Below are 72,089 nucleotides of genomic sequence, written 5' to 3'. Positions count from 1 at the left end.
CATTAATTCACAGGGTCACCATAAGTCAGAAGTGACTTGATGGCACTTACACACATTTAGCCATTAAGGCATTCAAATGTGATGCAATACTGAACAATTTTGAAGCACAGCAGAATTCTCTTGAAGTGATTAATTACAAAACAATTTACTTTTATTTCTCTGGTTGATTATTTTGGTGACACAATAGATCTTGCAGGTAAAACAATTCTCTTGCTTTCCAGACGATTATTTTTCTCTTTAGAACTCTTATTTGATCTTACTATCATAAACTGCCTACAAAGTATGTTCCTTGACTGACATTTCTGTGGTCTTGTGCTCTTCGATCAGAGATAAATGAACCAAATACAATATGCTACTTGTTATCTAAAAGGATTCAGGTACAAGTATCATGGCACAATCACAGTTATTTGAAAATTCAATTTCTTCAGACAGAAAACACACACACTTTACTGAGATTCTTGGATTGCACACAGAGGAAGTCCAGAGACTTGGGGCAAGAGGGAAAAAAACAGTCATGGAATGTTTGAACATTCATGCAGGATTAATTACTTTGTTGTGTTTTACTTTAAGCGATTGTACTTTTCATGGAAATGATGGATGAAAGGCTCTGATATGAGCCAGACTTAGCATAAATGTGTATTATGCCAGAATCCATACATTATAGACCTTTAAAATCATAGAATCTTAGATTTATAGGGCATGGGGAGAGCTGAATGACAGCCAGCCCAATTGCTCAAAGCAAAAAGAAAAACAAAATCATGCAGCCGCAACAGATCAGATTGCTAATGTGCCATGAGCAAGTGGGATGTGTACATTCAATCCATATGAGAAGACTAGGAGATGCAAAGTCACCCTGATCCAACAGCATGAATGCCCCATACACAAATACATGTGGTGATTTCACCTGTCTACTCACTCATAGCAGGCTATGGATGCTATCATTAAACCTTTGACTGGAACACAAAGCTCAGACACTTAAAGCACACAAAACCCAGACACTTAGATTTCTTAGTTTGGGAAAATATGTGCAGTAACTTCCTGCATTGGAGTGAATAGCTTTAAAACACAAAGATATGGCTCCAGCAAGGAAGCTAAACCACACACAAGTAAAGGCTCCTCAATGTCTACCAACTTCTCTGGTTCATTTCAGGCATGGAAGAAAATGGCTTCCTGACTCCCAGTATACTACTAGGTAAGTAAAGCAATATATATATACCTCCTATTATTTCCTGTTAGTTTCTCCAATAACCTAGAAAAAAGCCACTGCCAAATAAATGCCATCATACTGCATTCTGACCATGTGCAGTTCAATTAGAAAATAAAGAAGATTCCTGGCATGAAGGCAAAACTGGCCACATATATACCACTTGTTTCCCACTCATTTATCTTATGTTTACCTTTGTATTACATAATTTTGAAGATATCACATGGTATCATGTGGCCACATATTGGCTGCACTTTCTGGAACAACACAATGTGAAACTAAAATTCTAAATGCTAAATTATTAATTGATTTCCCCCTCCCCCCACACAGATACTAGTGGAACAGGATATTTACAGTACAATCCTAAAGAGACTTACTCCAATCTAAACCCATTAAAATGAATAGGTTTAGATTGGTGTAACTCTCTTTAGGATTGCACTGTTAGATTTCCAACATAGTTAATTAGACCCTTAAAATAACCTTAAGGATGTCTGAAGACAACATGATGACTTTATGTCTGACACACAGGATATGAACTCTAGCACGCAATCTGATATATGATCTCTAGAACTGGAGGAATGGAGTTTACTTAACTGAGTTCTGTGTCATCACCTGGAACTGTGGTTTGTGAGCAAAATGATCACCTTTTTTGCCAACCCAGTGCCATAATAGATGGCTTCTAAAACATGCAGTAATCCAATATGAACAGAAGTATTCTTGAAATTTCTATTGTCTTAAAAGGCTATCTTGAAACCACCACTACAGAAAATTAGCTAAAGGACTGTCAACACTCATGCATGAGGAATGGAAATTTCCACTCTTTTTCCTCCACTCATCATCACCCTGTCCAGTCTGTAAGCAGAGATATTAGTCAAACACTTTCCTCTGCTTCACCTGTTCCATACAATGGATATACCTGCTCTTCCAAATCTTTGCAGTGCTCAGTGATCAGAAATGGATTACAGTCTCTAGGCACTCCAAAGTGCTCCCCAAACTGTATTTTACACAAGGGCATGATTTTGAACACTCTCATGCAACCGTTTTAATGTTGCCTTCGGAAGAGGAATGAGGGACACTGCTTTCTCCCACACCCCCATGGCAATCATGCTGTTGCTTATCCTTGATGATTCTTTGTGATGGTTCCTGGACCATAAAAAGATTTAAAGCAGATTTCTTAGTTTGGGAAAATATGTACAGGAACTTCCAGGGCTGGATCTAGGGGGGGGGGGGGCGGCAGAGGGGGCATTAAGCCCCGGGCGCCCCCAGAGGCAGGCGCTGAATTGGGTGCCTTCCCCCAGTGGAGTGGGAAGAAAGATCTGCAACTTTTACTGCCTCTACAAAAGGTGAAGAGGCGGCAAAAGCAGCCCTGTGGTCCCCCCCCTTCAAACACCTTGCCAGGGTGTTTAAATGGGGGAAGAGACAGATCGCTTGTTTTTGTCACCTCCCCACAAAGCAGGGAGGTGACAAAGGCAAGCCCTGCACCTTCCCTCCTCATTTAAACTCCCAACGGTGTGTTTACATGGGGAGGGGGATGCAGATCGCCTGCCTCCCATATTTTTAGGGGGTGTGTGTGTGCCAGTTTTTGGTTTTGCCCCCACTCAAAAAATATGTAGATCCAGCCCTGGGAACCTTGCATTGGCATGAATAGCTTTAAAATACAAAGATATGCCTCAAGCATAATGTTGTTTTGCTTACACAGCAATGTTATCCCAAGGAGCAGAAACAGTTTATTGGGAACAAATAGTAACCAGCCACTTATATAGGAAAAATGAATATGTATATACTTGATATACTATTGAGATTAATCCTAAACCTGTTCCAAGCCCATCCGCCCTCCTGGTAATCCCAACCACTAGAATCAAAGTTGCTCTTACCTGGCCCAGTTCTAGTTCTGTTCTTGACCTCACTAGAATGAGATAATGGGATGGAATGCTACAAACTGGCTTTCATAAAGAAATATACCTGGTGAATTTTGCAGCTAAATAATTAACTGGGGTAAGGGAAAAACCCCTGGAACAATTTCAGAAATCAGCTGTAGACGAAACCCAATACTGAAACCCATTTGAATGCAACAAGATTTTGCATACACTGAATGTTCTGCACGATCGTGCTACGGAAAGACACATGAATGTTTCAAACTGGTGCAAGTGTAGATGAGTAATTATGCTGATCCTAATTTACATATATTTGCATTAACTCAATGGCTTTCAAATGTCATCAAACTAATTGGCCTGGGTGTCAAAAGGTAACTTTATCACTCAGTGTAAATAATGAGCAGCATATTTCTGAGTACTCAGTCTGAGTTTTAAAACACCTAGAGAATGGCATGTTTTTAATGGCTTCTTTCTTACTGTATAATGCAGTCTAGGGCAATCAATCAAATTACAAAGCAACATGTTAAACAGCATGAGGTCATTGGTCTCATTAATGACTGATCATTTGAAGTCATTGCAAAGCAATTCATCAAAAATGTACAGAATTTGGATGATCAAAAATGTATAGAAATTTGTCTGAAAAAGCCCAAGCACGTGAAATGAAAGAATAGTATAGACAATTATAGTATCATATGTTATGTAAGTAATACAGAAATCTCACCCCCAAATGCTATTACACAGCACTGGTATCACTATCAGGATTCTGATATATTGACACTAATACAATTTATCACTTAACTTCTATACTACTTTAATTTAAAGCATGTCTTTCTTCTGAATCTTTTTTTAACAGTAAGAGATATCATAATATAAAAAGATATTGAACTATTTGGCTTAACAGTATACTTAAAGATAAGTTTGTTTCCATGAAAAAGATTGTAGGAAGGTTGGGAAATCCTTCTATTTAAGAGGACAATGTGAGCAGAACTGCTGAATGATACGCAACTGATTTCCAGCAGCACAGCATTCTGCTGCAATTATACTTTCTTAGAGAAGAAGAAGAAGAAGAAGAAGAAGAAGAAGAAGAAGAAGAAGAAGAAGAAGAAGAAGAAGAAGAAGAAGAAGAAGAAGAAGAAGAAGAAGAAGAAGAAGAAGAAGAAGAAGAAGAAGAAGAAGAAGAAGAAGAAGAAGAAGAAGAAGAAGAAGAAGAAATTGGATTTATATCCCACCCTCCACTCCGAAGAGTCTCAGAGCGGCTCACAATCTCCTTTACCTTCCTCCCCCACAACAGACACCCTGTGAGGTGGGTGGGGCTGGAGAGGGCTCTCACAGCAGCTGCCCTTTCAAGGACAACCTCTGCTAGAGCTATGGCTGACCCAAGGCCATGCTAGCAGGTGCAAGTGGAGGAGTGGGGAATCAAACCCAGTTCTCCCAGATAAGAGTCTGCACACTTAACCACTACACCAAACTGGCGCAACTCCCTTCCCCTCTATTGAACTTTTTTTTAATCGGTGTGATTTGTGTATTATTTCTTAGATTATTTATTTATCGCATTTATGTCCTGTCTTTCTTTCATTATAGGAATTTAAGCCACACACCGAGGACCCCCATGGAGTCTCACATCCAGGCCCAGATCAAGCCAATAACTACCAGTTCAGCAAGGTTCATCCATCATTTGTCTTCCAACCAGATCCACCTTGAATGAAATCAGTCTCCTAAGATATCAAAGACTAGTTGCATTAGACATTTAAAACCACTTCTCTTCAAGCCAAACTATTATAGTGACTTGCCTATGAAACAGAAGATGAGTTTAATTCATTAAGCTGGATGGTGGTGGTAGGAAGTGCCATCAAGTCACAACTGGCTTATGGCAACCCTCTGGCATGTGGGTCCTGTTTTCACCATTTTCCCAACCCACTGGAAGGGTTTTTCTTTCACTCTTAAGTAGGTTCCAGGTTCCCTTCCACAATCAGAGACCTCTGTGTCTCCCACTGCCTAGCACCAGGCCATTGTGGGGACAAATTCATGTTTTGGGCGCCCTTGGAGAAATTGCCACTTGCCAACTGCCCAACAGTCCCTTTTCAGATAGTGTGTTTGAGGTGGTAGGAATCTGTGAAGGTCATGAAGAGCCAAATCAGATTCTCTGATCTGATTCAAGAGCCGTATACTACAGCTGCAAATTGCCACCAAAATTTGGCAGCCATTTGGCCCCATTATACCCTATGGGCCACTGAAATAAATGGCAAAATAGGGTATAATGAAGTGCGGCTGGGGGCAGGGGCAGGGGGTTCGAGGTAGAGGCTCGAAATTTTCTGGGAAACTTCAGGAGCCTCTCCCACATAGAACCCCCAAGTTTCAAAAAGATTGGACTGGCGATCCAATTCTAGGGGGAACCAAAAAGGGTCCTTACCCCCTATGATGGGAAATAAGCAATCAGTCACTTTCCCCACTGCAATTACAGTGGGAAAATTGCCTCGGGGGGGGGGGGGTTGAGTGAGAGGCACCAAATTCATAGAGATATTGGCTTCCTATCTCAGTGGAAATAATAACTTGCTCAGCTCTTAATTTTCCCCAGAATTCAGACTCTGTTGCTTTTAAAAGAGTGACTGATCTTATAAAGTGTCCCTGTTTAGGGTTAGTGCCTGCTTGGGGTGGGTTAGGGTTTTTTTGGGGGAGGGGGGGTTGGTCAAGTCTTTAGAAGTTAAAATTTTGTGCAGGGTTTAAAAGCTTGTTGTACAAATATTTCAATACTTTCATTCACAATATTACTGTATCATTGCTGTTATTTTATTGCTGGATGGGGGGTAGGGTGTTTTGTTCACTGTTGTTAATTGCTTGGGTAAATTTCTGGTCACAAGTTGTGTTAGTGGTTGTTTGCAGATTTAATTATAGTTACTGTTTTGTAACAGTTACTGTTCTGTAACAATGGAAAAACAATGGAAAAACTTATCCGAGAGCTACTATTTGCTGATGATGCTGCACTCGTCTCCCACTCGGTATCAGCTCTGCAGCATATGACGTCCTGCTTTGCAGAGGCTGCCAAGCTATTCGGCCTAGAAGTTAGTCTGAAGAAGACAGAAGTTCTCCACCAGCCTGCACCCCAGGAAGATTATCACCCTCCCTGCATCACTGTGGGTGAATCAGTTCTGAAGACAGTCCAGCAGTTCAGCTACCTGGGGTGCATCATCTCCTCAGATGCCAAGATCGACAAGGAGATTGACAACAGGCTGGCAAAGGCAAATCGTGCATTTGGCCGACTGCACAAAAGAGTGTGGAGCAACAAGCATCTGAAAAAAGGCACAAAGATCAATGTTTACAAAGCGGTTGTGATGACAACCCTCATCTACGGCTCCAAATCGTGGGTTTTATACTGTCGTCACCTGCGACTCCTTGAGCGCTTTCATCAGCGCTGCCTTCGCACCATCCTCAACATCCACTGGAGTGACTTTGTGACCAACACTGACGTCCTCAAGAGGGCGGAGGTTACAAGCATTGAAGCACTGCTGTTGAAGACGCAGTTGCGCTGGGCAGGGCATATTTCTAGGATGGAAAACCACCGCCTTCCCAAGATTGCTCTGTATGGCGAACTTTCCACTGGCCATCGAAATAGAGGGGCACCAAAGAAGAGGTACAAGGACTCCTTGAAGAAATCCCTTGGCACCTGTCGCATCAACCATCACCAGTGGTCTGACCTAGCCTCAGATCGCAAAGCATGGAGGCACACCATCCACCAGGCTGTCTCTTCCTTTGAGAACGCACGCATAGCTGGTCTTGAGGACAAAAGGAGATTGAGGAAGAATCGCACTGCTACAGCACCAACCCCAAATCAGACTTTTCCCTGCAGCCACTGTGGCCGGATCTGCCTGTCCCGCATTGGTCTTGTCAGCCACCAGCGAGCCTGCACCCTTCTTAAATCTTCGTTCGCGAAGTCAAGCAGAGAGAGAGAGAGAGAGAGAGACTGTTTTGTGGATGATGACAGATGTTTTTAAAGAGTACATGTGAAGGGAAACTAACTGAATCCTAATGTGAACACCACAGGTTATTGATGGCAGACAATACTGTCAAAGTTCACTTTTTAAAAAGGCACTCAAGAAAGAGAATGGATTTTGACCAAAGGATAAGATCTTCAAAATGTGTTTGAATAAAACTTCAATGATATTCAAAACAGATCATATGGTGAGCAATCAAGTGGGAAGTTTTTAGTCACGTCTTGCAGTAAATATTTGTAATTTTTATATGCAGGGCAGTATGTTTAAAAATGTAAGGTAAATAACATTTTGCTACAAGCCTCCTCTAAAATTCTGTATGTTGTCAAAATATTGATTGATTATGGCTGAATTTAAGGCTTCAGAAATTACTTCCTATAATCAGCATGAAGTGCCAGGAAAGCATTGCAGAGGAGAGAAAATTGACAATTTAAAATGTTGTTTTGCCTGTTTAACCACAACTGCTACAGAAATAATTGTCAAGAATGTTGAAAGCCTATGACTCATACCAGTCACTGGGGAGGGTTTTCCATGAAACATTGAATTAACTGCTAAGGAGATCAAGATCAAGTCAAGTTTTATTGTGCAGTCAAAGCCATCACGATACTACATATTCAAACATATTATAATATACACCATCAAGGACCTGAATAAGAAAAACAGTAATATACACCAGTTGTACCACTTCATCATCATTGCAGTTTAACAAATTAGGATTTACAAATTAACTCAACTTGACAGCTTTTATAGCAAAGTTTGGGAATCTTCTCAAGACACCACCCTACAAATTGGAAAGATTAACATGTACGGTATTCTCTCTTGTAGCTCCCGATTTGTGGAATGGCCTTCCTAAGAGAGTCAGGAAGGTTTTTGCAATGCCATCATTTCTCAGTTTGTGTTAATAATGTTCATGGGGTTATTTTATAAAGGGAACAGGGTGTATATAATGGAATAGTTCAGGAGAGCACTTTTATGAAGGGAATAATAGTTTATAGTGTATTCCACTATTTAGTGTACATGTTGTTCTAACGGCACTGCCTTTTCTTCTGAAATTGCATTTTTGCATTGTGTATATTATATCATGTCTTACATTGTTTTTTATTTGCATTGTTTTCTAACTTTTGCAGTCTCAGTCCTGTATTGTATTATGGGATATATTATGCCATCTAATTATTTCATAATTTGCAGCCTACCTTCTGTGAGAAAGGTAAGATATTAGTAAATAATGGAGTTAAAATTCTAACAGATAATATATTTACTTTCGGACTGTTTCAAAGAAACAAATCCAGAAGAAAATTCTAGAAGCTTGATTTGCTTCACCTAGCAGTTCATGTCAAGCATCATGCAAACCCATGGTGTAATTAAAAGAATTATAGTATGTCAGAGGGCCACTACAGTTAGTTAGGGTCTGTCAAACCAGGATTTGAACCCATGGTATGAAGTTGGTTTATTAACCACAGTTAGTGACAATGTTTTCATGAAAAATGTGAATATACCCTCTGCTTATCCTGACTGTTCTGGCTTCTTTACCAGCTAAAAAAAACTGAAGCAGTGAAATCAGCGTATTTGTCAAAGCAAACTAGATTTGAGTGACTATCTGTAAGCTGAATCCTGGTTTCACAAACTATCCAGAGTTTTCTAAGACTCTGTTTAGAAATCTAATTTCACATTAAACATTTGTGTATAAATAGATTTGCTCCAAAAGGAGTTCCTTCAAGAATCCATATGCCTGTTATAGAGGCCCTGCCTGGTTCTGGTGTATCTTCATCAGCAGGGGCTCTGTGTACCCTTCCCACAAACCTTGGACTGAGAGAGAAAGGGGTTTTCTTTACCTTTGTTCTCTTCCTCTCCACCTTGCACACTTGAGAATTAAAAACCAATGTATGTCCCCACCCTAGGCTGATTTCCATTTGCCTTATGAAGGGCCTGCCTCTTCAGAGGCCAGAGGTTTTAGAGGCTCCACCCCTCTGGAATTTCTACAAGATCTGAGTAATTCTTGTGGGAAATTTCCAAAAATGCTCCACCCATCTCAGCTGTGTTTCATTTCCCTGTTTTCCCACCCCTGGCTCAAGGCTGCTTCTCAGTTGATTGTAAAGCTGTGAGATGTTAAAGGACCAGTCACTAAGGATGTGCACCCAGATATAACCAAGCCAGTTTTTGTTTTTGAAGGGTAGATTCTTGTGGCTTATACTGAGCTTCTTAAGTTTTACATAGGCTTAGATTCTCAGGTTTTACATTAGCCAGGTTTAGCAATAGCTTGCAGCAGCTTTCCTATGGGGGACAGATTCTTAGTTTTAGTTTTTTCACTTTTCCCCACTCCATAGGAGCAAACATCAGAAACCCATTAAAAATCAGATCTGAATACCATGCTGGTATTTGGAACCCTGGAAACCCCTCCCCCTTTTTGTTGTTCCAATATATCTGGATCCAAAAACCACTGCTGTGGGTTGTTTTTGTTGCATGCATCTCCCAGTCACTGCCAAAGAGTTGATTTGCAAGTATTGCCTTAAAAGTACCATGGGTGTTCCTGTCTTGGTGAGTGGATGCAGTGGGTGACTCCTCAGATCCCCTCAAATTTGCAGAGCCCTGGGATTTTTCAGGTCCTTGACACCCACATTTATTAAATTTAACCACAGGGACATAAGTCATTTAGACGTAAATTTCAGAAGACAAAATTGACTTGGACTTGGAATTTCAGCTAATATTTTTATTATTACTATTTATTAGGTGCACTAATATCCAACCTTTAGTCTGTGGAATTTACGATAAACTCTAATCTCATTGACACTAAACGTATGTTGGTTTTCACTGACATACATACTAAACTATCTCAGAAATTTTTCCTTACACATAAAAAGGTGATCTAAGGAATTTATTTTGAATTATTCCTATACTCAACCCAAATGCCTTAACTATAGAAACATATGACAAATGTGTAAGCATGAGAGTCAGGAAGGAAATTTTATCTGCACTAAGACTTTTTAAACTTAGAACAGCATACATATTCTCCTATGCTTTCCAACATTTGTCAGTAGAAAAATAAACGCCCAAATAGTATGAGTCAAACTGAGCAACAGTGGTCCTCCAGTTATTAGGAGTTTTATGTCCAAAAATACTTTGTTTTAACATAATTGCTAAATGGTCTGCCAGACACTAACTGCTAACACTTAGCAATAGATCAGAACATATAAAGTCCAAAATTTAATCTGCCCATTATGCTAATATTTCTTTTGAACAGTGCTACAAGTCGCTATAAATGGAAGTCCTAGAAAGTTTTTCAAATATATTCATGCTAGTTATGAATGAACCAAATAAGATATTCTAAATATTAAATTACTGCTGCAGTTAAAACACATTAGTTATTTTTAGATTCAGAAACATTCATATTATCCTCCAATGCGGATCAATTAAAAAGAATGTGAAAATCAATGTTTTTTCTTATAATTAAATGCCATTGCTTTTTCAAATGATATACAAATTAACATTACTTCCCCTAAATCAGTGATATTGTTCCACTAGGAGCTAAAATTTCACCTCTAGATTATAGTATTATTGTATTGGTCAACCATTACTAATGAACATACCAATAAACCTTTTTTGTGAATGCAGCAAAAAAAAAAGCCTCATTCATAAAACAAGCAATGTGTGAAAATGGCCTACTTCATAACATTCCTATAAGTTGTGCATATTCATATTCATAAAATCTAAAGCAGCAACAGATCACATGCCATACACAACAGTAGTAGTAGAAAGAAATTATTAAATAAATGCAATAACCTTTAAGTATTCCATGTTCTCTGAATATTCGAAGAGGAAGCCAGATTATATCCAATGCAGAATCCATGTACCGTGTGCACTGTGATTCTCCCCTGATGTGACAGCAGGTCTCCACAGCGAAGGCCAGGAGAGTAATCTACATTTGGATATTTTATTTATGTTATTTATAGTTCACCTTTTTCTCTGGAACTCAAGGTTAATTAAATAGAATAATACTGTCATGACTTCCATCTTAACGTATGTAATACCAGGAATTTAATTCCAAACATTTTATTTAACATTCCCAAATGAATTGTGCCCAAGCTCTAAGGCTCCTTTACTGGACTAAGTAGCCCTGAGCATGAGACTCTTATAATTTAATATCATAGGACTCCTGGTTAATATAAAACAAAATAAAAATTTATTTTACAATAAGTGTATTAGTTTCAAGATGTTTATAGCTTGCATATAACTACTTCTGACCGAGGTGTCACTCTTTCACTTCACACACTCCTTACTCTCAAATCTTTCTTTCTTTTCCTAACTCTACTCTACTTAGACAGCTTCTATCTCTCACACTCCTATAATACTGACAATATCAGGTTTTGGCTGTCTGTTTAGCCCCTAATATGTCCTCTAAAGTATTTTACTTTTCTTCTCTAGAATCTTAATGACTTTCACAGCACTAGTATGGAATTCTAAATCAGAAGACTGCTTCTCAGACTCTGTAGACTGCTGACAGACCACGACTATTAACTGCCGTCACTCTGCTGAGAGTTAACTGCTGGCTGACTTCTTAACTCCACCCACACTCAGTCACCAACCAATCACTTCACTCACTCATTCCCCCCTCTCCACCCCCTTTCTCTACTGCACTTTGCCAGCAATTAAAAGAACACACACATATGAATTTAAATCACTACAAATACAATAATCTGGATGGGACATCAGGATGGGACATTCAGCCAGCAATGCAATATTTGATTTGTACAATAAAAAGCCTAGAACCAATGAGAATAAAAAATAGCGGGGAAATACACTGTAAGTACTAACAAGATACATATGATGAGAGACAGTTTGGTGTAGTGGTTAAGTGTGCGGACTCGTATCTGGGAGAACTGAGTTTGATTCCCCACTCCTCCACTTGCACCTGCTGGAATGGCCTTGGGTCAGCCATAGTTCTGGCAGAGGTTGTCCTTGAAAGGGTAGCTGCTGTGAGAGCCCTCTCAGCCCCACCCATCTCACAGGGTGTCTGTTGTAGGTGAGGAAGATAAAGGAGATTGTAAGCCACTCTGAGACTCTGAGACTCTATCTTCTTCTTCCATTCCATTAATTAGAATGGAATCAAGCCTTAGAGATGCTAGAAGAGTGCATTTATTATTTTATTTTTTATTTGATGGACTTATATCCCGCCCTTCTCACCGAAGTGTCTCAGGGCGGCTCACAACACAATGATTCATACAGTTCCATTTAAACATTTACAGATACAATAAAAGCATAGTTAATAAAACAAGATAAAATAAAGCCAGCGGTCTATAAGAGCATTTTGTTCCATCCAAAGATGTTCCATCCAAAGTATCAGTTAGATGTTATAGGCCTGCCGGAAGAGGGCTGTCTTGCAGGCCCTGCGGAACTGCCCTAAGTCCCGCAGGGCCCGCACCTCCTCCGGCAGCTGGTTCCACCAGTAAGGTGCCGCTGTTGAGAAGGCCCGATCCCTGGTGGATTTTAGGCGGGCCTCCTTTGGCCCAGGGACTACCAGCAGATTTTGTGAGCCGGAACGTAGTACTCTCTGGGGAACGTGTGGGGAGAGACGGTCCCTAAGGTAGGCAGGTCCTAGGCCATACAGGGCTTTAAAGGTAATGACCAACACCTTGTACTGGACTCGGAATGTTACTGGCAGCCAGTGCAGATCCCGGAGCCCCGGCCGAATGTGCTCCCATCTTGGGAGCCCTAATAGCAGCCGGGCAGCAGCGTTCTGCACCAACTGCAGTTTCCGGGTCCGGCACAAGGGTAGCCCCATGTAGAGGGCATTACAGTAGTCCAGCCTCGAGGTGACCGTAGCATGAATCACTGTTGCTAGGTCGTCGCGCTCCTTAGCCTTAGAGATGCTAGAAGCCTTAGAGATGCTAAGCCTCTAATCAAGCCTTAGAGATGCTAGAAGAGTGCATTTGGGTTTACCTGAACCAGACTGTCAGAACTTGTAACTTTCCTATGTGCTGAACAATGTGTTATTAGCCTAACTGACTCCATATTGGAAATGTCTACTAACCCTGTAACTTTGCATTTCAAACAAATACTAACCACTGAAGGGTGACAGATAGCCTCTGAGAACCATCTGCAGGTGGCCTTTGAAGCTGGCATGCCAGAGAAGAACAGGGGGGTTCCTTCCTCCGCGTTTGGAGATAAGGGGCCTGGGAACAGACAACTGTCTCTCTGGGTTTGACAAAGGGTTTTATTGTTTCTGTTACCACTGCATAAGAATGTGCCGATAGCCTTGAAGGCTATCAGAGTCAACTTGCTCCTTTCCTGGATACTAGTTCTCAATAAACGTCTTAACTTTTGAAACAAAGTGATGCGTCTCTTTTGAAGTTCCCAGTTCTGACACAGACATATACCCCAAAACACCTTATCAGTATTTTTCAGATACATTTTGGCTTCCTAAATAGATCCAGGTTTGTTTGTTTTTGTTTTGTTTGTTTTTTTTGGGGGGGGGGGGGAGAATTTTAAAAAATCCCCCCAGAAATCCTGGATCTATTTGAGAATTACCAGTACAACTGGGCTGCTCCCCCTATCCCCGGGCCTCAGATTCAGTGGGAACTCACAGGAGCACAGCTCTTGAACCTTTCTGAGTTCCACCTCCTCCTTCTGAGAGTTCCACCTCCTTGCCCATTGAATAGTACGTGCAGCTGCATGACAATCCCTGGATGAGCTCCACCACCTGTTTTTCTACAAAATGATCCCTGCCCACCCCCATTAACTCTGTGAGATAAATTTAGTTGAAAATTAGTAGCCCAAGGTCATTCAGTGAACTTCATGTCATAGTAGGGAACTGAACCTACATCGCTTAGATCCCAGTCAAACATCTGAACCACTACACCATACTGGTTCTCAAAGACCAATTCCCTGGAGTTAAATAATGAGCATATTCAGATGCCCTTCCGTGTACATCTGCCCATGAGATTCTAGAGTGAAATAACCCCACAGCAGCCATACTTCTAAAGTGTTCATGCTGCGAACATCGTATGTCCTCTGAAGTCTGGGTGAAGATTATCATTTGCCATTCTTTCCGATTAAATCTTATGACAATTTTATATATATATTATTTTCTGTACATATAACATGTTGAGACAAGCCAATGTGCACAGAGGGGGAAGTTAGCTTGCTAGCTCTGTCCCCATTTGGAACTTGATCCTAGACTGTACCCGAATGTGAGCACAGCATCTACATGCATATAAACACTACATATATATTAGTACATAAATAGTAGTGATGATAAACGAATCTTGGATGCCTAGCCTATAGTTCTGTAAGTTGGTATATTGCTGTTTTATTATATAGTCTTGTTTTTAAGTTGAATTGTTGATTTTAAAATGTTGTTAGCTGCCCTGTGCCCATAAGGGGAGGACAGGATACAAATCTAATTAAATAAACAAATAACATCCCCTCTCCCCCCAAATGGGAACATTCTCAGACACCAGACCTATGTGCCTCAGTTCAAACAAATATTCATAGATGCCAGTGCCAGCATGCTCGTCTATGTTCTGCTCATATTAACTTATCCCTATCTATATTGTGTGCATCCGTGACCTGGATGGCCCAAGCTAACCCAGTCTCAACAGATATCAGAAGCTAAGCACAGATAGCCCCTGGCTAGTATTTGGAGGAGAGACCCCCAAGCAATGTGAGGGTTAAGATAGTTCTTTGTAGAGCTTCCTGAATCTCATTAAAAAACAAACACTGTTCTCTCTTCTCTAAGGGGGAACAGCCATACAAACACATGCAACCAGCACTTGTGACTGCCCTCTGCCCCAAATTTACAGCAACAAAATCTTAATACCGTTTGCCAGTTGGCATATGAAAGATCTCTAGAGCCTTTTTCTATATGCTTAGGCCAGAATCTCTTCTTCTTGGTCTTAAGGGGAAAATCAATTGTTATTTCCAACATATTACAGCAGAACCAAAGCTGCACTCAGAACTATGTCTTCTTGTCCTTGAACCAGCAATTATTTGACTGTCTGCACATTTATTTATTTATTTTGTACATTTATAGTCCACCCTTTCCCATAAGGGCTCAGGGCGGATTCCAGCATGAGCTATGTCCCATTATATATTCCTTCTAAACAAAGACATGTATACCTATATCCTTCTCTATATACAGATGGGTATAAACAACATCTTTTCAGAACTGTGCCTTCAAAAACTGGAAGGAAAAAGACATCTTGGAATCGAGAAAGGACAGAGTACAGTTTACTGGAAAACAGAAAGCGTATTTCTTTTGAGGTACTCAGAATGGTGGTGATGGGAAATAAAACATCTATGTAAACCTACTGGGCAAGGTCATTCACAGATTTGGGCTGAGTTGCCAATATCTGGAAGATAGTCAGTTCTGTTTCACACTTCCAGCAGATCATAAGGAGGTTGTAGAAACTGTGAGCAGAGGGTTAATAAAATACAACTTAATAGACAGGTTGCTTATCTGTAACTGTACATCTTCGAGTGGTCATCTGTGCATTCACACTCATGGGATATAGTGCCTGCACCGATCCCCCGAATCGGTACCTCAAAAGCCTGGGATTTTTCGCGCTTGGCACCAGTGGGCATGTGCAGGCGTCCCAGTATGCATGCTCACCGGAGCCAGCGCGCAGATCCCGCCAGTTCCTTCTTGACCGCTGGAAGCCCCGACATAGGGAGACCGTCAGCAGTGGGGAAGGAGGGCGGGTAGTGTGAATGCACAGATGACCACTCGAAGATCTACAGTTACAGGTAAGCAACCTGTCTATCTTCTTTGTGGTCTCTGTGCTTCACACTCATGGGAGATTAGCAAGCAAGACATACCTGGAGGTGAGAAGATGGTCAACCAGAAGAGATAGCTTGCAGCACCACAGCTCCCAGACGAGTCCTCTGCTGAGCATGCACATCCAGACAGTAGTGCTTCATGAAAGCATGTGGAGAGGACCAGGTGGTGGCCTTGCACACATCTGTCAAGGAAACACCCTTCAGGAATGCCACCAACGTTGCCATTGCTCCAGTAGAGTGTCCACGAATGGGCCCAGGCAGCGGCTTCTTTTTCAACAAGTAGCACAGTTTAATAGTCTCAGTGAGCTACTTCGAAAGCTGCTGAGATGAAATTCTGGAGCCCAACTTAGGAGCAGCATAAGAAACAAAAAGATGCTGGTCCTGGCGAAAACTCTTAGAACGACTCAAATAAAACAGTAACGCACGCTTAACGTCCAAAGCGTGCCACTGACGTTCCTCATCCGAGGAAGGTGTGGGATAAAACATGGGTAACCAAACGTCCAACTTAAGGTGAAACTGGGAAACCACCTTAGGAAGAAAAGAAATATCAGGAGCCAACAACACTCCAGACTCATGAAAAACTAAATATGGGTGGTCACAACGCATAGCCATGAGTTCTCCTACACGGCGTGCCGACGTGATAGCCACTGTGACGGAAAGCTAGGGGTTAACCAGAAACTGAAGACGCACAGGGCCTGCGTCAGGTGACCTGAGGTTGGGGACAAAGTGCTCAGAGCTCTCAGGGAGGGAAAGTGGTTGAGTGACAGAAACTGCTGAGGCAGTCATTCAGTCAGGTGGTGTCTGACAGAGTTGGTGCCTGTCAGAAGTCTGTCAGAGTTGGAGCCTGACAGAGACTGAGTGGGTCAGTTCGTGCTTGACCGAGGCTGAGAGGGCAGCTGATTCTGTGAAGGAGCTTGAGACATTGGCGGGAAAGTCTTCCAGAGGCTACAAGCTCGACAAAACAAGCCAAGAGGGCTGTGTGTGTGTGTGAGGAACCAGTGTGAGTCAGTCAAGACCGAACGGTCACAGACACCTGTATACACTTCTGGAGATCTAGTGAGGTGGTTGAGGGAGCGGATGTGGGTCTGAGACACCAGAAGAGCTAGGAGCAGAGGCTCTAGTCGAGGGGTGAGACTTGGCACATCATTCCCAAGAGGCCAGACCTTTGCTAGAGGTGGAGAGTGTGTTATATAGGGAAACTGTGAACTGAAACTGAGAGACTCAAGAAAGAAAAAGTTTGTGTAAAGCCTGAAACAACTGAGCAACGTGTTAGCCTGTGTAAATATCTCCCATATCCCCAAGTTAAAGACTTTGTGTTATAATAAATCTGTGGTTTGAGTTAAAGTTCTCAAGAGCCTATATTTTTGGGAAAAACAAACAAAGCTGCTGTGGTCCCCTATGAAGTGAAGTATATTTTCATCAGATAATAAAGTAAAATACCCCGAAGAGACTAAGAAAAAGAGATCCAGTGAAGGAATCTCTTCTTGTGTCTGCCCATCCCCCGTGGCTGTGGTAGTTCTCTTAGGAGGAGCCATTTCTGAGAGGAATTTTTCACAGAACTGTCTTAATTCCTTTACTGCAGTGTCCCTCTACTTTCTGTATGTCCTAGTGACACTTATTTTTGGGTTTTTCTTCGAAATCCCAACGCTAACAACCAATTATCCAGCACCCGCCTCACGGCTTCACTGGATCTCTTTTTGGACTCTGCTGGAGAACTTACAGGGTCGATGAACCACGCTGTCAGCTTTAGATGAGGCACGTTGTGATGAAACACGTGTCAATCCTGGGCCGACAGAAGGTCCGGTTCCGCCGGAAACTGATAAAAAATCCCCCTCACTAATTGAAGCAGGATCGGGAACCAGTTCTGCCGAGACCACCACGGTGTCACTAGAATGCAGCGTGGCCTCTTTCTCGCAATTTTGTTGACAACCCTTGTCAGCAGAGGTGAAAACAGATATAGGAACCAATCGTTCCACGAGAACATCAGGCCGTCTCCCAATGACTCTGGATCCATGCCCCCCAGAACAGAACAGAGAACACTTCCGATTCCTGGCTGTGGCAAACACATCCACTTGAGGATACCCCCAGAGCTGAAACACAGGTTGAAGGAAGCGCCACTGCATCTCCCACTCGTGTGGAGATGCTGCTCCTCTGCTCAACGAGTCCGCCTGCAGATTGAGCACCCTTGGAAGGTACGCAGCCTTTATATAGATGCCATGCTCCAGACACTCCATCCACAGTTCTATTGCTAGCGCACAGAGCCTTCAAGAGACTGTCCCGCCCTGCCTGTTGACATAACAAAGGGCTGTAGTATTGTCTGTCAACAGAGCCACTGAATTCCCTGCTACTATGGGACGGAAAGACCGAAGGGCGAAATGAATTGCCAACAGTCCCAGATAGTTTATGTGGCAACGAGTCAACTGTGGAGGACAAGGGCCCCACACACACAGAGAATCTATGTGAGCACCCCAGCCCCACAAAAACGCATCTGTGGTGATCGTAACTGTCATTACAGGTAGATGGAAGGGGGCTCCCTGACAGATGTTGTCTCTGGATTTCCACCATTGCAGGGTCCGGAGGATTGAGGGTGGAATTGTGAACCTCTTCCAAGATGAGTCCCGTAAAGGCTGAAACTGTCTGAGAAAACATAGTTGAAGACCCCTCATTCTCAATTTTGCAAACAGCAGCATGTTTGTAGTCACTGCCATCAGCCCCAGCATCCGCTGCAGCTGCTGTGCCCCATTTCTGACATTGGAAAAGATGGATGAGATTGATAATGTTCATCGCTCCCTGCTGAGGCAGAAAAGCGCGGTGAAGGCTTGTGTCCAGCAAGGCCCCTATAAACTGAACTGTCTGTGATGGTGTAAGATGAGACTTTGTCATGTTGACCTGCAGACCTAAGGTGTGAAGAAGATGAAGAGTAGTTGCAATATGGCCGGATAGACGTTCTTCCGACTCCACCACAAGGAGCCAGTCGTCGATATACAGAAAGACGACTATACCTTGAAGCCGGAGATGTGCGGCTACAACACTCATCATCTTGGTGAACACCCGTGGTGCAGTGCACAGGCCGAATGCAAGGGCTTTGTAATGAAAATGGTTGGAACCTATTGCAAAACGAAGGAAATGCCTGTACAAAGGACGGATGCTGACATGGAAGTAGGCATCCTTGAGATCCAACGTTGCCATCCAGTCCCCTTGGTTGATGAGGGGAAAGATTGTTTGCAGGGTGGACATCCTGAATTTCTGGTACACAATAAACTTGTTCAGATTTTGAAGGTCCATAATTGGTCTCAATCCCCTATCCCGTTTGGGAACCAGGAAATAACGAGAATAGAACCCCCCCATTCTGGCCTCTACTGGGACCGGTTCTATGGCTTGTTTCTGCAAGAGGTTGCTCACCTCTGCCAGCAGAAGTGGGGAGGGGTGTGTGGTGACAATCACTGACTGAGTTGGAACCTGAACAAAGTCTATCTTGTATCCTTCTCCTATGATGGAAAGAGCCCACTTGTCTGTGGAGATGGACTCCCAAGCTGGAAGATATTGACGGAGGCAGATATGTGACGAAGGAGGGGCGGCAATGCGTGCTACAGAAAAGTCAAAGGCCCTCCTTCTGTGGGCGAGCACCCTTAGATTTGCTGGTGGTTTGAGATGCTGAAGCAAATCTGTTCTTGTTATTTCCCCTATAGGGAGACCTACTCTCTGGTTGCGAAGAGCGAGGTCTCCATGGCTGGTTGGGAGAGAATTTCTGGTAGGGCCTCTTGGGCCAAGATTTATGCCATTGCTTAGGCTTACCAGCCCTAGAGGAAGCCGGGACACTCAGGTTTCTTGAGATCTTTAGGCTTTTGTCCATCTCTTGAAGGACGCTGTCGGTGGTGAATTAAAAAGACCTTCACCCTCGAAAGGCAGGTCTTCAATATAGGCCCTGGTGTCAGGCTGAAGAGCTGTAGACCTTAGCCAAGAGTGACGATGCAGGGAAATGGCAGAAGTGATGGTTTTGGCCGATACATCCACCATGTGCTTTGCTGTAGCCAGTTGTTGCTTAGCCACAGCAAAGCCCTCCTTTTGCAGCTTCTTAAATGAAGATCGCTTCTCCTCACTCAAGGAAGACAATAGCAGTGTAAGTTGTTCCCAAATAGAGTATTGGTAGCGAGCCATGCACGCAGCATAATTGGTGACCTTTACTCCCAATGCTCCAGCTGAATAGAATTTTCTGCCCGCATTGTCTAATTTCTTGCCCTCTTTGTCAGGTGGAGAAGAATGGGTCTTACGCACCTTAGAGGATGAGGAGACCACCACCGAGTTGGGCTTGGGGTGGGCGAACAAAAACTCAGCTCTGGAGAAGACTCCACTGTCCTGTCAGGGTCATTGGTACCGACCTCAGAGTCCGATGACGAGGAGTCTCTTCTCACCGAGTGCTCAGAAAGTATCGGGGTCGAAGCTCACTCAGGTGACTGCAGCGACACCGACGAGCGCACTAGCACTTCCTCCACCTGCTCTCTGCGTCGCTTGGGAGGGATCAACATCGATGCACAATGCGTGGAGTGATGTGAAACCCTCGAGAAATGCAAGGCTTCCGACCGCTGATCCCATTCAGGGAAGTCACGTGGCGGGTACCACTGGTATGGCGGGTACGGATAACCATAGGAACAGGGCCACTGATGTTGATCTCACAGCAGAGGTGGCGGGAAACATTGAACCATAGCAGCCGGTTCAAGCTCTCTCTGTCCCACAGTCGGTGGAAGAGGCGCCAGGGGTTCGTTCGGTGCCGAAGCCTTGATCTCCGATACCGAACCACTGTTGCTCCGACAATGTGATCCCGACCTCGATGAATGGGTGCGCTGGGTCAGGTCTATCTTGTGCTCAGATCCCGACAGACGGATTGGCTGCGAACCTCTGTTTCTCGACCCCGAAGGACTCCGTGGACGTGGAGACACCAGGATCTTCCAGGGTGGAGCAGCTTGTGTCGATACTGAAGCATCCTGAGAAGGAGAAGGAGTGCGGGAAAGTCTGTTCTTCCGCTTCTCCTTCAACTTATTCTTCAGGAGGGACTATCGGGTCCCCGAATCGTCCTGACGTTTCTTGGCCAGAGTCACCACTAACCCTTCACATGGTCGTTTTGTGGGTCGGCTTTGCTTGGTCGGCATATCAGTCTGCACCGGTGACAATGGATCAACCGATGCAACCGCCAGGGCCTGGGTGGCTTCCCCCATCGATACCGACGGCCCCTTTGCCATTTTCAGTGGACAAAGAGCCGATTCTATGAGTGCCGCCGATAGCCCTGCCCAGTTTTTGCGGGTCTGCTTCAAGAAACTCAAGCAATGCGGGCACGAGTCGACTCGGTATCCCTTGCCCAGACACAATAAGCAGAGGGAGTGACCGTCAGGAGGTGCAATTTTGCTATCACACTTGCGGCAACCTTTAAAAAAAACCCAACGCCTTTCCATGGGCACCGGAACCCACACAGAACGATTTCTGAGGGAATGGGGGGAAAATAAAGCCCTGAAGGGCAAGTCCAACAAAAGTCTTTTTTTTTTAACAACAACAACAACACTTAACTACTAAGTAAGAAAACAACAAACGGGCTATATAACAATGAGAAAATCCAAAGGATTACCAATACCGACCGGAGCAATTGAAAGGAGATCCTATCAACGCGGCGGTCAAAAAGGAACTGGCGGGATCTGCGCGCTGGCTCCAGTAAGCATGCATACTGGGACGCCTGCACATGCCCACTGGTGCCGAGTGTGAAAAATCCCAGGCTTTTTAGGTACCGATTCGGGGGATCGGCGCAGGCACTATATCCCATGAATGTGAAGCACAGAGACCACGAAGAAGATCCAACCAAAATGTTGTTACTGGTGGGGAGAAGGTTTGACCCAGGAACTGGGGTATCAACTGTTATGGATGGGGTTACACTTTTCCCTAAAGGAGCAGGCTTGCATTTTCAGGGATACAGCAGGATATGGTCCTCCTGTTGAACAACAGCTGGCAGCAGTAGCCACAGGTACATTTCAACAGCTTCAGTTAGTAAGCCAATTGCAGCCTTTTCTGGGCAAAAAATATCTTCACTGTGATGCATGCCCCAATAACATCTATATTAGATTACTATAATGCACTATGTGAGGCTGCCCTAGAAAACTGTTCAGAATTTACAGTTGGCTCAGAATGCTGTGGCCTTAATATTGACTGGAGTGGGTCAAAGGGACCATATCACTCGTTTTGTTCCATGTAGTGAGGCTCCCAAGTTGCTTCCAATTCATGGTGCTGGTATTAACCTTACAGCCCCATATGGCTTGAAGCCAGTATACTTCTCAGCAGGGCTTTTTTGTAGCAGGAACTCCTTTTCATATTAGGATATACCCCCCTGATGTAGCCAATCCTCCAAGAGATTACGGGGCTCTTCTTATGGGGCCTACTGTAAGTTCTTGGGAGGATTGGCTACATAAGGGGTGTGTGTAGCCTAATATGCAAAGGAGTTCCTGCAATAAAAAAGCCCTGCTTCTTAGCCCATATGAACCCACTTGCTCACTGTAGTCATCTTTGGAGGCCCTGCTTCATGTGCCTTTGTCGTCTGAGGTTGGACAGGTAGCAGCCTGAGAAAGGGCCTCTATCATTGTCTTGTGCTAGTGGGCAAAGACTTTTTAGTTTGCCTGATGTTCCCCACTGTTATTGACCCTCTCTTGACTGTATGGTTTTTCTATACATATTACTGAATTGTTTAAATATTTTTATATATTTTTTATTTTAAATGCTTTAAAATCTCAAGTGTTTGAATGTTTTGATGTTTACTGCGTTGGGGACTCTATGTGGGTAGAAAGGTAACAGAAAACATTTTAAATAAATTAAAATAGCTTAAGTTGCAACATTCTATGCATAAAGAAAATGAAGACAGAACCAGAAATCTTGTACACAATAGTTTGGATCTAGTGATGTGCAAGTGGAAATATAAACATCACAGTTCTGCTTGCATAAGGCCTCATAAAACTAGCAGTTCATTATATCTTAGTACCCAATGATGAACAAGACCTTGCATAAGTAAGAACATCAGCAGGGATACAACACATTTGACTTCGTGCAAGCAGCTACTATAGTCTTTTGTGTGTGTTTTCATTTGTGCAAGAGCTCTAGCACAACTTGAAATTTTGGATTCTGGATCCAACCACTACATCTAAGCATTTGCTTTTATGGTTAAGACCACTTGTTATTCTATGACTCTCACAAGTGGGACAAATAATAGATCTATGTTGTTTGATAAAATATGTATTTATAAAGGAAGGAAGATAGACAATACTGAACTTCCTCTCCTAAATGTGCAAAAATATTTCCCCATATAGCCTGTGTACTTAGAATACAGGGTTTGCAGATTTATGGTGCAGTGGTAGAAACCTGTTTAGTGGTGATTTATGGACTTTGCTGTGTATTTAACTACCAATGTAACTAATTACAGTTGACAATATTTCAAAGTCTCATCTTCATAAAATACTGTTTTCTACTGAGGGGAGAAGGGAGATAATCAAACAACCCCAGGGCTACTAAAGAAGAATGAATTATTCCATGTTAGGCTGAAAACTTGGGATGTCACAAACCCTGAAATTACCATTTATTGGCAGATTGTTTTAGTTCAAACTATTTGAACATAGTAAATCACCATAAAGTTAATCCAAGTCTTTGTTCTTGAAACAGTTAATCCTGATTCATAATAAGTAAAATTTACCACTTTAATCCAAACAAACTGGTGAGAGACATTTGCAGAAGCTTCTGTGGGAGCACTGTTCATTTGTTTAGTTTTGAGGAAATATTATGATTATATTTTCTCATTATTTCAAGACAGGCATTCCAAACATTGCATTTTACTTTAAATAAAGACTGTTTTTGATACTAATAAATACTTGAAAATAACTTTGTGTAAATTTATTCAAGATTACATTTTTAATAGGGCTGTAACAAACAAGAGACTTTAAATCTTGAGGATGTGTGAAAGGGAATAAAAGCTGGAAACATTTCCTGTGATGAAGATACAAGTTTTGAAATATTCCAGAGATACCTTCTGGAGTATGGAATGCAAACTTAAATTAGTCCACAGTGATCCATCCAGCTGCACAAATAATGGTAATGAAAAATATAATGCAAGTATTCTCAGTACTAACAAACCCTCTCCTTTATCTTTAAAATGCTCCCCCCCCCCTCCATCCAAGGCACAAACTACATGTATCCCATGTTGCTTTTTGTTTCCCATCTTTTCTTGGCTTCAAATCTGAAAAGAAATACAAACATATGTCAGTATCTACTGAAGTATACTTTGGGGAGTTTTCAATCAAATTTCATTTAGCAGCTATAACTAAACTGAAGCTGGGGTTTTAAATACTCTAATTAGAAAAGGCAAAGTATAAACATTTGAATAGCGTATTACTTGTAGTAAAGATTCTACATTAAACAGATGCACTACATAATGAAAAAAATTAAGGCCAACTTAAACAAATAAGGATTAGTACAAGCCAATCTGAAGGAAGAAAACGCTCAAAAGACTGAGTTAAATTCACTCAGACCTACTACTAGTTTAAAATAGAATAAAATAAGTAAAATAAAGGCCAACAACGCACCCCCAAGCAAGCTTCTTTTTCTTTTGGGCTTCTTGAGAGGCCTCTGTGTCTTGTTTTGTTTTTATGAAATTTCGGCAGGCAACAGCTTTGGCAATTTTCACACCAAGCTAAGGAAAGAACATATACAGGTGCAAACAGTAACAGAAATTAACAAAATGTAATGAAATTTCACTTGGCTAACATTTGTTCTGCCTCAAGCCACCACTGGGACTTGTCTGTGCATATTCCAATAAATTGGTGGAATGACGGTGAACCGGGCAAGCAAACTTTATTATTTGCTCAGTAACTGATACCCACCTGTTTGCCATTTAGTTACTTAACGCACATAATATGAAAAGAGCAGCAGGATAGACTTATGCAACATTAAAGTCAGCAACAGAAAATTAATTTTAGGACAGTCTGAAACAAGGCAAATGTGACATTTCAACAATAGCAATGCATTTCGCTGTTTCGTTTAAGCATGCATTTGGTTCGAAACTGGATGCATTATTTGACTGCACAGGCTTTATTAGCTGGATGTAACTTTTAAAAGGAGAGCTGGGGAGATGCTCCAAAAGGCTCAGAGTACTAATTCAACGTAATAAAATGAACAGCAAATATGACATTTGTAATTATTCATGATTTTATTATTTTATTTATTCGAAGTGTCAACACCAATTTAAATTTTACCAAAGATTAGATTACAGATCAATTTGCTTTAAAACTGTGATTTTCTCCATCAAGCATGCACAATATAACTAGCATGTTATGGAACAAATAATGATGGATTATATCTTTTCTAGAGGTGCAAACCAGAAAAATTTAACCCTACACCAAGCTTCAAAAGACACTTTCAAGAGTGTCATTGGGATCTGAATGACTCTAAGTGATTATTCATAACGGTTAAGATTTGCAGGGCCCACAGAAGAAGACTCCACATATGCAGGTGGGTGTGAAGAAAAGCCCCCTTACAGAACATCTTGATTACCAGTTTGGTTGCCAGAGCACCCGGAGAAGTGACTCGGACACGTCTAGCCAGAGAGTGTGGGTAAACCTATCCAGGGGCAAAAGGGACTTATACAGTACAAGCAGCCATAACGCTACAAAGGCACTCTAGACCGGTACAAGAGTGCCCACCAGGAGAACGGAATGTTTTCTGTCATTCCATATGACAGCCATCTCAGCACTGGAGCAGAGGAAACTGCGCCGCCAGGAGCTATCCAGGCGAACAGTTATGAAGTTCTGACCATGGAATCCACCGTGGAGGGCTAACACCACACGCAGCCATTTTCCTACCAGGCTTAACTCCATTCCAGTGAAGCGAACGGCTCACGTACACACCAGATGTCACCTATGCCTGCAAGCAACCTACCCACCCCAGGAATGGTTAATCATCCAACCGCCACTTTCTTTGTTCAATGGAACTCTAGACAAAGACTGCTGCCCAGGAGAAGACAGAAGAAGAGGAAGACCATCTTTAGCCAGAGCCAAGTTCCTTTGTATAAACTGGGTGTTACCTAGGCCATGATTTGATTCTCTATTGTCACCCTTTAGATAAGTCCAATAGTCCTAAGCATCTCCCCACCCAAGTAATCTCTCCATTCTTCTCCCCAACTGTCACTTTGGAGCCTCCCCCTGGTCCGTTTCAACCTGAAAGTTCTCTCAGGTATCCAGGAAAGTCCATTGGCCAAGAGCAAGCACCCAGTTAGGTGCCACCAATGAACTTTTTATTGGTTGTTGCAGTAGTCCAGCCCTTATGGTCACTGCGAAACCTCCCCCTTTTCATGAGGTCACGCACCAGCTGACCACCTTCCTCCTCCCTCGTACCTCCCATCCCCTAAAGGCTCAAGGGAGTCCTTATAATCTGTGGTCTAGCTACCCACAGGTGTGCTTCTATCAGTATCCCAACTTCCACTGCATAGATCCATCCCCGATTCCTGATCAGTTTCGGGTCCTTTCTCCCAATTCCTCGCTTGTCGCCATTGGAGCCTTCCTTGAAGACTACGATAGGTAAATATCGCCCTATTTGTCTACCCATGTGTTCCCCTATCTCTCTATCTATGTTTCCTAGGACTGAATGTGTGCTTTGATGAGTATTTTACCTTGTATGGAAGCCTATATTTTTCTTAATAAATTATAATTGTTTTACTTAATAAGAGTCCCTAATATTTTAAGCATTACTTTTCTGGATGTGTTAATCCTGTATACACAAAGGAAAAAGATCCTGAGTGTGCCAGGTGCCCACCTGACAATTCCCTAACCTCGTTTTGAGGGCATTTTGGCTTACATGGGCTTCAGCGGTCCATTCAAGTTACTGACAGGACTCTAGGATAACCTTTGTAATGGTCCATGATGCAATGAAAGAAGCCGCAATGGGACCAGAGGATTAAGAAAATACTGATTCACCTGTGGACTCTCTTCAGACTATGGTGGAGGTTCCTGAGATTTCAGTTAATTATAGCTTCAAGCTATTTTAAAAAGAGTCTTAAGATCTCAAATGAAAATTCTAGGTGGCCCAAATAAGGGCACTAGCAATAAAGAACAATTCCTGTAATATTTCCAATTAAACACAGAACTGGCATTACACTGCTTTTGCTAATTATTTCAGTGGATGCTGGTATGTTTCTGATATATTCACAATACCAAGCAGAGCTACACCACTTTAAGTCCACTGACCTCAATGGATTTAGAAGTGTATAGCTCTACTTAGGATCACATTGTTAGACTACTGACTAGCAAAACTTATACAAACACAACTAGTAGTTATTTTGCTGTCCCTAAGCAGAGCAAAAACTACATTAATTAGTACAAATAACTTTTTTGTTAGAACTCTACAATGAGACACAAATACACCATTTTAAAATAAAGTACAAGACTTAGTTTTGTGTCACATACATTGAATAGGAGACCTCCTGAAACTACAGGTCATGCTGTCTACTTTCAAAGAGTTATTATAGGAAAGAAGAGAGTCTCTCCTAAGGGAGTAAGAAAAGCAGAGAAATGGATTTCCTTGGAGGATCTTTTCCCCAGTTCCACTGTTGACAATGGCAAAGTAAGGGAAGATTACATATGAATACAGGATCAATGGAAATCCTCAGGAGGGAGTACCCTTCTTCTCTCCACATAACCACTGAGTGTGTCTATTGAAATGTAGGCATTCTTGCATCTCCCATGCACTTGCCTGCATGCAACTGGGTGCCTTCTGATTTGATATACATTTTAAGACCAAAAAGGAAACACATATAGGTAACTATGACATTTATAACTATGATGCTTATAATTAGTGAAGACTACTACCTACTACTGTTCAAACTGTACCATGACACTCCAGTAATAACTCCTCCTTGTAAATAGTGCGGGGGGCGGGCAGTGGCACTTGACTGCCTAGCTCCTTGTGTATTCACTGTCCAAATTACAAAGTTTAGTTGAGGCTTCAGGCTTTACTATAAGCATGTCATTCACAAAAAGAAGAATGATGAGAGCAAGCAATTTGGAGAATAATATGACTGTCAATGCATCTAACACCACAAAGGTACTTCCATTCTGTCCATCTGTACATTGAGAGAGAAAAATTAATTCACTGTGGTCCTATCACTCTCTTCTGAAATGTACGCTACAAAAATTGATGTTCTGAGTACATGCAGCTGATGGACCAAACTTGAGCTTTATTCCAGTGGCTGCAGTTATTTAGTTGATGCATACATCTGACCTTTATCATTTCCTTTGGTGTCAAGGACCGTTTCACACATACACCAGTTATTTACACCCAAAGCTCAACAAATATTAAACACAATGGGTAGTCTCTGCTTGTACCAACTATGTGCATTGAAGTTGCAGTTCATGAACACTAAAAATCTATAATGTTGGCATCACAAGTTATCTCTTACCATTGTGGCTTGCTAGTGCTCTGACATTTTAGTTAGGTAAAACATCTCCCAAATTGTAAGACATCCTGTGACAGTCATTCAAACCTCACCCAATCATCATTCATTCATAGAAATAAATAGACTAAACAGAGCTAAATGAAGTAATAATTCATGAATATAGAGTAGAAATCTGTTAAAAGCATCAACTACACTCTACCCACTAAACAGATAATTATATGAGGGCTCCATATTTGTACTAATACAATGAGACAGGAAATCAGGTATGGGCATGGATAATAATTTTAAGCCATAGGGAGCAGATGACTTCTATATTACAAATAGGAATTAAATTGTCCCTTTATGAATGCCACCATCATATATATAATGCCTATATATATAATACTTCAAGCCTGTCCTTACCAATGTTCCCTCTAAGCTGCAGAGTCTTTTGAGCAAAAATTCTACTTTGTGAGCTACTAGTATGAAAGTTGTGAGCTACTGCATAAATTATTGTGCCCTGGGGCCATTTTTCCTGAGCTAAGACAAAAATGTGTAAGCTGGAGGCTAAAAATCCATGAGCTAGCTCACGCTAACTCAGTTTAAAGGGAACATTGGTCCTTACCCAGAGTATGATATCTTCTATTAGCGATGGAGTGGTTTACAATTGTTTGCCTTCCACCAAATCTGAGTTCAGAGTACTCTGGATTGCTGCTTCATGATTCCTATGGCCTTGGCAAAATAGGTCTCTAAAACAGGTAAAAATAATCCACATTGTTGCAATATTTATGTGCCTATGTATAGGCTGCAGAGAATACAAGATGCTACTTTTCAGGGACTGATGCACTGTGGACAATTTAACACAACCATGCCTGGTTCAGTTTAAACACTGCTTTCCCACCCACACCCTTATACCCCAAAAGAAGTCACTTGAAGTCTTGGTCAACAGTTTTACATTAAAAAAAAGGTCTTGGGTCATCAGATAATACAACAAAATGAAATGCTGGTAAGAAGCAATAAAATATGAATAAAAATATATACAACAATTTCTTGTGTAGTCAAAATATCAGCATTTTCCATATAGAACATCCAATATTTTGCTGCATTTTAATTAAGGTGTCTAAACATTATCACAAAGAACTGCAAATTGGTCAGAGCACACAGTAAGGAAAATTAAGCTCTAAAGGCTTTTTATCACCACATTTCAGGAACCAAGGGTGTAAAATGTTCTAATTTGGGATATATTAAAAGCCATAAAAGGTCTTTCAAAAAGATTAATGGTACTTTGCTTGGATTTAAGATAAGGGCTTTAGCTGGTTGGAAAAGCAGGGCCCTGGCTAGACCCTTGAGGCATTCATCTTTACAGCCACTTGGAAGATTTGTAAAAGCGTCTGCATAACCTCAAGCAAACGCACTGCGACATTTTTGTAAAAAAAAAATTCCTTTCAATTTTATATGTTTAAAGTGTGTAAATCATATTGGGAAGTAATGTAGATATAATGGTACATCCTTGTAACGTAGTACAGATTTTTAAAAGACAAACTTTTAAATTAAGTTTGTTTTCTAGGAGGCAAAAATCAGTTTATTGACGTTTACAGATGATCATTTCAAATATCTTACTCTTGCAGCTTAAAACAGCATAACTGCATACTTGTTATCCATGATTTTTCATTAAAAATTACAGCCATCAAGGATATCTTAACAAATTACTGAATTTTCTCTTTCTAAGCAGTATAAAGGTACTTATTAAAAAAATACCAATTATCATACTTCAACTTTTTTGTGCAATAACAGGTTTCTATGAAAAATATTTATGCTATTTGCTTTTGTTCTTTAATTAAATGAAAACAGATGTTTTCTGAAGTAAAGCGGAACCATTACTGAAGTACTTAAAGTGCTAAGGTCTTTAATTTTTATATCAGTTTGGTCTACAATTCCTGATTGTCTTTACTCAAGCTCAACATTAATGTCAAGCAAGTTACCTAGGAGACGAAAGAGATCAAAGAGACAAAACCCCCTCAAATGTCTGATTAATCAAGCCTGCAAACAGCTTATTTCTTTTAGCCTGCATGCAAGTATGAAAATGAGATTCAGGGAGCCGTACATTGTGCAGATTTGTTCATTCTTATCAGAACAAAGCCAGCGGCAGCTTATTTCATGGATCATTGGCACTGTCATCAGTGCTACACAGAACGGGTGACAGCTCCTCATTTTGAGGCTTGAACAAAATTAGCAAAAAGTCGGCACAAATTAGCCTCTCATCTTTTTAGTAATATGACATTATTCATTTACTTTTTATCCAATTTTTAATTTTTTCCTTGTCAGCTATCCCTTTCTAGTGTTTCTTGCACAGCATCATAAACGCCGTTTTTAAATTAAAAAAAAACCACACCAAGAAACAGCTGAAGTTGAAATAGTAAATAAAGTTGGAATAGCAAGAGGAAATATATTCTCTCATCCTAGTTGCAAAATATACTTACTGTAGCTTTCAAAAAGTGGAATTTACATGAAATATTTGATTCCAAATATTATATATAAGGGTGTCAGTTTGTCTCCCTCCCCACCCCCCCACCCCCTATAGCCCTTGAAATCTACTGGGGATGTTCTCCTAGAGGTGTCATTCATGCACCAAATTAGAATGTCAAGAGTACATGAGCGAAGTAGCTCAGTGGTAACTCCCAGGCTGTGGAACCCACTCCTTGTGGAAGTTTGTTTGCGTCCAAGCCTGGATTACTTCCCATTTAGCAGCCAATGGCTGATACCTCTGTTAGCTGCATATTGGTTTTAATGTGCTTTATTACAATATATCATGGTTGGGTTTATAAATAGTTGTGCTTTACATTTGGGGTATCACCTTGAGCCCCTGGGTTAGCGGAATAAAATTCCAAAACAGATAAAGATTTCAAAGACCTGTTGTAAAATACATATTCTCTAGGATATGAATAATGAGACAGAACATTCAAGACTAGATTCAGAAATGTCATATGTTGGTATGTTCTATAAAAGGCTAAACCCAAGGGGTTTTAATAGAACATCTCTATTCTAACAAGTCCTGAAGCATCTTGCGGTCTATCAGAGAAACCAAACAGCCTTTTAATACTATATTACAGTTTCTCATCAAATATGAATCCAGTTATTTCAGGTTCTGCCCGTAGCAATGATTTTCCCCTTTTATGTTATGGAATGTTATCCAGTGCTGATGTATATTAGCTATATAAAGCAAACAAGAATATTGAGTGGATTCTGAAGTGAGAATGATCTTCTGTCAATGATTTTTTCAACTACCAGTGTGAAAGACTTTGCTAGGTTTCCACTGCTGGATATTAAACCATCAAATTTTGTGTAGACAACACCATTGTGTAGCATGGATACAAAAATTATTCTTATATTTAAGCTTTGTTTTAGATTTAAATATTTACATGCAAGAAACTTCCTCCATTCATAAAAAGCATTAAAAATTAACTATAAGCTGTTAGATGTTTTACACAGTCGCCTTGTAAGAAAGGCTGTTTTAAAAAAAGAACTGTAGTACTGTTTTCAGCAATTTCTTTATCTCTGTTCTTCTAAGTAAGAAAGCTTATTAACAAGCTTTGAACTTAAAATCACATTTACAATAATGTGCCATCAACAGTTTTATAAGCTAATTAGAAAAAAAGATTAATTAATGACTGGCTGCTAATAAAATGGCAATCATGAAGAAAGAAACCAAGGGTGCTAAGCTTCAACTACCACCAATTAAGAGCTAATTACAAACAAATTATATATGTGTTTTGCTGTGGGCTTTAATTTACTAAAATGGTTTTAATTAAAAGAGAAAACATGCTGATTAATTGAACTGCAGAAAAAAATCTACAGTATAAACTGTGCTTTGTCTCTTTAATTAGACTTGTAACATCTGAAATCTTTTTAAAGGTTTTTTTAAAAAGAAGATATACATAATTAAGAGAGCATATGAATATAATCCTAGGTGATAACCTTTACTATATGACAGGAGGTTAAGAGAAAACAACCTCAATCAGAAGAGAAACTGAGAAACACCTTCACTATGATGGAGAAAGAAGTAACAAATAAAATGGGATTGGCTCTGCTTTTCCCCCTATAACCTAAACATTTACAGGCATATAGAATTTATTAATACTTTTTCATCATAATATGTTTCAAGTACTTTGAGCCATGACACAGCACTCTATGACAATACAGTTCTCATATTCTGAATGGTTTGTGTTTATATTAAATAACCTGACAAGAGGTTCTACTGCACAAGTACTAATAAAATGAATCACTGCCATTGATTTTCAGCAGTACTATTGTGGATAAACACCCAGACTGTGCTCCATCCATTAAGTGGACAAAAGAATCTCACTGAGACTATATTGGTTGATCTTGATAATGTTCCCCCCTAAAACAGTTTAATGCATAAACTTTAATAATTACTCTTATACACTTAATGTGCAATTAAGCTGTTGCAGCAATTCAGGATTCTATATCATGCAACATTTTAAAGCGTATTTTGACAGGAAAATATAATATGGTCAGAGCCTTGTCTCTGTTACTGCCCTCTGGTTAATGGCTGTTAAGACAGTTTAGCACTCTGTGAGAACAGCAGCTGTTGAAAGTCACAAACTAGCTCAACAACTTCTAACATAAAGAACAGTGATGTTGCTGAAATCTGTAACCCCCAGATTCAGATTATGAACCCCAGTGGCTTATAATGCTTGCCTTCAATATGAGATGACCAGTATGGCTCAAGATTTTCAGCTGCCAGCAACAACTTATCCAATTGCTGCTGAGAGGGAAGTTCTCATTCATCTTCAACACTGATAGAGCATAGGACACAGATGACAAATGCCACAGAAACTATTAGGCACCCTAGAAAATTCCCAGGATCCTGGGTACCTGGGATTCAAGTTGCCAGAGAGGGGACATTGCTAAGTAAGCCAGTTTAGGATCTTTTGAGGAAGTGAATTTTAAAGCCCCAGTGTGCTCTTTATTAACATCATGAGGAATGCAGTAGGTTTCTGAATCTGGCTTGAGAAGGCAGAAGAAATTTTCAGGGCCAAGACAGTTAATTTATCACCAATTAAGGATTCTGAGAATGCCTTTTGCCTTTGGCTTTTAAGTACATAAAGGTGGGGACAAGCAACAAAATGCTAGGGATTGATTTTTAGGTTGCCCAAGGCTGGTTGCAAGACAAGAACAGTACCAACTTTGCAGCAGCTATCCCTAGGCAAATAAAACTCACTTTCCCCCCTTTTCTAGCCATCCTAAGGGCTCTAACAGTGTGCCAGCTGGGGTAAGGGCCAATTTAGATGTGATGCTTTGAATGAGTCAGCTCCCTGTCCCTAGGTTTAGCCAAATTATTTTGATGCATGCTCTAGACCTGTGCTCAGAATTAGAAAGACAGCAACAGATAACCATTGAAATTTCAGCAAGAGAACACACCACTTCAATAAAAGATTTTTAAAAATTAAATAGGAAACTCTGAAATATCTCAAAGAGACAGACTCAATGACTGGTTACGGATTTTGTTAAATGTTCAATATTACCTATGTTGTTCAATGTTATCGGGATTGTAATATAAATTTCTGCAGCTCATCACTCATGAATCATTCACAAGAGATGAGCATTACCCCCCTCCTTCTTCCAGAGCTCTAAAAATGCTCATAACGGTTACTGAGGAATTACAAATGCTTCATTAGATACCTTGGGAAATGCAGTTGCAGGGTTCTCAATGGCTCTGATAGGGATTCAATGCCATGAACCCCACTCCATTTTCTCAGACGCTCAGGTAAATGCATCCTGTCTGCAAACATCTCAAGCTAATGTCAGTGTTGTTAAGAAGAATGGAAAGTGTAGTTGCTAATGCTTTCCAATTCACCTCCTAGTTATCATACACCACATATTTTATAATAATATTAAAATATAACTTCTGGAGGAAGACTAACAGCCAGGGTTTTTTTTTTTTTTACTGACATAAAAAAGCATTTTTAAAATGGCTACATTGTTTAAGTTAACCAAAGAATCATCAAATGATATATCAAGCTATAACCTGTCCATAAAATGTGCCCCAAATAGCTTTTGAAGACATATCACATGGTACTTCCTCATTTCTCAGCACATCTAATACTAAAATGCCAAATAAAGCAGTGGAAATGAAATTTTTGTCAATATTTTTTTCTGAAATGATTGTCAAGAGGTCTATATTATTTAAGTAACATAAGAAAAGCCATTTTGGATCAGGCCAATGGCCCATCCAGTTCAACACTCTGTGTCACACAGTGGCCAAAAAACCCAAATGCCATCACTGTGCCCCCCCCCCGCAAGCACTAAGAATATAGAGCATCACTGCCCTAGACAGAGAGTTCCAACAATAAGCTGTAGCTAATAGCCACTGATGGACCTCTGCTCCATATGTTTATCCAATCCCCTCTTGAAGCTGTCTATGCTTGTAGCCACCACCACCTCCTGTGGCAGTGAATTCCATGTGTTAATCAACCTTTGGGTGAAGAAGTACTTCCTTTTATCCGTTTTAACCTGACTGCTCAGCAATTTCATTGAATGCCCACGAGTTCTTGTATTGTGAGAAAGGGAGAAAAGTACTTCTTTCTCTACCTTCTCTATCCCATGCATAATCTTGTAAACCTCTATCATGTCACCTCTCAGTTGACATTTCTCCAAGCTAGAGACCCCAAGCGTTTTAACCTTTCTTCATAGGGGAAGTGTTCCAACCCTTTAATCATTCTAGTTGCCCCTTTTTGGACTTTTTCCAATGCTATAATATCTTTTTTGAGGTGTGGTGACCAGAATTGTACACAGTATTTCAAATGAGGCTGCACCATCTATTTATACAGGGGCTGTACTCCTGACAATATAAAGAAATAGCAACGCAACTGTGGCATTGGCATGTATTTCTACATTTGAGAAAAATCAAAGCTAACAGTCATAAAGAAGACTGACAATCCTGATTTCTGATAACAAAGATATAATGGATATATTTGAATTATTAAATATTTATACTACATGACTTTCCAAAAGGACAAAATATTTATTACTAGATAGATACTAGATATTGATCTAATTTTAGAGGGGGGTTTTTTGCCATAGTTTTCTTCCCAAGTATTTTCTACCCTATGCATTTCTAAATGAAACTAAGAGGCTGAATTACAAGACATCAACTGGAGAATGGCATCTCAAAGACAGTTAGATTCAAGTCCAGAAGCATCTTAGAGGTCAAAAAGATTTGTAGGGAATGAGCTTTCAGGCATCAAAGCTCCCTTTCTCAGACACATGATGAAGGGAGCTCTGACTCTTTAAACTTATACCTTGAAACTTTTGATGATCTCTAAGGTGCTCCTAGACCCGAATTTAACAGTTCTACTGCAGACCAACATGGCTACCTACTGAAACTATTCCAAGGATAGTAGAAAGCACTTTAAAGTCTAACAAAATTTGTGGCAGGGTATGAACTTTTGCAGATCTTTAAGGTGCTACTGGAGTCTTGCTCTTTTCTACTGCTACAGACAGACTGATGTGGCCATCTTGATCCATCTAAAGGATGAATATGATTTAAAAAAAAATTAAGGATGCTTCTCAATGCACTGCTCATGAATCCTGGTAATTTTATGGTCATCAGTTGTTTTCCATCCCACAAGACTCCCAAAAGTAAGGTGCAAAGAACTCTGATCACCATTTCTGTGACTTCTATTTCTATTTCCAGCCAATCACTGGCAAGCACTAATAAAGCTATAATTGTTAAACATAAAAGGGCTCTCCAGTTATCACAATCACATGTACTGGAAGCCTGCTGACTGCATATATTGGAAGTATGTATCTGTGATCCTCCAGTGTGCACAGCTGCCATTTTGTCTTAAAGGTGCAATGCATAGATTTTGCCTACTCCAAACCCTTATTTATCAGGGTTCTGGACTGCATGTGCTGAAGTCCATATAAAGTCCAGACACCTTGGAATTTTCACAATTCAAAATAATATCAAAAGTAACAGAGAGAACTTCACACTTGTAAAAATTTGGTACATAGCAGTTCAAACACAAACCATATCCAGGTCTACAGATATCAAACAGTTTCTAAAAGCACACTTGGCATCAACAAAATGACAAGTGTCTGCAGATCATCTCAGCAATGCCAAAGCACAACAATCTGTACACAAATGCAATGTGCAACAAGTGTGCTTCATTCTGAAATTGTTTCAAGAATATATACATCTCTCATTTAACTAAGTCTCTTTACATCCTCCTCTTATTCTAAGGCAATCTGATTCCAATAAAAATAGTTCTTCCTGTGGCATAATGATAGCATACTGACAGATGTGTTTTGGCATTCCCTAGCCCAGGGGTCCTCAACCTACGGCCCGCGGGCCAGATGCGGCCCGCTGAGGACGTTTATGCGGCCCGCCGGGTTATGGCAAAATCAGACCGGAAGTGACGTTTGACCTAAACTTGCGTTAGCAACGCACACTTCCGGCACTGGGCTGAGGCGGCGGAGACAGAGTGTGAGGTGATACCGAGGTGAGGTGAGTTCCCAGGCCAGGGTGTGTGGTGTGGGGAAGGGAGAGAGATGCAGAAGACGGAGAACTGACGGCCCGCGGCCTTGTACAGTAACGGCAGTCCGGCCCTCCAACAGTCTGAGGGACAGTGAACTGGCCCCCTATTTAAAAAGGTTGAGGACCCCTGCCCTAGCCTTTCAGGGCATGTCTTCATAGGCCTTCTTAGTAATCTATTTTTGGCTTTATTTCCCCCCTAAATACTGATGCTACTCTATCAATTTCACAGGTTTTTAAATGTTATACATCAAAAATTAGTTTCTTATTAGTTACTTATTAAGAAAGAAAACAGCTTTAAGAACTCTCGGATCTATGCCTCAAAGCAAAGGCTTTATCAGCAGGTTCCAGTTACCGTCTCTTGAAAAAGAAAATACCCCAGATTAAAAAACTATACACCTGATTTCCAAAGAACACCCATCCACTGAACACAGAGTCTATTTTACTCTAAAACAACTTAACACAGGTACATTAAAATACATTCGTGTTGTATTGTCCACATTTAGTACTGTATTTAACATGAAAAAACAAATGGAGATAGGTTATATGGATAGGTTCTCTTTGACAAGATTTTTGGGCTAACATGTGGATGGTTTTCTTCTCTGCAAGGACTTGATGTAAAATGAAAAACAAGGAAGATGTCTACAAGGAATCTTGCCCAGTATTAAACACACTCTGCTACACTCCTGAAGATTAAGAATTTCAAGTGAATGAAGGAGGGAGTAACCCAACCTCTTCCCTAAATGCACACTTCAAGATAGGAAAACTAGAAGAATTCCATACTTCCTCCAAAGAGTTTGATGTAGTGTTCCACAGTTGAGAGAGGATTTAATTTGCTTCACTGATACCTTTCACTTACCTTTCTCCCCAAAGCAATTGACATTGTTTCCCTCTTCTCCATTTTACCCTTACAAAAACACTATGAATTAGGTAAGACAAAGAGTATATGACTGGTCCAAGTTCACCCAGCAACCTTCCATGGCACAGTGATGATTCAAACCTGGGTCTCCATGACCCTAGCCTGGGGGTGGCCAAAGTTGCTTGAATGATTAAAGGTTTGGAACACTTTCCCTATGAAGAAAGGTCAAAACGCTTGGGGCTCTTTAGCTTGGAGAAACGACTGTGGGGTGACATGATAGAGGTTTACAAGATTACGCATGGGATGGAGAAAGTAGAGAAAGAAGTACTTTTCTCCCTTTCTCACAATACAAGAACTCGTGGGCATTCGATGAAATTGCTGAGCAGTCAGGTTAAAACGGATAAAAGGAAGTACTTCTTCAGCCAAAGGGTGATTAATACGTGGAATTCACTGCCACAGGAGGTAGTGGCGGCTACAAGCATAGCCAGCTTCAAGAGGGGATTGGATAAAAATATGGAGCAGAGGTCCATCAGTGGCTATTAGCCACAGTATATATATATGTGTGTGTGTGTGTATGTATGTATGTATGTATATATGTGTGTATGTGTGTGTATATATACATATATGTGTATATATGTATGTGTGTGTGTGTATATATACACATACACATATATATTGGCCATTGGCCTGATCCAACATGGCTTCTCTTATGTTCTTATGTGTAATGTAAGAACCGCACAGAGTAAATGTCAGATGTTTGAGAGCTGCAAGACATGAACATCTGATGTTTGAAAGCAGGCAGGCAGGAAGGAAAACAGATGAGAGGGAAGGGGAGGGGGTGGAAAGCAACTAACTTTAAATGAATTCTCCAAGCCACCAGCTGGCTTGGCGAAGTGATTTAAAGAGAAAAATGCTTTTTCCAAGTTGGCAAAACAGGATGGTTGGGGCTTTGAAAGCCATACAATATGTGTGAAAGAGCCACATGTGGCTCCTGAGCCACAGTTTAGCCACCCCTGCCCTAGCCTGACAATAACCACTATACCACACTGTTCCTCACTATGGAAATTTTCAGTCTTGAGAAAGAGAATGCCAGAGTAGGCAAAGCAGGAAAGTAGGAGGGGAGGCCTCCCAAAGCTGAGCAAGTAAGACTTCAGCATGATGAGAATGAAAGCACATGGCTGAAAACCTATACCCCAAATGAGTGGGAGAAAGAAGGGAAGGGCCTCCTCACTATCACATGTTGTGACATATCCTGTGGTGGCTGGGGGTGGGGTGAGGAGAGAAAGGCCAACTGTATTCTGGACTGAAGAATGTCCAGACCCCCACTTTGGTCTCTTAAATTCTTTAAACTCCAGTCACTCACAATCAAATAAAAAGGGGTACATAAGATTTGATCTAAGGATTGGTAGCGTGTAAGCTTGATATTCCCTAAGATTTATTCCACCCTCCCCCCCCCACCCAAAAAAAAAATTTCAAAACAATGGCAGTCAGAACAAAAGGATGCATAATATTTCACATACAAAAAAAATCTAAAATAAAAAATGCTATTACTAGCTACCACTTGGAATGTTAGGTTGTATGAATATGTCAATATTTATGCTTCATAGCTCAAGTCTTATTTCAGAAATGAGACTGTCGGTAAGGAAAGGAATTATCTTCTTAAAAGAGAGAGATACTGATTGTATTCCAATATTTTCAAGAATATCAATCAATAAATATAATGCTTTAACTGACAAAGTTCTTAGGTGTCTAAGTCCTGAAGCAACCAAAGTTATCCAGAGGTTCATCCCAAGCAGAGCTCCCAAGCAGCATAACATTCTCCAAGACAATATTTTAAAAGTATTTGGGTTACATTCTTAGAATAACATCTTTAAATTGAAATAAAATAAAAATACAATGAAATATATTTCCAATTTCTTTTATGACTGAATCAACAAGACAGTATCTTCTGGCTAATCAACCAAACTAAAGCATTAAAGCAGTTTGCTTTCAACTTGCAAGAAGTTAATATATAGTACAAGCACCAAAGAACTTTGGCCCTTAATCAGTGGTTTGCAGCCAGAGATCCTTTATGAGCTATGCTGCCTGGGCAGCCATGTAAGGTGGCTGTATAGCCCATCATCTGGAAGAACATTCTAAGTGCCTGTTCATACATCTTTATTTAAACTGTATATTTTGTATGTAAGTTGCTTTGAGTCTCACTGTGGAAAGGGTATATATGCTTAAATAAATAAATATAAAAGGATTTTGTGAAAGTCACTGGTAAGCTACTAGTGTTGCTACAAACTACACTAGAAGGATATATTAATATACATGTAAAGAATGACTTTTGCAGAGCTTCCTTTCAATTCTGGCAATGCTAATTTAATACTAGTATCTGAGTTTATTCCACTTTTCATATTCCTACCCACAAAATTGTTCTTTACAAGCAACACTAGTCATTCTTTCCTCCTTCCACCCTCTCTTGAAGCTTAAAATAATGCAGGACAGCACAGCGTATAATATTTTTGGGGGAGGATATTTCTGTACTTTCTGTATTTTTGTACCTCCCAAACAGAGACAATCTGATGGACCAACAGTAAACAAAGTAGTGATGTTTGGCAAATGCTACTGGATCAACTTCTTTAATGAAATCAGATTCCCACTTCCCTTCAGTATGCTCATCAGATTGAATCTCAGTCTACAGGACTTCCATTGAAAAGTCTGAGGAGATTCATACTTTTAATTTTTAAAAAATATTCTCTGCATTGCTCAGATATAAAAAATATTGATATTCAACTATAATAATAGCCCATTTCTAGCAATATGCCTGAAAGGACTATTTCCTGAACGGACTACGAGAACCAGAGAAACTACCTAAACATATTTGTTAACCATTCAATAAAGATTTATAAATATCAACTTACCTCTCGAGTAGCTAATCTGTCACTTAGTTCCTCAGCCTGTGCAGTATCTCCATCAGCTAAGGCTTTGTCTATACTGATTTCAAGGCCAGACTGGAAAAAAAGTTAAATAATAACGCTCCCACTAGAATACCAACTAAACATTGTAAACACATGCTCAAGGATATCATATTCAAAAGAATATTCCCTTACATAGCTTTAATTTCCATGTATAACAAATCACACACAGAATATTTTAATGGACAATATCATTAACTACTCACAGAATGGTTGTTTGAGGACAAATTGTTGTATTAGTTCCACCTTATGTGTTGGATAAATAGTGTCATTTTAAAAAATTACATGGACTAGTTTACGCCTGTCAGAGTAAAATTTTATCTCAATATCTGACTTATCAGTTCCATCCCTGGAGCTTCCCTGAATAAAATGTGATGTGTATGTGTCAAATAATATGAAGAATGCCAATTACCACTCTGTCTTTTCAGTTCTTTGATCTTATCTTTATCCAAAAAAAATTCTGGCACGGTGCCCCTCCACTACTTCACTACATTACTGATTCCAAGCCTGCAGACAGTCAAATGTAAAAGAAGACTACATTTTTAATCTTTTGAAACAAGCAATAAGAAGAAGCCCTAATAACATGGGCAAATCCTAGCTTGTCTCGAGTTAACATTTACAAATGAACGACCACTAATGAATGCAATAATAATAATGTAATAGATTTCTGAGTTCATCTCTAGTGAACACTACCCTTGTAATATATATGAAGGAACAGAAAAAAAGGAAATTGAATGATGATTACAAGTTGATATTGTGTCAAGATTTTATTAGAAAAATGTCATCTTCCAATTAAAAAGAACAGTTCACTGGAACTAAGTTTTTGCTTTAGATATAAGCATTTTTACATATTTTCATTTGTTTTATTATTTTAGGCAAAAAAGAAATAGATAATTTATTATTAGCTGTTAAGAAATATTAATAAGCAGATAACACACAGGAACCTGTGTCAAAGAGGAACAGAAAAGAAATAAATGCACACCTAAAAGCAAAAAAAAAAAGACTAGTATTGTAGCAGTAACAGAAAATCTTAGTCGATAGTGCCAAAAAAGTTTATGATGCATTTAAAAAATATGCTGAACTAAGACATGAAGGCATTAATGCAAACAGCCAATAATGTCTGTTGCAAACTCTACTTTGTTTCAAGGTGGTAATCTTTTTATATTTTTGTAAATTTAATCCAGCTCTAGGCCAGTTCCCAAAACATTTAAACCTAAACTGAAATCTCTACTAAAACAATACGTGTATGTCTATGAACTGTGACTGCTTTATTTTATAGAGTAATTTTTAATGCACTTTTTAATCACTTTTCAACCTTAGAAGGTCTCCAAGCAACTTACAAAATGGAAGTACTAACATTAATCAGTAACCACCATCATACAGGACCTGGGATAAAGACTGGAAAGCAAAACTGACCAGAGTGGTTTCAAAGCCTGCTTCTGCTCAAGGATTTATAGCAGGGGTGAAGAACTCATTTGTTACAAGGGCCGGATCTGATGTAAATGGGGCTTTGTGGGGCCAGGCCATGCATGTTATAAAAAGATAATGCCAGGTAGCAGAGATGTAAACTTTATAAACAATACAGACAAACACAATTAAAGATATTATTTTACTTAACATTCAAGCATGCTTAAAACTCTTGTAATATCTTGTTTTAAAAGTGGGGGAATAGTGGGATTTTGCAATGTAGTTTTAAAAATAAAACATCAAGAAAAAGCACAAGGATCACAGCAGAAATTAAAAATATCAATTATAAGCTCTAAACCTAGGAAAACATGAAATGGCTGGCTGTTGTATACTTCTCTCCTACTCCCACCCCCCGTCTACTCAAATTGGCAATGGCTCTCCACTGTAATATCCACTTTGGCTGTGAGTTTCCAAGTTAGAGTACTCACTAGGCACCAATTCTTAGGTCCACTCAGCAGAGAGAAGATGCCTCAAAGCATCAACCCTTTATTTGCAAGGAGACAACTCCAGGAAGCAACAGCTTCAACTGGCCATACCAATGCTGGAAAATGAAACTACCCGAGCTCCCCTCCATTGCAACACAAAGTTCCAAGGAAAATGCAGAATGGATTTTCCATTAAGGTCTCTGGGCCCAGATAGACTACTCCCAGAGTAATCTATCTGGGTGCAGAGACCTTAATGGAAAATCCATTCTGCATTTTCTTTGCAGCTTTACAAGCCCAGAAGAGCTTCCTGCTGAAGCAGGAAAAGACAAGGTAGAAGGAGCTGAGAACTTCGGCCGCCTCGGAGCTTCAAAGGGTGAAGACAGGAGGGAAGGAGGGGGGAGAAAAGAGCTTCAGGCCTGATTAAAGCCCAGGGTGGGCCAGTTGCGTCCCATGGGCCATAAGTATAGATGTATAGAATCAAGGCTCTGAACAGATACATAAGAAAGATCATATTCCTAAAACAATAAAACAGTTTTTCACATGGTCTTGTTGTATATGATTCCTCAGGAACAACAAAGTGAACAAGATTCTCTGTACAGAGTAGGCAAATATATTCATACTAATGGGTAAAAGTATACAATTACTTATCATTAAAAGATCTGATTAAAGTACGGCTTTTTTGTCCTTTGAAAAACAGTGCATTTAAATGAAGAACTCTGTATAATAAATCACCTTTGGAGCACCTTCCTTGCTTGCAGGTGACTCAAATCTATCATTGATTCCAAAATACTGAGTGAGCTCTCTCAACCGGCTTTCATTTGTGGTTTGTTGACTACAAAGGAGAACACAAAGCTGTATGAAACGCTTACTTTAAAAATGCTGACGTTAAAATATAAATTAAAATATTCTTCATTATACTAGCTTTGAATCTAAAAAGGCTCATTCTACAAGTATACTTGGAAAATATTACACATTGCTATATTATCATGGTGTTTTTTTATTCTTGTTCCATTGATATGGCTAAAATGTGAATGTGACTAATCTATGTCCATATTTACGTTTAGCAACAAAACAAAAAATGTACACAGTTTAGTTTTGAAAATAAGTTACCTGAATGGCCAAACTGAATGTTTGAGTATACATAAAATATTAACTAACCTCGCAAACAAATCAACCTAAAGGCACTCAAAAGGCAAACCACTTTAAACTTCATTTTAAATAATTATAACAATTCCAAAATACCTCTTATCTTCTTCTTTATTATTTGTTTTCAATTTAACTGGAAAAGGGAAACACATACATTAACTTTAGTGAGAAATATCAATGAAAATGCATACAAAAGACTTAGGAACTCAATGTGGTGTACCTCAGCATGGCAGCCAATGAGCACTGCTTCCCTCTTCTTTCTCCACTTTTACATGGAGGCACTACACCAGTTTGTTCTGAGAAAATATCCTATATGTGCTTCCCATAATTCAAAATGTGCTTACTACTAGGCACATGGGGGGCTATATAAAGATGAATACCTACACAGATAGGGTCAAGCCCTTACTATTCTAACCATATCTAAATAGTTCTATAATTGGAATTCATACCATTTAACTCTTTTATACTAAACCTAACTATATAATGTGCACTGATCACTGTCCACATGTACTGAAAGATAAGCATTGTGAAATCCCACTCTGTTACCGTACCCTTCTGCATACAAGAAAGAAAACTGAAAAATGAGTGAGACCTGTTTGGGAATCAGTGTCCTCACACCGACTGGTGGAGACAAGCACTTTTAAGAAAGGTGGTTTTGGGGACAGAATTCTGGAAAGCCAAACCAGCTGTACATCTAGAGAACATAAATGTTAGTTCAAATGCCACCATAAAAGTCATTAATTATTTAGATCTTCAATTGCCTTGCAATCAAAATACACAAGAGAGTCCCTGAAGTTCAATTAGCAGACTGTGAGAGACCTGATCTTGAAATTAACCCCCAGCTTAGTCATAGATTTATTTTCATAAGAAAGTCATTCTCTCTCATGACTTCAGTTCTCCAATAAAACTAGAAGAAATGACTTATCTTATGCAGTCACTGAAACAATAAATGACAAACCAGGAAAAGCACATGGAATATAAAAAGCAACAAATAAAGGTGGCAAGATCCAAAGAGTTACTTAAGGCAAGCCTGTAGGTCCTGGATGTGAAGCATAGTCTTCTGTCTTAGTACAAAAGATACTAAAGACTCCTCTCAGTTTCTAAAACATGTACTGTTGTTCAAAAAACACACATCCAGAACTAGCTGCACAGCTTTGAGTCCTGACCATGGTAAATATGATTAATTCTTGTGAAACATGGCCCTATCACAGACCTATCACTAGAATTCCTTGTATTAGCATTTTTAACCTACCACTAGCATTACATTTCCCCAAACTTATATCAATTAAAAAAAAAAGCACACCTTTTCTGGAACGCTTCCTCTTTTGTCCCCTTTCTCTTTGATTTGTTTGGATTTTCATCTCAAAGTTTTTCTTTTGCAAGTTTTGAAATTTCTGTTGAAAGAGAACAATAGCAAAATGAGAAACTGTTTCTTGAGTGGGTTGTTTGTACCTTACAGTCAATAAATGTACAAAATAAGTCTTCTTTTGGAAATACTGAACATCAATAGCGTACAATATCCTTATGCTAAAGCTGCATTTACTGGTTTGAAATTTTAGATATTAGGCATATATAACCTGATTCAAAGCTCTGTAGACACTTCAAGAGCTTCCAGACAGCACAAGTTTTGCCCATCTTGAGTACAACAGGAAAGTACATGAGAAGAAAAAGAGTTGGTTTTATACCCTACCCTTCACTACCTGAAAGAGTCTTGGAGTGTCTTACAATGTCTTCCCTTCTTCTCTCCACAGCAGACACCCTGTGAGGTAGGTGGGCTAAGAAAGTTCTGAGAGAACTGCTCTTGAGGAAACAGCTCTGAGAGAACTGTGACTGATCCAAGGGTCACTCCACTCACTTCATGTGGAAGAGTGGAGAATCGAACCTGGTTCTCCAGATTAGAGTTCACCGCTCTTATCCACTACACCAAGCTGCTGTCACAGAATGTATAGCCTGCATATGCACAACAGTCCAAAATGTTCAGCAGAGTGGGGGGAAGGGAGGCACTTCAAACTAACTTGACCAACTATCCTTATTTCTGTCATGGCATTTTTCACAACCTGAATAATTAATTATATAGAAATGTTCTTCAGGCATCGATTTCAAACATCAGGTAGACCCCAAATTTGGGCACACTAAAGGAAAACGAGAAAGAAAACAGCTTAATTTGAAAATTGTTTTTTCAAGAGGTATAAAGGGCTACTCTTTAGAAAATATATTCTGAAAAGCCACTGGGACATCCAAAACTGGCTGAGTAGTTTCTGGATGCAGCTAAGGCATAACATGATTGTTAAATGTATCAAGGAAATAAAAATACTCATAGATAGGCAAATTATAAATGCTCATAGTAGACTACAGATGTGGAGAAAAAAGATATTTCTTGGGAAGTAAATATAAAGTTAATTTCTGGCTGAGGTTGTCCTTGAAAGGGCAGCTGCTGTGAGAGCCCTCTCTAGCCCCACCCACCTCACAGGGTGTCTGTTGTAGGAGAGGAAGGTAAATGAGATGTGAGCCGCTCTGAGACTCTTCGGAGTGGAGGGCAGGATATAAATCCAATATCTTCTTCTTCATCCTCTTCCTTTCTAATCAAAACAAGTTCTTCAGTTCTAGTTTACCTATGTGAAATCACCAGATCTGAAAACTGATTCTGATGGATAAGACTATGTTTACACACATCATGAAATGTTGTATAAAAAAATCACAAGTGTCTCCAATATTTTAAAACAATATTCTGATAAATTATGTTATAAATATAAAAATCAGAAACTTTTTTTCACTTCATATCTTAAAACCGCAATCCATTCAAAAGAATGTGACTTCTTATTTTAACTACAGGGCTGACAATGCTATAATGTAGTTGCATTCATGCATAGATCATCAAACCTACATGCCACATATCTAAAGAAACTCCGGAAGGACATGTTTGGAATTCCTGGGTGTCATCAACCACTGCTGAAGCAGGATCTCTTTCAGTGATACTTTCCCCAGTTTTGAAGTCAGAAGCCTGAGCTCCTCTGAACTCTTTTAGTTCTTTTTCCTCTTTTAAGATGGGCACAGGACCTTCCAACGTTTCTTCATCAGAACTTGTATCAATATCACTTTCATTCACACCAGAAGGTAACAGACCACTCCACATCCCTAGGTATAAAATGATACACAAAATACTCATTATCATTATGGAGAAAATTTTAACCCATCAAAAATGCCTTTGAAGTTTTTGTTTATTCTGCAGCAGTAATAAAACCAGAGTAATAATTTCTCATGCATCTTGCTTCTTAACAATCCGTTCATCATTCAGATTTTCTATGTTCAGAAACTCAATGAGAAAATAAATCCTTCGGGTATACAAAGGGAATTAGAAAAAAACAGTATTAAAAATAATCATTATTTCATTTGAAGTTCTAAGGGCTTACACAGGCTGGCAAGAATTAATGCCCAGCATCTTAGTATTTATCAAAAGAGCAGCTCACATAACTGACCTTTCTGTCTCTGTTTTTCAGAAACATTTCTCAACTGATCACAATAACTTTAAGTATATTTGTGCCTGCGTAAATTTGTAACTGATAGCATGATCCAGAATTGTATTGCATTGAAAAACAGAACTCATGGTCATCAACAAAGTGTACAAAATAAGGAGACTATAGCTAAGATACAGTCATAACAACACAGTGAGCATTTTAACAGAAAATAATAAAAAGATTTTTCCCCAATGGGTGTACACCAGGACCATCACAAGACTAACTACTGAATTGTGTGGGTTTACTTAAAACTTTCACATCAACAATAGTTCTGAAAGAAAAAGGATTTTTTGATCACGGGAGACATCACCCTTTCTTTCTCACAAGCCTTTTCTAAGATGACACCTGGAAGAGGGAAGTATCTGTTCAATATTTTAAAAGAAAAATCCATTCCAATTGATTGGTTGGAAAAGTAATTACAATTTATTTGTAGAATTTATATCCTGCCTTTTTGCCCTCATCAGGGTCACCAAAACAGCTATCAGACTAAAAACATAAATAATAAAAGGCATCTTAAAACCACTAAAGCTGAACATAGCCACATCATTAAAAACATTAACACTAAACAAAAATGCATCATTATAACAATAAAAACCAAACCTAAGATACACATACATAAGCACAAAAACAACAATTAAAGGACAGGGCAGGAAGGAGGGATCACTGAGGGAAGGACAGACAAAACCAAAAAGTCGCCACCTACTGGCAATGGATGGCAAGAAAGGGAGGCAGATGAGTTTCCCAGGGGAGAGAGCTATTTTGCTATGACAGTGTAGGCCCTCTTCCTGGTTGCCGCCTATCTAATTTCAGAAGGCAGGGGCACCTGAAACAGAGCCCTGGAAGCTGACCATAGTGGTTGGGTAGGTTTGTAAGGGAACAGGCAGTTTAATAAAAAGGATTAATCAACTAAACATTATAGCTATATTCTACAGGAAGACCAGACTCAAATTCTGATGACCATTAAACCAATCTACTTGTTTAGAAATTCTGGGTCTGGGTAAAAGTTGGTTCTACACGGATCTTCATGAATTCATGATTTTTACATTGAAATGAAATAAAACCACTATTATGCTGTAGATCCTGTCTTAGACTATAGGCAGGACCACAAAAATCATGCCTCAACGGATTCGTAGCACCTCACCAGTGCAAAAACAGAGTTCCAAAGCACGGATCCTCATGAATTCATATGATTTTTATGGTGAAATGAAATGAAACCACCATCATGCTGTAGACTATAGGCAGCACCAGAAAAATCATGCCTCCACAAATCTATGATGCCACAATAGTGGAAAAACATGTTTCCCAGCCATGGATCCTCATGATTTTTGCTTTGGATCTCCCCGAGCTTACTATCAATTCTTATATCATGTCCATGGGCAGACTTTGCACCACAGAAATCGAGGATCCATGATTTCGGGACAGCACCATGGACCAAAAACTTGGTTTTGATCCACGGATCCTCATGGATCCTCACGATTTTTGCTTTCAGCCACCCCAAACTCATCATCAATTCTTATATCATGTCTATGGGCAGAGTTTGCAGCACAGAAATCATGGATCCACAGCTTCTTGGCAGCACCTTAGAGCAAAAATTTAGTTTTGGACCACGGATCCTCATGGATCCTCATGATTTTTGCTTTCAGCCACTCCAAGCTCACTATCCATTCACATATCATGTCCATGGGCAAAGTTTGCACCACAGAAATCGTGGATCCACATCTTCATGACAGCTCCATAGACCAAAAACCTGGTTTTGAACCACGGATCCTAATGATTTTTGCTTTGGCCACCCCAAGCTCACTATCCAATCACCTATCGTGTCCATGGGCAGAGTTTACTCCACCGAAATCATGGATCCATAGCTTCGTGGCAGCACCATGGAACAAAAACTTGGTTTTGAACCATGGATGCTCATGGAACCCCATGATTTTTGCTTTGAGCCACCCCAAGCTCACCATCCAATCATATATCATGTCCATAGGCAGAGTTTGCACCACAGACATAATTTATCTTGATTTCAGTAAGGCTTTTGATAAGGTTTCACATACTTTCCTTGTTGACGTTGGTAAAATGTGGTTTGGATCCTGTTACCATTAGGTGGATCTGTAACCGGTTGACAGATTGCACCCAAAAAGTGCTTATGAATGGTCCCTCATGCTCTTGGAGAGGAGTGACAAGTGGAATGCCTCAAGGATCTGTCCTGGGACCTGGTTTGTTCAACATCTTTATAAATGATTTGGATGAAGGAATTGAGGAATGCTTACTAAATTTGCAGATATACTAAATTGGAAGAGGATGCAAATACAGTAGAAGACAGAAGCAGGATACAGGATGACAACAGGTTGGAAAACTGGGCTAGAACCAATAAAATGAATTTTAACAGGGATAAATGCAAAGTTCTGCATTTAGGTAGGAAAAATCCAACACATGGCTATAGGATGGGGGAGACTTGTCTTAGCAGTAGTATGTGCGAAAAGGATCTAAGGGTCTTAGTGGACCATACGCTGAACATGAGTCAACAGTGTGATGTGGTGGCTAAAATGGAAAATGCAATTTTGGGCTATATCAACAGAAGTATAGTGTCCAGATCACATGAAGTGATGGTATTGCTTTACTCTGCTCTGGTAAGACCTCACCTGGAGTATTGTGTTCAGTTTTAGGCACCACATTTTAAGATGTTCTTATTTTCTTAAGGATACAGAAAAGCTGGAATGAGTCCAGAGGAGGGCGACGAAGATGGTGACGGGTCTGGAGACCAAGTCCTATGAAGAAAGGTTGAAGGAGCTGGGGATGTTTAGCCTGGAGAGGAGGCGGCTGAGAGGTGATATGATCACCATCTTCAAGTACTTGAAGGGCTGTCATATTGAGGATGATGTGGAATTGTTTTCTGTGGCCCCAGAAAGTAGGAATGGGTTGAAATTAAATCAGAAGAGTTTCCGGCTCAACATTAGGAAGAACTTCCTGACTGTTAGAGTGGTTCCTCAGTAGAACAAGCTTCCTCGGGAGATGGTGGGCTCTCCTTCCTTGAAGGTTTTTAAACAGAGGCTAGATGGCCATCTGACAGCAATGAAGATCGTGTGAAATTAGGGGGAGGTATATGTGAGTTTCCTGCATTGTGCAGGGTGTTCGACTAGATGATCCTGGAGGTCCCAACTCTTTGATTCCATGATTCTAATAGCCCAATTTGATTAATGAAAGAATAATATAAAGATAATCCAATCAATTAATCAATCAATTCAAAGCATAATGTAATCAATCGGTATTCAATTAATTAATTCACTATCTCCTATACAGAAGTAAAATACAATTTGGGGGGCCCACTATGTGATTTAGTGGTGTATTTCTTCTGAACGAATGCAAACATAAGGATCTATGAGGATTCATGGTCTGGAACCATGCATTTACTTCATGGTGTTGTCGCAAAGCTGTGGAGCAAGCTATGCCCATGGACATCATATCTTATGGTGTTTTTTATGGTATGTTTGGGTGACTGAATGTAGACTCTGAAGATCCAAGAGGATCTGTGCTTCAGAACTATTTTTTGGCAAATGGTATCATCATGAACTTGTAGATCCAAGACATTTCTGATGTAAACCAAGATCATGGGCATGATATGTGATATGACAGGGGTATTAGGGTGAGCCAACGCAAAACCCCCAAAGATCAATGAGGATTCATGGTAAAACATGTTTTTACAGCATGGCTTCTCAAAGAGAGTGTGAATGTATGATTTCTGTGGTGCAAGTTGTGCCATGGATATGATGTGATTTGATCGTGATGTTGTGGTGACTCCAAGTAAAACCCCAGAGAATCCATGGGGATCCATGTTTCAAAACCATGTTTTGGCTCTATGGTGTTGCCACGAAAATCATGATTTCTGGGATGCAAGCTCAGCCCATGGACATGATATGGTGAGCTTGGGGTGATGCAGAGCAAAAATCATGAGGATCTGTGAGAAAACATGCTTCAAAACCATGTTTTGGCTCCCTGGTGTTGCCATAAAGCCATGGACCTGTGATTTCTGTGGTGTAAGCTGTGTGGTGGCCAGTCTGGAACCATTTTTTTGCTCCATGGTGTTGCCACGAAGTCGTGGATCCACGTTCTCTGTGATGCAAACTCTGCCTATAAACAGGATGTGTGATTTAATGGTGATGTTAGGGTGGTCCAAAGCAAATATAATGAAGATCCATGGTTCAGAATCTTGTTTTTGCTCCGTGGTTTTGCCACAAAACCATGGATCCATGATTTCTGTGGTGTGAGCTCTGCCCATGGACATGATATGTGACTTGATTGTGAATCTGGTGTGACCCAAAGCAAAAATCATGAGGAACCATGAGGATCCATGCTTCGGAACTATGTTTTTGCAGAATGGTGTTGCCACAAAGCCATGGATCTGTGATTTCTTTGGTGCAGGATCTACCCATGGCCATGAAATTTGATTTGATGGTGAGCCTGGGTGAATCCAAAGCAAAAATCATAAAGATTCATGAGGATTCATGGTTCAAAACCTTGTTTTTCCTACGTGGTGTGCCACAAAGCCGGGGATCTGTGATTTCTGAGGTAGAAGCACTACCCATGGACATGATCTGTGATCTGATGGTGAGCTTGGGGTGATTCACAGCAAAAATCATGAGGCAGCATTAAGATCCATGGTCCATAATCTTGGTTCTGCTTGATGGTGTTGCCACAAAGTTGTGCATCAGTGATATATGAGGTGCAAGATTCACCCATGGACACGACATATCATTTGATAGTGAGCTTAGGTGGATCCAAAGCAAAAATCGTAAGGATCCGTGTTTCAGAACCACGTTTTGATTCCATAGTGCTGCCATGAAGGTATGGATTAATGATTTCTGGGGTGCAAGCTCAGCCCATGCACACAACATGTGATTGGATGGTGAGCTTGGGGGAATCCAAAGTAGAAATCATGAGGATCCATGAGATTTGTAACCAATTTTAAGTCCAGTGCTGCCACAAAGCCGTGGACCCACGATTTCTGTGGTGCAAACTCTGCCCATGGACATATGTGATTGGATAGTGAGCTTGGGGGGATCAAAAGCAAAAATCATGAGGATACATAGTTCAAAACCAAGTTTTTGGTCCATGGCATTGCCACGATTTGGTTGATGCTGCTGCCATGAAGTCGTGGATCCATGATTTCTGTGGTGCAAACTCTGCCCATGGACATGATATAAGAATTGATGGTGAGCTTGGGGGAATCCAAAGCAAAAATCATGAGGATCCATGGTTTGGAAACATGTTTTTCCACGGTTGTGGTGCCACAGTTTCGTGGAACCATGATTTTTCTGGTGCTGCTTATAGTCTAAGACAGGATGTACAACATGATGGTGGTTTCATTTCATTTCACCATAAAAATCATATGAATTCATGAGGATCCATGCTTTGGAATCCTATTTTTGCACTGGTGAGGGGCCACGAATCCGTGGAGGCATAATTTTTGTGGTCTTGCCTATAGCCTAAGACAGGCTCTACAGAATAATAGTGGTTTGATTTCATTTCAACGTAAAAATCATATGAATTCATGAAGATCCATGCAAATCTGACATTTACCTTTTCCAGAAATTCTGAAAGCTTTTTAACCCTACAATTTCAAATATTTCCTTAAAGTGAACCAGTAAGGCCAACTTCTTATCCAGTCCAAAGTATCCAAGCAAACGTTCTTTGGAGGTTTAACAGTGAGTCTCACTGATCCAGTACTAGTCTTTCTCTGCTTCTGCTACACATGTTCAGAGCAAAAAAAGCATCTCAGCCACAGTTGCCAACTCTGACTTGCTGAATTCCTGGAGATCTGGTGGCAGTGACTGTGAAGGGAGTGGAGAGGAAAGTTACTAAGGATGTGATGACACCGTCTCCCCCTTAAGCTGTCATTTCCTTCAGAAGAAATTACCTCTGCTGCTAGGTGATTCATTGTAATTCCGGAGAATTCCAGGCTCCACCTGGAATCTGGCAACTCTTACATAAATTGTGTGAATGGCTGTATATTTTTAACAAAGTGTAAAAGAATTTGAAGACTGGGTGCTAAATGCTAGCAGCCCGGATTTTGCTATCTCCATGCAAACATTTCACTACCAAACTGAGTCCCCAACCGAAGCCACTGGCCATCACACAACGGAACTGATCCTGGCTTGGTGAACCACCCCCACCCCCCACCCCTTGCTAGTCCCGCTTGTTGTGTCTACTGCCTAACTCATAACTCAAAACAGGATCTGGGTACCGATACGTAAAGAAAAGCTCATATTACTTGCATGGGAGCAGGGCCCAAATTACTAAATCTGAAATCTGCAGCCATAACACCCAGACCTAGTAATCGTCGCCCTCGCCAATAGGGCAAAATAGGGCACTGACAATCACGTACACAATTGCCGAGAGAATGCAGTATAAAAATGCACAGAGAGGTCAGCGAACTGGAAGCGGAGGGGATCCTACATAAAGAAAGGGAGTAAGGCCAAAGAAACCCCCACTTTGATAAAACGACAGAGATGTTTTTCTCCACGCCTATCCCTATACCTGGGTCACATTTCCCCCCTTCACTTCTCGGAGGTACCCCCGAGTAATTGCCTACAAGCCCAAGAACTACCGCGGACCCGCTTCGTTTGCAGTGCTGCCGCCGCTTTTTTACTTACCACTAGCACTGTTTACATCGCCGCCATCTTGAAGCTTCTCAATCAGCCCGCCCTAGCTCCACCCTTCAGCCTATCCGCGAAGGCAGGAGCTTAGACCGTAGTAACCAAAGCGGCCGGCTTGACGCCCAAGAGCTGTGGTCTTCATGGTTCTCGAACACAACTTCCGAGTACCGATAACAGATCATAGGGGAGTGACAATACACATAGCAACTAAATGTAAACATTCAAGTAAAGCAAGTATGGTTATAAGTTTCCCGTCACTATAGGGCTTTGAAATAATAATGCCTTCTCCCAAAAATAAAATGCAAAAAACGGGTCTTGGGATTTTAAATGCCTAGGACAAGAATACTTCGTAGAGCTAAAGTGATGGGGTTGCTATGCCTGTTGAATTTCTGAAGCCGTTTAAAAGGACAGGGTTTTTTTCTGTTGAAGTCCAACTCTGCGTCAAAATATGTTCCAAGGTACTTCGCACTGGCACAGAGCTGTTTCTCTTTTCTGAGAGGGTGAAGGCAGCAAACGAGCACCTTAGTTTATTGAAGAAAGATTTGACAGTGCCCTTTTTCATTTCCTATCCAAATACATTCTTTTAAAAATGTTGTATCCTAACTTCTCAGTTATAATCTCCGCTTTGAGGATCACTATACAATCTGAAACGAAAGAGGCATAATGCTTTACATTCTGCCTGTTGGATAGCATAGCTAGAAGACTCCAAAGAGACAAGAGCATTCACTTTCCAAGACGTACTCTGTGGAAATCTTATTTATACAATCAACAAATTAAATGTAAATGTAAAATACTGCCTTTTAACTTTTTTGCTGTCTTCTCGTATGGACTCAGTAACATCCAAATTACATTTTTCTTATAAAAAAGAATCCTTTTTTTAAAAAGTCCACAAGAAAGAGGGAAATAATAACAGGGTGTGTGGGGTGGGAGGAGAGGAGCATTTATTTATTTGATTTTATCCCACCAATTTCTATTGCAATGCTATTTCACAGTTTTGTACTACCTAAAACCACAGTAAATAATACAGCGCTGTTAAGCATCATTAGATCACCCTGCTCTCTTTAATGAACATCCACAACAGATTCTAGTTATCCAAGCAGCAGTTCCTGGATGTTTGGTGTAGTGGTTAACAGTGGCAGGCTCTAATGCAGGAGAACCCGGTTGAATTCCCCACTCCTTCACATGCAGCTGCTGGTGACCTTGGGTCAGTCACTGTTCTCTCAAGAGCAGTTTCTGTCAGAGCTCTCTCAGCCCCACCTACCTCATAGAATGTCTGTTGGGAGAGGAAGGGAAGGTGATTGTAAGCCGTCCTGATACACTAAGTGAAGGGCAAGGTGTTAATCCAATCTCTTCTGTTCCTTCTTCTCCTTCCTAGGAGGAGGAGATCCTGGCAGGCTTCAGCTTTGGTACTGCTTCTCAATTTAGAAATGAATCAGTGACGTAGAACTGCACTAGGTTGGTGGAAATGGACAACATTTGTACTTATTTATTCTGCTTTTGTCCCTAGTAGCTTTAAACATCATCCTTCTCCATTTTCTCACAATAACTCTGTGAGGTAGGTTAGGCTAAGAGCATGTGATTCAAGGCCACCAAGGCATCTCCATGGTAGAAGTGGGGATTTGAACCTGAGTTGATCAGGATCCTAGTCTGACGTTATCCACCATCCCACTCCAGCTCTTATTTGGTGAATATCAGTGTATTGTAAAGTGAGTTCAGCCAGCTTCAGGTCAACAGTAATGGTTTATTGAATGACAACAGTCACAAACAACACAGGCAACTCAACTCCAATTCCAATTCCAAAAACCTTTATTGGCATACCCACTCAACTCAATATATACACAGTAGTCAAGTAAAGCATGCCAACCCTTTTGTTGGCGGTAATCCCTCCTATTGGTCTCTCCAGGATCCTTCATTTGCATTTCCTGTAAGAAATGCCTTGTGTCCCGATTGGCCAGTTCTAAGACTATGGCCAATGGGAATGCAGACATCAGGATCCTGGAGAGTAATGGAAGCATGCTTCAAGATTGAGACCAGTAAGCCATAAGAACTATAATACATAACAAGTGGATTATCATATTTTATCACCAGGGCTGCATACATACAATTCCAATTCTTTCTTGCTGCCTTGCCTTGCCTTCATCAATCCACAATGACAGTCACCCCCCCCCCCCGGTATCTCATATTCAATATCATCACAATATCCAATAGTAAACTGGGCAGATTGTGTCAGTTTATGAAAGCAGCAAAAACAGATGTTTCCCAGTGATGTTTCCACTATCTAAATGGGCTCCTCATGTATGCAGAAAAATGTGATTATCTGTGAATTAAGGAAGATAAAAAAAAACCCTCACCAAATGGCCTGATGTTAAGTAAGTACATCTAGGAGACATGGAATTAGGGTTTCCAGGTCTGTATAGGAAAATACCTGAAGACTTTGGAGATGGATCCAGGAGAGGCCGAGGTTTGGGGAGGGGAGGGGCCTCATCATGGTGCAATGCCATAAAGTCCACTCTTCAAAGCAGCTGTTTTCTCCAGGAGAGCTGATCTCTGCCAGCTTTTATCAGTAGTAAAAGCAGGAGATCTCCAGGCTCCAAACAGAGGGTGATGCAGGCCCATAGCCATGGGGGGGAGGGGCACGGTCCCTCCATTGAACCCCCCTTTTGACCAGTATGGTCCCTCCTGGTAGCTCCGCTCTCCATGGCTCTTGCAGCCCCCAATCTCCCTGCAGCTCTGGTGGCCCCTGCTCCCCTCCACGTGGCAGTTCCTCCTTCCTCCCTCTCTCCCACCTGAAGAAGCAACGGCTCCTCCTGCAGCTCTTTCCAGGGCCCCCCGGCCGATCATGTGATCAGCGGGAAAAGTCGCCTGGAGGCCGATGCTCCTTTGCCGGCCTTCCAGTGCTCTCCAGAGCTTTAGAACTGGGGTGGCGGCAAAAGGAAGGACCAGCAAGTCCTGGAAAAGTGCCAGCCACCTCTGCTGCTTTCTCTGCAGCGGAGATGGCGGGCACTTTTCCAGGGCCTGCTGGTCCCTTCTTTCATCGCTGCCCCAGCGCTAAAGCTCCGGAGAGCTTTGGAAGGCTGGCACAGGAACGCCAGTCTCCCCACAGCTTTTCCTGCTAATCACGTGATCGGCGGGGGGGGGCTGGAAAGAGCCCCAGGAGGAACTGGCACTTCACGAGGTGGGAGGGAGGAAGGGGGGGAGGCACCATGAAGGGGGGCAGGGCCGCCAAAGTGCCTGGGAGATGGGGGCTGCAAGAGAAGCGGCAGCAGAGAGAGTGGGGGCCGCGAGAGCAGGGGGGCTCTCCATCCAAAATTTTATTCTGTGCCCCCCCCCTTGAAAATTTTCTGACTATGGGCCTGGGGCGATGGAGAGGCCTGCTCAAAACCTTATTCATTTGCAGATTGCTGGAAGAAGTTATTGAGAATGGGATTCCAAATCACGTATTCCCTCCCCACATTGCAATTCCTTGCAAGTCTTCATTTTGTTACTAAAATTATGGAGTGGAGCTCCATTTTAAAGAAAGGCATTCTGGTATGGGGTTTAAATGGCTGAGATGCAGTTGGGTTAAAGACATTCTTCACACACTCTGAGAAGTAGTGTGGATAAGTAACTTTGGTTTTATTCTTTGCCAATAGTGAAACTGGAAATTTGGGCCGGGCGTGGGGGGAACATAACATAACAGCCCTTACTCTGAATACAGAAATCCCCAGTTTGTGTGACCATCCCAGTATGTAGTGACAGACCATTTCTTGTGTCTTGCAAGATATTTTGCTGTTAGCTAGCAATAATTTCTTGTGTACTGAGTGCATCAATATAGATCATACAATCCCAGATGAGACTTCCCTTAAGGCACTTATCTCTGTAAACGAAAGGAGGGCATGCTTTATTTTTCAGCTCATTAGCTGTATTTTTTCTCTAATGACAATAGTCTGGTACCCTTCTCTCAAATGTTCAACATCTGATTTATTGCTTGAAGTCAACAGAGCTAACTTCCTTTCTCACTTAAATTCCTGTCCTGGAATCCTGCCAAATAATGATGCATATGAATGAAAGAGTTATGTCTCTGAGATTCTCCAGCACATAAAACAATGACAAACATCATTAATTAATCCATAGGCAGTAAATGTTATTGTTTGAATATTTAATCTAGTGAACTATGAAAGGAAGTCGTACATCTCTGTCAGTATTAATTTCAGTCCACCTGTGTCATGGTAGAATGTGCTATGTTGAAGCAGGTTATGTTTTTATTCAAGTGCAATACAGAAGAAAGGCAGGTATTTCCTACCTAACAGTGCAGTCCTGAAGGCCACTGAAATGGAGATAGTCTGCTGCTGGCACAACAGTAATGCCACTGGTCCATTTCCTAAAGGGAACCCACAGAATAAGGGGACCAAAAAGACAGCCTGGCAATGGGACCAGAGGTGCCACAACCATGCCAACATCTCCAGCAATAGTGCAGTCATGGCCACAAGATGTCACAGGGGCTCAATGGTGAATCCATAATGGACAGACCAACCAACCACTGGGCAGCAGCCATGGAGACCTTGTCTCAGGTTCAGGTCAGCAGACAGGTAGGGAGGGAGAGGTCCACATGTGCCACACCATGTCTACAGTACACACTCACCTCCTTAAAGGCACAGCCCTCCCACCACACAGAATGGAGGCAGCAGCATGCAGGGAAGGGGGCCTCACCACTCTAAAGTAATGTTACCAGCCCCCAGGTCCCAGCAGGGGACCCCCTGGTTTCAGAGGCTCCTTTTTTCTGTGAACCAGCTGGCCAGTGCAGAAACTCCTTCCCTAAACAAGGACATTGTTGTGTGATGTCCCCAACATGCAGGGGATGCCTTGGGTTTTGGGAAAATGCTATGGTTTAAGCCCAGGCCAATTCTGCACTAAACTTTTAATCTTGGTTCAGCCCTATCCCCAAACTGATATTCTGCAATTGATAATGGAATTATAGAAACCAACTCTATGAGTTTATGATTCTATGATTCTAGTGTAGAAAATAAGTTTGGAGACGGCTGAACCAGGATTTAAGGTCTAGTGTGGAACTGGCCCCAACAATTCAACCATAGCATTTGCCCCAAAAACCAGAGCATCCCCCTGCTCAACGTCCTCATCATGATACCTCACAAATCCCTGGAATGCCTCCTAAATCCCCCTGCTGGATGGGCTAGGGGACCTGGGAACACTATCCTGCACATGGGGAATGAGCTCAAGCATATCAACCCAGAAATCCCATATTAAGAAATGGGGGAGACCCCCAGGAAAGTAGCATAGGGAGAGCAAACGGACCTAGGGTTGCCAGGGGACAGATCTTGGGCAGGACAGGGACCTCAGTGGGGTACAATGTCATGGATTCCACCCTCCAGAGCAGCCATTTTCTCCAGGGAAACTAATTTCTGCAATCTGGAGATGAGTATAATTCCAGGGAATCCTCAGGTCCCACTTGGAGGCTGGCATCCCTAAAAGAAACACAGGGCAAGCCACTGATGCCTTGGCAGTCACTGGAGGAGAGTAATTGATGAGAGCAACTCTGTAACAATCTTGCAAACTATATTGGAAATAGTTATGGGCTGGATAAAATGCATTACTATACAAAACCATTGAACAAAGCAGGAGTCAAGTTGCACCTTGAAGATCAACCAATTTTTATTTAGAACGTAAGCTTTCGTGTGCTCTTAAGCACATTTCATCAGACGAGAAATCCAGCTCAGTGAGCAAAGTCATACATAGCTGAGCAGAGCCATACATAGCTGGTAGGCAGTGGCCCAGAATGCAACATGGTACATATTTAAGAACTGATAACAGTGAAGTAAAATTATCTGATAGGCAGTGGTTTAGAATGTAAAATGGTACAATGACAGAATAGTAAAATTAACAAATTGAGCAAACCTTTGATCTGACAAACTGAGCAAACCTTTGGTTCTGCATTCTAAACCACTGCCTACCAGATAATTTTACTTCACTGTCATTGGTTCTTAAGAACATAAGAGAAGCCATGTTGGATCAGGCCAATGGCCCATCCAGTCCAACACTCTGTGTCACACAGTGGCAAAAAAATTTATATATACACACACACTGTGGCTAATAGCCACTGATGGACCTGTGCTCCATATTTTTATCTAAACCCCTCTTGAAGGTGGCTATACTTGTGGCCGCCACCACCTCCTGTGGCAGTGAATTCCACATGTTAATCACCCTTTGGGTGAAGAAGTACTTCCTTTTATCCATTTTAACCTGTCTGCTCAGCAATTTCATCGAATGCCCACGAGTTCCTGTATTGTGAGAAAGGGAGAAAAGTACCTCTATCTCTACTTTCTCCATCCCATGCATTATCTTGTAAACCTCTATCATGTCACCCCGCAGTCGACGTTTCTCCAAGCTAAAGAGTCCCAAGCGTTTCAACCTTTCTTCATAGGGAAAGTGCTCCAGCCCTTTAATCATTCTAGTTGCCCTTCTCTGGACTTTCTCCAATGCTATAATATCCTTTTTGAGGTGCGGTGACCAGAACTGCACACAGTACTCCAAATGAGACCGCACCATCGATTTATACAGGGGCATTATGATACTGGCTGCTTTGTTTTCAATTCCCTTCCTAATAATTCCCAGCATGGCGTTGGCCTTTTTTATTGCAAACGCACACTGTCTTGACATTTTCAGTGAGTTATCCACCACGACCCCAAGATCTCTCTCTTGGTCAGTCTCTGCCAGTTCACACCCCATCAACTTGTATTTGTAGCTGGGATTCTTGGCCCCAATGTGCATTACTTTGCACTTGGCCACATTGAACCACATCTGCCACGTTGACACCCACTCTCCCAGCCTCAACAGATCCCTTTGGAGTTCCTCACAATTCTCTCTGGTTCTCACCACCCTGAACAATTTAGTGCCATCCGCAAACTTGGCCACTTCACTGCTCACTCCCAACTCTAAAAATCTTAAATCTGTACCATGTTGCATTCTGGGCCACTGCCTACCAGCTATGTATGTCTCTGCTCAGCTGTGTATGGCTTTGCTCACTGAGCTGGATTCCTTGTTTGATGAAGTGTGCTTAAGAGCACACAAAAGCTTATGTTCTAAATAAAAATTGGTTGGTCTTAAAGGTGAAACTTGACTCCTGCTTTGTTCAACTGCTTCAGACCAACACAGCTGCCCGCTTGGATCTATATACAAAGCCATGACAATGCTGAAACATCATAGGTTACTTAACTAATGTTCTTGACATTGTGTAAATGGGATGTCAAAGAGTGTCTAAGCTAGATCCCATATTAGTAGAGTTTCTAAATTTCAGCAGTGGTGATACTGGGCATAATCTGGAACTGGATGGATAGCCCTCCTGTTGGCTTTTTTGGGGAGGGACTCTGTTTCATTAATGATACCTGACAAGCTATCTTTAATAGGGGAACAGTTTTAAGAGCATAGCTGGTGCACATACAGAGACAACTTTATATCACACAGATAGTGCACATTCAGAAATAATTAGGGTTGCCTTCCTCCAGGTGGGGTCTGGAGTTCTCTTGGCATTACAACTGATTTCCAGATTAGATCACTACCCCTGGAGGAAATGGCAGCTTCAAAGGATAGGTTGTATGGAGCTCCATGCCCACTAAGCTCCCTCCAGTCCCTAAACTGTACCTTCCCCAGACTCCACCCACAAATCCACCTCCAGGCATTTCTCAAGTCAGAGTTGGTAATGCTGCAGATGGTCCTTTAGATATGTGGGTCCTAGTGTTGCAAATATAGCTAGGAATATAGGGGAACAGTTGCTGGACTTAACAAAAAAAATCAAGGAGGATGTGTCTGCACACCAGAAACAGTTGGTCTACCCTCTCAGCTAAACATGGCAAAAGGGGAGCTTACAGACCTAAAATATAATGGAGAGGAGTAAGAAACAAAGAAGTCACATAATTATACAACCTTTGTAGATTAGAAACTGTCTAACTCATACCAATGGATAGGGCAGGGCATGAACGGAGAAAATGTGGTTAGATTTGCGGTTCGTGGTGTGCCCGACTTGCGAACCACAAACTGTCATGAACTTTAGCCACCATACAAACCGGTTCAGTTTGTGAAGTTCATGACATGGTAGAATTCCACACACACACACTCCCCAGCATCCTAGAAAAGGAAAGAAGGAAAATAGATGAAGGAAGAGGTGGAAAGCAAGAAACTTTAACTTTAAATACATTTTCTAAGCCTCTGGCTGGCTTGGCTTGGATAAGTGATTTAAAGAGACAAATGCCTTCTCCAAGCCAGCCAATGGACTGCTGAGGACTTTGAGAGTCACACAATATGTGGAAAGAGCCACATGTGGCTCCTGAGCCACAGTTTGACCAACCCTGATATAGTTCAAAGATGTAGTGTAATGGTTGAGGGCCAACAGATATTCATATGTATGAGAAGCCTGTAATCTTTATTTCTAAACAGACTTTAGGATAAAAAATAGCAAGAATGAACTAACATTTTTTATATGTTTTAAGAAGATATTCATGTCTAGATGACTTTGTGCAGTATCTGAAGTTATAAGATAATTAGTTAGCCAAGAATATGTACTCTTATCAAGTGGGACAGCTAGCTATTGTTAGGAGATGATTTTAAAAACCTATAAATATCAGAAGCTGAATTGATTGGGAGCTTCTTCTTAGGGGTCGTTTGCTTGTGACCTGATTATCTTTGGTTAAGATATTTTATGGACTAATGTAATTGCTCTCCTTTAATTACCTATGTAGTAGTAATGGATGGTGTAATTTTCTGTTGAGTTAATCAGTGTTAAATATGCAAAATAGTTAAGCTGGAATAAAGGATTAAAATGGAAGCAAAGATTCTTTAATAGTATCACTTGTACCATGCCCGTAACAAAACAGAGACATTACTAAGGTGTGTCATTTTGCCAGGAATTGAATGATCTGATATAGAGACCCTAATGAGGTGCCTCGGGTTTCTTAAGTGGATGCCTATATCTGAATCAGGCCTGACCAGAGTCATTCAGAACACTAGGTCATGAAGGGCTTTAATTCGTATTTGGAATTTTGAATGGAACTCAGAAACAAAATGGCTGCTAATTAAGTTCTTTTAAAATTGGAAAGTTCCCAATTATCGTACTCTAACAACAAACAGTCTAAACTAGGGTTGCCAATCCCCAGGTGGGGGCAGGGGATTCTGCGGTTTGGAGGCTCTCCCCTGCTTCAGGGTCATTAGAAAGCAAGGGGGGGACATGCTGGGCACTCACTATTCCCTATGGAGATCGATCCCCATAGGGAATAATGGAGAATTGATCTGCAGGTATCTGGGGCTCTGGGGGGTGGCTGTTTTTGAGGTAGATGCACCAAATTTACAGCATAACATCCAATGCCTCTCCTAAAAAGACCCTCCAAGTTTAAAAAAGATTGGACTGAGGGGTCCAATTCTATGAGCCCCAAAAGAAGGTGCCCGTATCCTTCATTATTTCCAATGGAGGGAAGGCATTTAAAAGGTGTGCAGTCCCTTTAAATGTGGTGGCCAGAACTCCCTTTGGAGTTCAGTTATGCTTGTTACAACCTTGCTCCTGGCTTTACCCCAATGTCTCCTGGCTCCACCCCCAAAGTCCCCAGATATTTCTTGAACTGGGCTTGGCAACCCTAGTCTGAACCCGCATCAGTTTCCGGGTTGTCCTGAAGGGTAGCCCAATATACAGCATGTTACAGTAAATGAATTGCAAGGTTACAAAAGCATGGATCAGTGTGGCCATGTCAGCTAAGTCTAGGAAATGAGCGATCTGGCAAACCAGATGTATCCAGTTGAAGCACTCTTGGCTACTGCACCAACTTCCTTTTCAAACAGCAAGGCCTCCTTCAGATAACATTCTAGATTTTTGGAACTCTGATTCACCAATTACAACTCTCACAAAAGTTTTAGCTGGCATAATGCTTTGGGACTTAGGTAGAATGAACTGTTCTTTGGAATCTACATATGAACTTATTTGCACAAAATAAGACAAAGTAATTCTAATGGTAAAAAGTATGTTCCAGATAAATTAACCAAATAATCAGTCATCAATAAATACCCTTAATAATAGGTGGCAAGGAATGAATCTAAAGTAGCTTCCACTCATAAACATTAAAGGAAAATATTAAGTTTCTTCATTTTAGATAGTGTTTTGGAAATAAGTTGTAATAATCAAGAGCTGAGTTCTTGTTTAAACATACTGCAAGAATTTATTGTATTAGCAGATTACAGTCTTTGTGTTAGTATAGTATCTACCCTGTATTCATTTTTGCGAACATAATGGGAAATCCTCTAGCACAATTGTGTTTTAATAAAAAAAAATGTTGAAAGGGACTACTAATAATTTTAGACAGAGATGCAAAGATAATAAAATGACCTTCAAAATTTTACTGCCCTTTCACTACTCTGTAACTTCCTAGGTTTAATGTTTTATTAATCTTTTGGAACAATTACCTTTGACTCAACATTTAAAGATGGCTAAGAAGACGACTGTTATGTTTCTTGGGGCACTGTGTTTTACTTAATATTTGTGATTGAAGCATAACGGGTATCTCACTGTATTTAAGTCATTGATGGGCACTGAAAGGAAAATCATGCATAACAACAACAGTAGAACTATAGGTGCCAGGACTGGTTCTGAGAGCACTAAGACCTATAAGTTTGTATACCAGCACTGCTCCAGAAATTATAGTGTAGGCCTTGCAAAAAGAGTAGATGACAGCTGAGTAATCAGCAACTATTGGCATCAGGCATGTGTTGTGAGATGTCCCCTGTCTTCATGCCCTAATATGGAGGAGTCTGGAGATGGGAAAGAGCTCAGCAGGGTATAATGCCATAGAGTCCATTCTCCAAAGCTGCCATTTTCTCCAAGGGAACTGATTTATGTGGCCTGGAGATCAGTTGTAATTCTGGGAGAACTCCAGGCCCCGCATGGAGGTTGGCAACCCTTCAGGATTGTTCCTAGTCTTCCTTTTTTATGCTGTACTGAAAACATTAACACAGAAGAATCTGAGTTGAACTGCAGGCAATAAATAATGGCTCAAGCATATTTTAATATAATGGTAACTTAAGCATAATGCAGTTCCAATCATGAACACAGCCTCCAATAACCATCTTCTGCATCAAGGTTGTGAGGCCCGCACTGATGAAAGGGGATCTCCTGCCCTTGGGTCCCACCCCCTGCTGCTGATTAGCTGGCCAGTGGGAGGAGTTATCAACAATAGAAAAAGGCCTAGGTCAGCATCACGGCCAAAACTCTATAATAAAAACAGCCTCTACCATAAAGTTTTTGGCCAAATACCAGAAGATTCCTACATCAGCAGCAATATGATGATGTCACTTGCGGCGCATGCTAGAAGTGACATCACTGTACTGCTGGCCCTGCTGCTGGTAAGTCTTGTGCCTCCACTGGTTCCCACTGGAAATGGATTCCTCAGAGGAATGTTTCCTACCCTCTTCAAAGCTGAACCTCCCTATCCTAGAGCTCACAATTAATTCATTTCACAGTTGGGGGGAGCATTTCTGCCATCAAAAGTGGGCTGTAAAAACGCTATATTCAGTGCACCTTGTTTAGGATTGCACTGCTGAACTTCCAAATGTTCTTGCATCTAGCACTTTTTTAGTTTGTTTCTGTAAGAGACATACAGCTACTTGCTCTTTGGCTAAATTTTAGGAGTGATATAATGTTCAGAGAGCAGCATAACAAAAATAAGAATTTTTTATATATAATTAGTTTTTAACAGAATAGTTTAAAAATCTATCTGGAAGATCCAGTGGGAAGATAAGACTGTGCAAACCAATGATAAAATGTATCTATTTCTGGTTTATCCACTTTGGTCAAAGCACCTCCTGTTTCCCTCAGAATAAAATCATCATGTCTCTTGTGGAATTGCAGTGCAACAAAAACTGCCATAAAGCATACTGCTGGAAAATACAGTAAAATACAACAGGTAACAAAGAAGGTTTTCCCCCTTTCTCTTTGTAACCTTTATTCCTTTAGCTTAGTTCACCAATATGAATCCAAGAGAAATTCAAACCCAAGGGAAAGGGGAAAAGATAAAGGAAAGGCTGACTACAGACTCCAGCAGCACTAAAGGGCCTTGACCTCATTGTGTCTGAAGATACATATCACTAATTTTACCAAATTGCCTCTCTATGCTCTGTCTGAACAGATGCACTCAATTCTGCCAACAAAGATGGAAGGATACACTAGCGGAGAAGCAGAGCAGTGAGCCAGGTTCCTGGATGACTCAACATAACATACTAGTAATGCTTATAAGTTTGCTACAGGTGAATGTCCTTCATCATTGCATATTGCTTTACTGCTGATAACTTATGTGGCGAAGTAAAGAAGAATTTGGGCTAGGCACTGCCAATTGTTGCTACTAATAGAAGGGGAGAGCAATGTTTGTCTCTTCTCCACTACCACTGCAGAGCTCCAATTTGTCCCTCATGCTGGGGGTGGGGGTAGTTCTCTGTCACCTAAAAGCAGTATTTGAGGGAGAAAAGTAGGTGGTAGGCTTCCCAACCCCCAGGTCCCAGCGGGGGATCCCCTGGTTTTACAGGCTTCCCCCCTCCCCCAGCCAGCTGGCCAGCGGGGGAAGCTCCACCCCCATAGCTATTATGCACCTCCAGGAACGATTCCCATAGGGAATGATGGGGAATTGATCTGCGGGTGTCAGGGGCTCTGGGGGGCTGTCTTTTGAGGTAGAGCCGCCAAATTTTCAGTATAGCATCTAGTGCCTCTCCCCAAAATACCTCCCAAGTTTCAAAAAGATTGGACCAAGGGGTCCAATTCTATGAGCCCCAAAAGAAGGTGCCCATATCCTTCATTATTTTCTATGGAAGGAAGGCATTCTAAAAGGTGTGCTGTCCCTTTAAATGTGATGGCCAGAACTCCCTTGGAGTTCAATTATGCTTGCTACACCCTTGCTCCTGGCTCCGACCCCAGTGTCTCCTGGCTCCACCCCCAAAGTCTCCTGGCTCCACCCCCAAAGTCCCCAGATATTTCTTAAATTGGACTTGGCAACCCTAGTAGGTGGGGGACGGTGGAGAAATTCAGTTTTGCTAACAGAAGTGATCATCAGTGGGATCCAATCCTTTATGGTACAACGCTAGCTGTGATGCTTCATCAGCTGCCTGATTTGTTCAGTCTGCCACAATTAGGTTGATTATATATTTAAAATTAATCTTAAAGTCCCAAAACTTCTGATACAGTCTACATTTAAGTACAGAACTACTATGGAATCACATCCTAAAATGTGAGAACATTCACATCACCTGTCACTCTATCGCCTGATCCTCTTAAGTGGTGATATCAGGAATTCAACTTGGCAGGGCCTCATCCCTGTCAGCCAGGTAGGCGGGCATCCCTCTCTGCACATGCCCCACTGCCCCAGTGCCATTTTCCTGCCACCACCATGCTTGTCCTTGCTGCCCACCTCTCTACCACCCTCCTCCACCTTGCCACCTACCTATGGGTGGGTAGGCAGCAGTGGCAATGGGGAAGGGGCACCAGGGGTGACATGGCAGCATGTGCACTCAGAGGTACTTGGAGCCAGGCTTCAAGCACCTCTGAGTGCACATGCTGCCCTGCCAACCCCACTCAGTCTTCCTGAGACTGTGCTTCCAGCTGTTAAAGACTAAATGCTTATGTGTCTGTTTAATCCTTCCGTACAAAAGATAATTTATCTTTCAATTGGTCCTTTAGCTTTCCATGCAGTAAAACATCCAGCTTTAAAGGACCAATTTATCTTTAAGTTGGTCCTTTAGCTTTCCATGTAGTAAACATCCAGTGTCTGGGACTGAAACAACTACGGTACTTTAGATGTGTTCAAGGGCCTGTGTACACCTGGCACATTTTAATTCTTTTCTTGGAACAGTGAGCCTGTTTCAACACCACTTGGTCATTTAGCTTGGAGGCCCACATAAACCTGCTCTGGGCACAAAGGACTAGCTGAATTTTCCTTTGGATCCTGGATAGGGCTGACTGTTTCATTCTGGGAAATACCTGGAGATTTCTGGGGTGGAGCCTGAGGAGGGCAGGGTTTGGGAAGGAGCTTCAATGAGGTTAGGAATAATGTCATAGAGTCCATCTAACAAAGTGGCCATTTTCTCCAGGTGAACTGATCTGTTGCCTGGACATCCGATGTAATCCTAGGAGACCTCTAGCCACCACCTTAAAGGTGGCAACCCTAATCCTGGCCAATATGTAAATTTCAAAGATACCAAGTAAGTCCACTTTATGCCTTCCTGGCACTGGCTATGTTATGGCAAATGAAATCATGATGGAACTACAGGTCTGGCATCTTACTGCTTTGGAAATGGTAAGGATATTCTAAAATAAAGAGAAATCCACTAGTCCTGTGAAAATGGAGTCAATGGTCATTCCTGCTCCATGTAATTATAGTTGATGTAAATTTACTCTGATTTATCTGAATAGTGGATTATCTATATATTTTGGATGTCAATTCCGGGTCACTGGGATTATTGCTGAAACTGTGCTGAATATTTATTCCAACATTTAACTGTGCTACTGTATTCACTGCACATAAAACTATTTCTAGTAGCTGTGATTCTCTATGATCACAGCTACTAGGAAAAGTGTAGCCTTGATCAAAGAAATGGCTGCTGGCTCTTCACATCCAAACAGTTTTACACTAACCTTTCTTCATGCATTTGTTGCCCAGGAGTACAACTGAATGGATTAATTTTAATGAACCACCCCTATGTTTTGTAGGATTTTGCTACTGTTATTGAGCTTCCTTCTCAGTTCTAGTTTCCAAGATTTTATCTGTATATATTCGCCTTCCATTTCTTTACACTGCACCACAATGAAGGAAGTCTACTTTTATGAAAGTGACTTTCTTCATTGCAGTGCAGTGTACAGATGTATTTTCAAAGCTTTCTAGAAGGAATTTTGCCTAGATTACAGCATGATTAGAAAGTGGTGGTTAGTTACATCTGCATACCAGCTTCTCATGAAAAACACCTCTTTCTGATTACCTTCACTGAAGTCTCTTAAATAACATTTATTGGGAATTGAGTTTGTCTGAAAATTTGACTTGCTAGAACAGATTAGAACACTTTGTAATCTATACTCCCTCTAAACTGCGGAGTTTTATGAGTAAAAATTCTACTTTGTGAGCTACTGGCATTAAAGTTGTGAGCTACTGCATAAATTAGTTTGTTCTGGGGCCATTATTCCTGAGCTAAGTCAAAAATGTGTGAGCTGGAGGCTAAAGCCCCCCCTGTGAGCTAACTCACAGTAACTCAGCATAGAGGGAACACTGATTGTAATGTAGCTCCAATCTACTAGAAGTGAATTAACACTTTGTAAAGTAGCCCAGCTCTTTGTAACAAAGAGCTAATAAAGAAACTACTGGAAAATGTTTTGCTTTGATCATGCAGCTTCAGCCCTCTCACCTTAACAAGATTTGTAGTATCTTACTGTGAGATGAATGCTAAATCTGAGGAAGCAGACAGATAAGATTGATTTGGAAACAAACTTATTTCTTTCTATCCTCTTTTTGTTCATGGACACAAGGTCTTGAACAACCTTATTCACTGAATTACATACTTCTAAAGAATTTTAATATGACATTAACCTTTTACGCCTAGAAGGAAAAAAACCCCAAGCTGCCGAAAACTCTGGAGTGGCTGCTGTATAATCATAGTTTCTATCCCAAAGTAGGGTTTGGGAAACTGAACCTGGTGAGGTGTCATAGTGCATCAAAATCCACTTCTGAATCCTCCTCTCTCTGCTTTTTTAGTAGGGGGCAGTCCACATTATATGTGAGATGGTATCAACAATGTCAGAACCACATTGACATTGACAAAATCTACCCTAAAAGGGGTGCCCAAAACTCTGCCATAAAGACTCACAGAACAGAAGGCTAACATGTGCTAACAAATGCTCAACTCTCTGAGGGAACTGTAAGGGTGAATAAATAACGAGGGGGTTCTCCTGTTGGAATAATTCCAGGTGCTAATGGGGGCCAAACCCACCTTACTCTATTCTAGATTGAAATAAAATCAGACTCAGTTATTGTGTTAGTATTTTCCTGAAATCAGAAGGATGAGAGCTGTACAGAACCGAACACTTAATGTACGAGCCACACAGAATAAATATCAGATGCTGGAGAGCCACAAAAACTTATCATCTAGTGTCCTGAACCAGGGGATATAATCTGAATCCTGGCTCAAGAGATACTGAAAACTATCTGTCAGATGTACCAAAAAATTTTTTGTTTTGGGGTGTGGGGGCACGCATGCCCTTGACGTGGTGATATCATGGGTGATGTCACCCAGAAGTGATATCTAGATGGAAAGAACCCCCAACTTCTCTTTTCCTGGCCCCAGACATGGCTCTCTGTCCCAGTCACTTTTTCAGCTCAACCACTATTGCTGCCATTTCTGCTTTTGTCTTCCTGCCACTTCTGCTGCCACCAGCACCTCTACAGCTTCCTTTCTATTTTCACTGCTTCAGGCTTCCTGCTGCAGCCAAGCAGGAGGGGAGTGAGAGAAGGAACATCTCCTTACCTCAGCAGGCAGTCACTGCATGATCTCACTGGGTCTTCTTGCTGCTTCCAAAGAAACCAGCTGCAAAACCAGAAGGATCCAGCAAGACCACCCCTCTCCTTCCCCTCCTGCTTGGCCGTAGCAGGAAGCAGCAGGAAGAGCCGGCAAGGCCATGGTAGGGGTAAGGTGCACTCTGGGGTGGATGGGTGGGGGTCTGGCATCCTCCCAGGGTAGGGAGGTGCTCAATTTATCCGGGGGATGGGGCATCATGCCCAAATCCAACCCCATGGCTACAGGCCTGAGCAGTATACAGGATTTTAGCTCTAAAATTTAAAGCATAGAGTCATGCTAGTGCTTCAATTGATTTAATGCCTAGCTGTAGCCCAGGGGTGGCCAAACTTGCTTAATGTCAAGAAAGAGTTTCTTGCCAATGATCCTTTGTCAACTCCAATGTTGATTTGGATATATGTAACATGATTTTGCCTTCTATAATGCATTTTGCTGATCAGTTATGATTTTGCTTTGCTTGGCTTTGCTCATTCTTTAACACATAGAATCTCAGAATGGAATGGAGTGTACAGCAGATTCATGAGATAGCCACGGACTCTTGTTCCTCTAACCTTGAGAAGCAAATGCCTTATCAGAACTGCTGGAAAGAGCAGTTTGAAGTTTCATTTCCAAAGAAAAGGCACAAATTGGGAGGGGGGGGCGGGTGATTGAGCACATATATTTCAAATACTTTACTGCCATTTTATAAATGCCTTGGATTGTTTATGTAATTAACTGCCATGCCTAATGTCTAAGTATCTGGCCTTATCCTATGAGGTCAGTTCTAACAAGAAATGTCTTGCTGTGAACATGTATAAACTCCTCATAAATAAACTCCTCATTTGATTCAGATCAAAGAGTCTGAGTTGATGAGAGCTGCACAGAACCGAACACTTAATGTACGAGCCACACAGAATAAATGTCAGATGCTTGAGAGCCACAAGACATGAATATCAGACATTTGAGAAAAGGAAGGAAGGAAGGAAGGAAGGAAGGAAGGAAGGAAGGAAGGAAGGAAGGAAGGAAGGAAGGAAGGAAGGAAGGAAGGAAGGAAGGAAGGAAGGAAAATAGGTGGGGAGGGAAGAGGAAGGGAGATGTGGAAGAAATCAGCATTAAATGCATTTTCCAAGCCACTGGCTGGCTTGGTTTGAAGAAGTGATTTAAAGAGAAATGCCTTCTCCAAGCCAACTGACGGGGTGGTAGGGGCTTCAAGAGCCACATAATATGGTTGAAAAAGCCACATGTGGCTCCTAAGTCACAGTTTGGCCACCCTTGTCCTAGCCTAATTCTCAGAGTATGAGTGGAGGCCCTCTATCCATCATAAATAGAAATATAGATTATCCACGGATTCATTAACTGCCACGATCAAAATTGTGACACCATAGGGGAACTGTGCAACTGAGCTTTAAAGACCTGCAGTGCTGCTGGAAAGGACTGAGGCACACACACACCCAGGATAAAAGAAGCAAATGATTGGTTTTATCACTCCTAAAACTTTTAAATGAGCTTTTTGTCTATGTCTATCCCAATTTAGATTAAAGAGAAACTAAACACCAAGATGCTTGGAAAAATTTATCAAATGAATTTTTAGATTATTTTGTACCTAGGGAGTGTTGAAATTAAATGGAGTGTTTCCAAAGACCAAGACCTTGGATTTAGAATAATTTACCTCTAAACAATG

The 72,089-nt window shown here is 41.1% G+C and overlaps 1 protein-coding gene across 1 annotated transcript; it reads right to left on the bottom strand.

Moving 5' to 3' along the window:
* Positions 1 to 23,753: 23,753 nt before the first annotated feature.
* On the bottom strand, positions 23,754 to 53,990 carry FAM204A (family with sequence similarity 204 member A). Its single transcript, XM_060241543.1, has 8 exons — positions 53,855 to 53,990; positions 46,580 to 46,830; positions 44,999 to 45,089; positions 43,792 to 43,828; positions 43,282 to 43,381; positions 40,604 to 40,693; positions 24,440 to 24,546; positions 23,754 to 24,093 (listed from the first exon to the last, which is right to left on the bottom strand). Exons 2-8 carry the CDS (start codon positions 46,826 to 46,828, stop codon positions 24,042 to 24,044), a joined length of 726 nt encoding a protein of 241 aa, XP_060097526.1. The 5' UTR covers positions 46,829 to 46,830; positions 53,855 to 53,990; the 3' UTR covers positions 23,754 to 24,041.
* Between the last annotated feature and the right edge of the window lie 18,099 nt (positions 53,991 to 72,089).

The sequence above is a fragment of the Heteronotia binoei genome, chromosome 6 (assembly GCF_032191835.1).
Source record: "Heteronotia binoei isolate CCM8104 ecotype False Entrance Well chromosome 6, APGP_CSIRO_Hbin_v1, whole genome shotgun sequence".
NCBI classification, from domain to species: domain Eukaryota; kingdom Metazoa; phylum Chordata; class Lepidosauria; order Squamata; family Gekkonidae; genus Heteronotia; species Heteronotia binoei.
This window is presented reverse-complemented; position numbering and strand designations above follow the sequence as displayed.

Excerpts from the sequence above, each read along its gene's own strand:
- FAM204A (XM_060241543.1), bottom strand. The coding sequence starts at position 46,828 with ATGTGGAGTGGTCTGTTACCTTCTGGTGTGAATGAAAGTGATATTGAT. Across the intron at positions 43,829-44,998 it reads GAGGAAGCGTTCCAGAAAAG|TTAAATTGAAAACAAATAAT; the intron begins GTGTGCTTTTTT and ends TCCCTTTTCCAG. Across the intron at positions 43,382-43,791 it reads AATAAAGAAGAAGATAAGAG|TCAACAAACCACAAATGAAA; the intron begins GTATTTTGGAAT and ends TCTCCTTTGTAG.